The sequence below is a fragment of the Triticum urartu genome, chromosome 7 (genome assembly GCF_003073215.2).
Source record: "Triticum urartu cultivar G1812 chromosome 7, Tu2.1, whole genome shotgun sequence".
Classification (NCBI taxonomy): Eukaryota; Viridiplantae; Streptophyta; class Magnoliopsida; order Poales; family Poaceae; genus Triticum; species Triticum urartu.
This window is the reverse complement of record NC_053028.1, coordinates 439,918,583-439,990,671: the sequence shown is the minus strand read 5'-3', so window position 1 is coordinate 439,990,671 and position 72,089 is coordinate 439,918,583. Positions and strand designations below refer to the sequence as shown.

Here is a 72,089-nt window from a genome sequence, read left to right as displayed (position 1 = left end):
CGTGGTTAATGTGGTCAACAACCGACTTCCATCGAAAGAGTGTTGTACGTGGAGAGGCTGACAGCTGGGTCCACGACCGCAGCAAGGAAGTGCCTCCTTATTACGCGGAAAATAATGATTCCTCCACCTGACAGCAGGGACCCACCGGATGGGCCACCGCATTTCGCAAAAAAACATTTTCCCCTGACTACTGGGACCTACCAGCTACATCTTCGCATGCAAGGAAGTGCGTCCATATTACGGGCAAAAAAATGATTTGCCCCCTGACTGCTGGGACCCACCAGCTACATCTTCGCACGCAAGGAAGTGTCTGACAGTAGGGACCCACCTGGTCGAAGCGTACTTAGCGTTGTCATTCTGGTCATGAACGTGTACGTACATAGATCGAGATTAGGATTTGTCACTCCGTGTATCGGAGAGGTATCTTTGGGCCCTCTCGGTAATGCACGTCACTATGAGCTTTGCAAGCAATGTGACTAATGAGTTAGTTACGAGATGATGCATTACGGAACGAGTAAAGAGACTTGCCGGTGACGAGATTGAACTAGGTATGATGATACCGACGATCGAATCTCGGGCAAGTAACATACCGATGACAAAGGGAACAACGTATGTTGTTATGCGGTTTGACCGATAAAGATCTTCGTAGAATATGTCGAGCCAATATGAGGATCTAGGTTCCGCTATTGGTTATTGACTGGAGATGTGTCTCGGTCATGTCTGCATAGTTATCGAACCTGTAGGGTCCGCATGCTTAACGTTTGATGATGATTTGTATTATGAGTTATGTGATTTGATGACCAAAGATTGTTCGCAGTCCCGGATGAGATGACGAACATGATGAGGTGTCTTGAAATGTTCGAGAGGTGAAGATCGATATATTGTAAGGTTTTATCCAGACACCGGAATGGTTCCGAAGTGTTTCCGGTATTTTCCGGAGTACCGGGAGGTTACCGGAACTCCCGAGGGAAGTAATGGGCCTTAATGGGCTTTAGGGCAAAGGAGAGAAGGGCCTCAAGGGGTGGCCGTGCTCCCCCCTCATGGCTAGCCAAATTGGACTAGGAGGGGGCGGCACCCCTCTCCTTCCTTCTCCCGTCTTCCTCCTTCCATCCTTCTTCTAGTTGGAATTAGAAAGGGGGGCAAATCCTACTTGGACCAGGAGTCCAAGTAGGACTCCCCCCTATGGCGCGCCCCCCTTGGGCCGGCCTCCTCTTCCCCCCCTCCTTTATATACGTGGGAGGGGGCACCCTAAAGGCACACCAAGTCTTCTCTTAGCCGTGTGCGGTGCCCGCCTCCACAGTTACACACCTCGGTCATATCGTTGTAGTGCTTAGGTTTAGCCCTGCGCCGGTAACTTCATCATCATCGTCTACACGCCGTCATGCTGACAAAACACTCCCTCGTCCTCAATTGGATCAAGAGCTCAAGGGACATCGTCGAGCTGAACGTGTGCTGAACACGGAGGTGCCATACGTTCGGTGCTAGGATTGGTTGGATCGCGAAGACATTCGACTACATCAACCGCTTTACCAAACGCTTCCGCTTTCGGTCTACGAGGGTACATGGACACACTCTCCCCTCTCGTTGCTATGCATCTCCTAGATAGATCTTGCGTGATCGTAGGAAAAGTTTAGAAATACTGTGTTCCCCAACAAATATGTCGGTCATCTCTTCACTTCCTAAGCCGACAATCTCATTTGTGATGAGAGCAAGCCTAGAGTACATTTCAGCGACACCTTCACCATCCTTCATTTTGAACTTGTCAAGCTGACTTTGAAGCACATCCATTTGGATTCCTTGAGGGAGTTGGTACATCCGTGCATATCAATCAAAGTATCCCAAATTTCCTTTGCATTCTCAAGACAGCTGATTTTGTTGAATTCTTCGGGGCACAATCCGTTGAAGAGGATATCGCAAGCTTGAGCATTGTATTACAGCATTCTTAATTCTTCCACAGTAGCTTCACGATTTGGTTCTCTCCCATCAAAGAATTCACCTTGCAAGCCAATACACACAATAGCCCAAATGGCGGGGTTATGTCCAAGAATATGTATTTTCATCTTATGCTTCCAACTAGCAAAATTAGTACCATCAAAGCAAGGACCACTATGGTGGTAATTTCCCTCACTAGACACCATACTCTCCTAGGTTGTGAAACCAAGGCCATGATCAACAAGGCTATGGAAATCAAGGCAAATGGAGACCAAAGCTCTGATATCACTTGTAGGATAGAAAGTATCTCTAGAGGGGGTGATTAGACTACTTGACCAAATAAAAATCTAGCCTTTTCCCAATTTTAAGTCTTGGCAGATTTTAGCAACTTATCACAAGTCAAGCAATCAACCGACACATGCAAATCTAAAAGTATAGCAGCGGAATGTAAATCATTGCATATGAAGGTAAAGGGAGGAGTTTGGAGGGAGCAAACGCAATGTAGACACGGAGATTTTTGGCGTGGTTCCGATAGGTGGTGCTATCGTACATCCACATTGATGGAGACTTCAACCCACGAAGGGTAACGGTTGCACGAGTCCATGGAGGGCTCCACCCATGAAGGATCCACGAAGAAGCAACCCTGTCTATCCCACCATGGCTATCGCCCACGAAGGACTTGCCTCACTTGGGTAGATCTTCATGAAGTAGGCGATCTCCTTGCCCTTGCAAACTCCTTGGTTCAACTCCACAATCTTGACGGAGGCTACCAAGTGACACCTAACCAATATAGGAGACACCACTCTCTGAAAGGTAATAGATAGTGTGTTGATGATGAACTCCTTGCTCTTGTGCTTCAAATGATAGTCTCCCCAACACTCAACTCTCTCTCTCTCTCGCAGATTTAGATTTGGTGGAAAGATGATTTGAGTGGAAAGCAACTTGGGGAAGGCTAGAGATCAAGATTCTTGTGGTTAGATTGGAATATCTTGGTCTCAACACATGAGTAGGTGGTTCTCTCTCAGAAAATGAATAGTGGAAGTGTAGGCACGTTCTGATAGCTCTGTCCACGAATGGGGATGGGTGGAGGGCTATATATAGCCTCCACACAAAATCTAACCGTTACACACAATTTACCAAACTCGGTGGGACCGAATAGTTAAACTCGGTCAGACCAATTTAGTTCAAAATGTGAACGTTAGGACTTTCGGTGGGACCGACATGTCAACTCGGTGTGACCGATTTCATTAGGGTTAGTGCATAACGTAATCTTGGTGAGACCAATCACATGAACTCGGTGAGACCGATTTCTGTAATAGGCAAACAGAGAGTTGGTCAGGCAAACTCGGTGGGACCGATCGCTCATTTCGATGAGACCGAAACATTATGAAAAGGAAACAGAGAGTTTGCATTGCGAACTCGGTGGGACCGATCGCTCATCTCGGTTAGACTGAAACGTTACGAAGTGAAATAGAGAGTTTGCAATCCCATCTCGGTGAGACCGAGAACCCTATCGGTGAGATCGAACTAATTAGGGTTTCTGGCTATGGCTATGTCGAGTGAACTCGGTGGCGCCGGATAGATCAAATCGGTGGGGACAAGTTTGACTTTTGGTTTGGGACATATGTGGATATTAGAAAGTGGTTGAGGGCTTTTGGAGCATATCACTAAGCATTTTGAGCAAGCAAGCCATTAAGCAACACCTCATCCCCTTTTAATAGTATTGGCTTTTCCTATGGACTCAATGTGATCTTGGATCACTAAAATGAAACTGTAGAGTCTTGAGCTTGAGCCAATATGTGTCCTTAGCATTTTGAGGGGTCCATATCTCTAGTCCATGCCATGCCAATCATTGAACTTTCTGAAATGATCATCTTGAAAGAGTATTAGTTCAATGTGCTATATGTTGTTAAGAATTACCAAAACCACCCAGGGATTAGTTGCACTTTTACCTGACCATTAGCAGCAACATGAAAAAACCTAATGTTCTCATCCCCGGAAACGCACCAACGAAGCTTAGCCCACCGGCGCCACATAGCAGTTTTCCACAAGTTTAATTGCTCAGCTTTAGCAATGGCAAAGCTTCTAAAAATCATTTCCATGTGGGATAGCGGACAGTGCTCCTCAATAGAATTGAGATAATCCACTGCAAGCTTATTGTTGGAAATAAGCAGCTCCAGACTGGCCCTGTTTCGTTTCCACCTTCTAAGGGAAGCACGCACCCGTCTCATCTTGAAGTTGGTAAGAGAGGCAGCAGAGTGCATTGGCCTCATGCCATTACACTAGCAACTGGTAATGAGCGCCTTAGTTACCTCCAGCTCGAGCCAATGGTTTTCCATCCTGAAGAACCTGCTCATGGCCTTGTCATTGCAGAACTGTACTAAGATCGATATGTGATCCGAGGTGACAGAAGGAATAACTGAAGCAGTTGTTTGAGCAAATGCCAGGTTCCAGTGAGCATTGACCAGGACCCGGTCCAGTTGTACCAAAGTTGGTATTTCCCTTTTATTCGACCAGGTGAAACAACAATTGTAGATATCTATATCATCAAGCCCATTCTCTCTGATCCAGCTATTGAACATTTCCATCATAGCCCAGTTCACTTGGCCCCGCGATACTTCCTCTTCAGAGAGGTACATATTGAAATCACCAATAATCATCCAAGGTTCAGAGATTTGACTGACAGAATTATCAATAGCCTCAAAGAAGAGTGGCCTCGCACGAGCCACACAAGGGGCGTAGACAGTAGAGAGCAGAACAACAGAATTGGAGGTTGTTGATGAAAGCCGCACCATGGTGTGATACTGATGCATTGCAATGATCTGCCCAGAGACTGCAGATGAGTCCCATGCCACGAGCAGGCCACAGGAGGACCCAGACGAAGGCACGACTTCGAGTTCATCAAGATAAGACGGAAGAAAACTGCAATGCTTCTTAGCTATGATGGATTCCAGCTTAGTTTCCTGCACACAGACAATGCTAGGGTGACAGGAGGTTAAAACATCACGAACCAACGAACACTTATTCTCATCACCCAGGCCTCGAACATTCCAATCAAGTATTTTCATGGACAAAGGTGAAAGCGGCCTGTGGAAGTAAAGAGGAAGCATAGAAGTGCATGAAGGGATGCAAAATGCAGACTCTGCAATAACCCAGAAGGGTAACCGGATAGTGATGAACAATACATAGACTGACCTGATACTGAACCAGTTTAAAGCAACTACACTGAAAGCAATTAGAAGTACCAGACTATCCTGACCAACATAGATAGCGAAGAACAGAACACCAGATAACATGCATAGCAGCTATGAAAGCCAACATGCCTAACACGGGACCCATCCTAAGCAGAGCAGCTAACAGATTAAACATTTGGAGCGTCACCAACACCCATGGAGGAAGCAGCGGATCCGCCAACCGAAGCAGAGCGGCCGCCGCCACTAGAAGCAGAGGATGAAGCTTGAGCGAGAATGACATCTCTGTTGAGGTTGCAGCACTTAGCAAGCTGCTTGAGCTTGCCCCTAGTCAGGGGCCTGGGGGTGGAGGTGAAGTTGAGGTCCAGGAGCTCAGCGACAGACCCCACCTTGGCCTTCTTGCGATGGCCGCTGGAGGAGCTTGGACGCTGACCCGAGCCACCGGAGTTGGAGCCAAACCCCGCCGCCTTCCACTTTGAGGCCCGCTCGACAGAACCAATGTGCACACCATCGTACTTATGCATGATATGGGGGGACGCCAAGCCAGCCTCCGAGCCAACGCCGTCGTCCTGGATCCGGGCCAGCTGAGCCGGCCTGGCCTGATCCCCAGGATCCACATCCGAGCAGCCGGAGCCCAGCCCCAAGCCGAGATCCATTGCCGCAGAGGCAGCAGGCTGACACGGAGGAAGGAGGGCTGCCTCCACCGGGGCATCGAAAGCTGGAGCGTGGGAGGCAAGGAGCGGAGATCTCCAGCTCTGAGCTCCAGTGGCGGCGTGCGGCATGAGCAGAATACCGCTGCCACCTGGGCAGGAAGCACGGTGCAGGCACCATGCCACATATTGGTGTAGACCACCGGAGAGCGGTCACAGTTGGGCAGGCCCTCGCCGAGGGCATGCGCTTGCTTGAGCGACCGGCAAGGACCTGGTGGGCCTGAACACGCGTGTAGGCAGGGAAATAAGCATCAGCCGGAAGGATATCCCCTCTTTCAGCAGAAAGCATAGGGCCAACAGTGGGAAGTAGACCAAGGGGCACAATGGGCTTTGGTGGCTGCAGGTTTTCAACGGAAGGCAAGAGAGGCTGACTGCGGGAGAACAGGAGCCCAGACCCATCCTGTGGCAAAAACTTGAAGAGGAGGGAGCGACAGCTCTCCCGCGCGAAAAGTGAAGGAAATATGCCCTAGAGGCAATAATAAAGTTGTTATTTATATTTCCTTATAACATGATAAATGTTTATTATTCATGCTAGAATTGTATTAACTGGAAACTTAGTACATGTGTGAATACATAGACAAAACAGAGTGTCCCTAGTATGCCTCTACTTGACTAGCTCGTTAATCAAAGATGGTTAATTTTCCTAACCATAGACATGTGTTGTCATTTCCCTCCTTATCCCTCCTTTCCCCTTTCCCCTCTCCATAGGAAGGAAGGGGGCGAATCCTACTTGGACTGGGAGTCCAAGTAGGACTCCCCCTTGGCGGCGCCCCCTTGGGCCGGCCACCATACGGGGGTGGGGGCACCCCAAGGACACACCAAGATTTCTCTTAGCTGTGTGCGATGCCCCCCTCCATAGTTTACTCCTCCGGTCATAGCGTCATAGTGCTTAGGCGAAGCCCTGCACGGATCACATCACCATCACCGTCACCACGCCATCGTGCTGCCGGAACTCTCCCACGACCCTCTACAAGAACAAGAGCTCGAGGGACGTCATCGTGTTGAACGTGTGCTAAACATGAAGGTGCCGTACGTTCGGTACTTGGATCGGTTGGATCGTGAAGACGTTCAACTACATCAACCGCGTATGCATTAACCTAACACTTTCGCTGTCGGTCTATGAGGGTACGTGGACACACTCTCCCTGTGCCGTTGCTATGCATCTCCTAGATAGATCTTGCATGATCGTAGGAAATTTTTTGAAATTGCATGCTACATTCCCCAACAGTGGCATCTGACCCAGGTCTATGCGTTGATGATATGCACGAGTAGAACACAAAGAGTTGTGGGCGATAATAATCATACTACTTACCACCAACGTCTTACATTGATTCGGTGGTATTGCTGGACGAAGCAGCCCGGACCGACATTACATGACCGCGTTCATGAGACTGGTTCTACCGACGTGCTTTACACACAAGTGGCTGGCGGGTGTCTGTTTCTCCAACTTTAGTTGAATCGAGTTTGACTACGGCCGGTCCTTGTTGAAGGTTAAAACAGCACGCTTGACGAAAAATCATTGTAGTTTTGATGCGTAGGTAAGAACGGTTCTGGCTAGAAGCCCGTAGCAGCCATGTAAAACTTGCAACAATAAAGTGGAGGACGTCTAAATTGTTTTTGCAGGGCATGTTGTGATGTGATATGGCCAAGACGTGATGAGATATAAATTGTTGTATGAGATGATCATGTTTTGTAAAAGTTATCGGCAACTGGCAGGAGCCTTATAGTTGTCGCTTTATTGTATGAAATGCAATCGCCATGTAATTTCTTTACTTTATCACTAAGCAGTAGTGATAGTCGTAGAAGCAATAGTTCGCGAGACGACAATGATGCTACGATGGAGATCAACGTGTCAAGCCGGTGACGATGGAGATCATGATGGTGCTTTGGAGATGGAGATCAAAGGCACAAGATGATGATGGCCATATAATGTCACATATTTTGATTGCATGTGATGCTTATCTTTTATGCATCTTATTTTGCATAGTACGTCGGTAGCATTACAAAATGATCACTCACTAAATTTCAAGGTATAAGTGTTATCCCTGAGTATGCACCGTTGCTACAGTTTGTCGTGCCGAGACACCACGTGATGATCAGGTGTGATAAGCTCTACGTTCACATACAACGGGTGCAAGACAGTTTTGGACATGCAGAATACTCGGGTTAAACTTGACGAGCCAAGCATATGCAGATATGGCCTCGGAACACTGAGACTGAAAGGTCGAACGTGAATCATATAGTAGATATGATCAACATAGTGATGTTCACCATTGAAAACTACTCCATCTCATGTGATGATCGGACATGGTTTAGTTGATATGGATCATGTGATCATTTAGATGACTAGAGGGATTTCTATCTAAGTGGGAGTTCTTTAGAAATATGATTAATTGAACTTTAATTTTATCATGAACTTAGTACCTTATAGTTTTTGCATATCTATGTTGTTGTAGATCAATGGCCCGTGCTATCGTTCCCTTGAATTTTAATGTGTTCCTAGAGAAAGCTAAGTTGAAATATGATGGCAGCAACTACACGCACTGGGTTCGTAACTTGAGTATTATCATCATTGTTGCATAGAAAAATTACGTCCTGGAAGCACTGCTAGGTGTAAGACCCGTTGCAGGAGCAACTCCGGACGTTATGAACGTCTAGCGGAGCAAAGCTGATGACTACTCGATAGTTCAGTGTGCCATGCTTTACAGCTTAGAATTGGGACTTCAAAGACATTTTGAACGTCATGGAGCATATGAGATGTTCCAGGAGTTGAACTTAATATTTCAAGCAAACGCCCGAGTTGAGAGATATGAAGTCTCCAACAAGTTCTATAGTTTCAAGTTGGAGGAGAATAGTTATGTCAGTGAACACATACTCAGAATGTCTGGGTACCATAACCACTTGATTCAGCTGGGAGTTAATCTTCCTGATGATAGTGTCATTGACAGAGTTCTTCAATCACTGCCACCAAGCTATATATGCTTCATGATGAACTATAATATGCAAGGGGTGGAAAAGATAATTCCCGAGCTCTTCGCGATGCTAAAAGCTGCGGAGGTAGAAATCAAGAAGGAGCATCAAGTGTTGATGGTTAACAATACCACTAGTTTCAAGAAAAAGGGTAAAGGTAAGAAGGGGGACTTCAAGAAGAATAGGAAACAAGTTGCTGCTCCTGGGAAGAAGCCCAAGTCTGGACCTAAGCCTAAAACTGAGTGATTCTACCACAAAGGGATTGGTCACTAGAAGCGGAACTGCCCCAAGTATTTGGCGGATAAGAAGGATGGCAAAGTGAAAGGTATATTTGATATACATGTTATTGATGTGCACCTTACTAATGCTTGTAGTAGCGCTTGGGTATTTTATACTGGTTCTATTGCTCATGTTTGCAATTCGAAACAGGGGCTACGGATTAAACAAAGATTGGATAAGGACGAGGTGACGATGCGCGTGGGAAATGGTTCGAAAGTCGATGTGATCACCGTCGGCACGCTACCTCTACATCTACTGTCGGGATTAGTTTTAGGCCTAAATAATTGCTATTTGGTGCCAGCGTTGAGCATGAACATTATATATGGATCTTGTTTGATGCGAGATGGTTATTCATTTAAATCGGAGAATAATGGTTGTGTTATTTATATGAGTAATGTCTTTTATGGTCATGCACCCTTGAGGAGTGGTCTATTTTTGTTGAATCTCAATTGTAGTGGTACACATATTCATAATATTGAAGCCAAAAGATGCAAAGTTAATAATGATAGTGCAACTTATTTGTGGCACTGTCGTTTAGGTCATATTGATGTAAAGCGCATGAAGAAATTCCATGATGATGGGCTTTTGGAATCACTTGATGCTTAAGAACCATGCCTCATGGGTAAGATGACTAAGACTTCGTTCTTCGGAACAATGGAGTGAGCAACTGACTTGTTGGAAATAATACATACTGATGTATGCGGTCTGATGAGTATTGAGGCTCGCGGCGGGTATCGTTATTTTCTAACCTTCACAGATGATTTGAGCAGATATGGGTATATCTACTTAATGAAACATGAGTCTGAAACATTTGAAAAGTTCAAGGAATTTCAGAGTGAAGTGGAAAATCATCATAACAAGAAAATAAAGTTTCTACGATCTGATTGTGGAGGTGAATATTTAGGTTATGAGTTTGGTCTTCATTTGAAACAATGTGTAATAGTTTCACAATTCACGCCACCTGGAACACCATAGCGTAATGGTGTGTCCGAACGTTGTAACCGTACTTTATTAGATATGGTGTGATCTATGATGTCTCTTACCGATTTACTGCTATCGTTTTGGGGTTATGCTTTAGAGACGGTTGCATTCACGTTAAATAAGGCACCATATAAATCCATTGAGACGACACCATATGAACTGTGGTTTAGCAAGAAACCTAAGTTGTCGTTTCTTAAAATTTGGGGCTGTGATGCTTATGTGAAAAAGCTTCAACCTGATAAGCTCGAACCCAAATCGAAGAAATGTGTCTTCATAGGATACCCAAAGGAAACTGTTGGGTACACCTTCTATCACAGGTCCAAAGGCAAGATATTCGTTGCTAAGAATGGATCCTTTCTAGAGAAGGAGTTTCTCTCGAAAGAAGTGAGTGGGAGGAAAGTAGAACTTGATGAGGTAATTGTACCTTCTCCCGAATTGGAAAGTAGTTCATCACAAAAATTGGTTCGAGTGATCCCTACACCAATTAGTGAGGAAGCTAATGATGATCATGAAACTTCAGATCAAGTTACTACCGAACCTCGTAGGCCAACCAGAGTAGATCCGTACCAGAGTGGTACGATAATCCTGTTCTGGAGGTCATGTTACTTGACCATGGCAAAGCTACGAACTATTTGGAAGCGATGATTATCCCATATTTCACGGAATGGCTTGAGGCCATGAAATCTGAGATGGGATCCATGTATGAGAACAAAGTGCGGACTTTGGTTGGCTTGCCCGATGATCGGCAAGCCATAGAGAATAAATGGATCTTCAAGAAGAAGACTAAAGCTGACGGTAATGTTACTTTCTACAAAGCTTGACTTGTTGCGAAAGGTTTTCGACAAGTTCAAGGAGTTGACTACGATGAGACCTTCTCACCCATAGCTATGCTTAAGTCTATCCGAATCATGTTAGCAATTTCCGCATTTTATGATTATGAAATTTGGCAAATGGATGTCAAAACTGCATTCCTAAATGGATATCTTAAAGAAGAGTTGTATATGATGCAACCAGAAGGTTTTGTCGATCCTAAAGGTGTTAACAAAGTGTGCGAGCTCCAGTGATCCATTTATGGACTGGTGAAAGCCTCTCGGAGTTGGAATATACACTTTGATAGTGTGATCAAAGCATATGGTTTTATACAGACTTTTGGAGAAACCTGTATTTACAAGAAAGTGAATGGGAGCTCTGTAGCATTCTAATATTATATGTGGATGACATATTGTTGATTGTAAATAATACAGAATCTCTGGATAGCATAAAAGGATACTTGAATAAGAATTTTTCAATGAAAGACCTCGGTGAAGCTACTTATATATTGGGCATCAAGATCTATATAGATAGATCAAGATGCTTAATTGGACTTTCACAAAGCACATACCTTGATAAAGTTTTGAAGAAGTTCAAAATGGATCAATCAAAGAAAGGATTCTAGCCTGTGTTACAAGGTGTGAAGTTGAGTCAGACTCAATGCCCGACCACTGTAGAAGATACAGAGAAAATGAAATTTATTCCCTATGCCTCAGCCATAGGTTCTATCATGTATGCAATGATGTGTACCAGATCTGATGTGTGCCTTGCTATAAGTTTAGCAGGGAGGTACCAAAGTAATCCAGGAGTGGATCACTGGACAGCGGTCAAGAACATCCTGAAATACCTGAAAAGAACTAAGGATATATTTCTTGTTTATGGAGGTGACAAAGAGCTTGTCGTAAATGGTTACGTCGATGCAAGCTTTGACACTGATCCTAATGACTCTAAGTCATAAACCGTATATGTATTTATATTGAATGGTGGAGCTGTAAGTCGGTGCAATTCCAAGCAAAGCGTCGTGGCGAGATCTACGTGTGAAGTGGAGTACATAGCTGCTTCATAAGCAGCAAATAAAGGAGTCTGGATGAAGGAGTTCATATCCGATCTAGGTGTAATACCTAATGCATTGGGTCCAATGAAAACCTTCTGTGACAATACTGGAGGAATAGCCTTGGCGAAGGAATCCAGATTTCACAAGAGAACCAAGCACATCAAGAGACACTTCAATTCCATCCGCGATCAAGTGAAGGGGGGAGGCATAGAGATTTGCAAGATACATACGGATCTGAATGTTGCTGACCCATTGACTAAACCTCTCTCACAAGCAAAACATGATCAGCACCAAGACTCCATGGGTGTTAATATCATTACTATGTAATCTAGATTATTGACTCTAGTGCAAGTGGGAGATTGAAGGAAATATGACCTAGAGGCAATAATAAAGTTGTTATTTATATTTCCTTATATATCATGATAAATGTTTATTACTCATGCTAGAATTGTATTAACCGAAAACTTAGTACATGTGTGAATACATAGACAAAACAGAGTGTCCCTAGTATGCCTCTACTTGACTAGCTCGTTAATCAAAGATGGTTTAGTTTCCTAACCATAGACATGTGTTGTAATTTGATGAATGGGATCACATCATTAGAGAATGATGTGATGGACAATACCCATCCGTTATCTTAGCAAAATGATCGTTTAGTTTTATTGGTATTGCTTTCTTCATGCTTTATACATATTCCTCTAACTATGAGATTATGCAACTCCCGAATACCGAAGGAGCACCTTGTGTGTTATCAAATGTCACAACATAACTGGGTGATTATAAATATGCTCTACAGGTGTCTCCGAAGGTGTTTGTTGAGTTAGCATAGATCGGGATTAGGATTTGTCACTCCGAGTATCGGAGAGGTATCTCTAGGCCCTCTCGGTAATGCACATCACTATAAGCCTTGCAAGCAATGTGACTAATGAGTTAGTTGCGGGATGATGCATTACGAAACGAGTAAAGAGACTTGCTACTAACGAGATTGAACTAGATACCGACGATCGAATGTCAGGCAAGTAACATACCGATGACAAAGGGTATAATGTATGTTGTTATGCGGTTTGACCGATAAAGATCTTCATAGAATATGCGGGAGCCAATATGAGCATCCAGGTTCCGCTCTTGGTTATTGACTAGAGATATGTTTCGGTCAGGTCTACATAGTTCTTGAACCCGTAGGGTCCGCACGCTTAACGTTCGATGACGATTTGTATTATGAGTTATGTGTTTTGGTGACCGAAGTTTGTTCAGAGTCCGATAAGATCACGGACATGACAAGGAGTCTCAAAATGGTTGAGAGGTAATGATTGATATATTGGAAGGTTATATACGGACACTAGAATTATTCCGATAAGGTTCGGGGATTTTTCGAAGTACCGGGAGGCTACTGGAACCCCCCCCCCCGGAAAGTTAATGGGCCTAATGGGCCATAGTGGAGGAGAGGAGGCAGGCCACGGGAGGTGGCGCACAGCCCCCCTTGCCCAATCCAAATTGGAAAAGGGGAGGGGTGCGGCCCCCTCTTTCCTTCTCCTTCTCCCTCCTTTCCCCTTTCCCCTCTCCATTGGAAGGAAGGGGGCGAATCCTACTTGGACTGGGAGTCCAAGTAGGACTGCACCCTTGGCGCGCCCCCTTGGGCTGGCCACCGCTTCCTTCCCCCCTTTATATACAGGGGCGGGGGCACCCCAAGGACACACTAAGATTTCTCTTAGCCGTGTGCGGTGCCCCCCTCCACAGTTTACTCCTCCGGTCATAGTGTCGTAGTGCTTAGGCGAAGCCCTGCGCGGATCACATCTCCATCACCGTCACCACGTCGTCGTGCTGTCGGAACTCTCCCTCGACCCTCTACTGAATCAAGAGCTTGAGGGATGTCATCATACTGAATGTGTGCTAAACACGGAGGTGCCGTACGTTCGGTACTTGGATCGGTTGGATCATGAAGACCTTTGACTACATCAACCGCATTAACCTAACGCTTCCGCTTTCGGTCTACGAGGGTACGTGGACACACTCTCCCCGTCTCATTGCTACGGATCTCCTAGATAGATCTTGCGTGATCGTAGGAATTTTTTTTAAAATTGCATGCTACCTTCCCCAATAGTGGCATCCGAGCCAGGTCTATGCATAGATGATATGCATGAGTAGAACATGAAGAGTTGTGGGCGATAATAGTCATATTGCTTACCACCATTGTCTTACTTTGATTCGGCGGTTTTGTTGGATGAAGCAGCACGGACCGACATTACATGACCGCATTCATGAGACTGGTTCTACCGACGTGCTTTGCACACAGGTGGCTAGCGGGTGTCTGTTTCTCCAACTTTAGTTGAATTGAGTTTGACTACGACCTGTCCTTGTTGAAGGTTAAAACAACACACTTGACGAAAAATCGTTGTGGTTTTGATGCGTAGGTAAGAATGGTTCTTTCTATAAGCCCGTAGCATCCACGTAAAACTTGCAACAACAAAGTAGAGGACGTCTAACTTGTTTCTGCAGGGCATGATGTGATGTGATATATTCAAGATGTGATGAGATATAAATTGTTGTATGAGATGATCATGTTTTGTAAAAGTTATCGGCAACTAACAGGTGCCTTATAGTTGTCGCTTTATTGTATGAAATGCAATCGCCATGTATTTGTTTTACTTTATCACTAAGAGGTAGAGATAGTCGTAGAACTAATAGTTGGTGAGACGACAATGATGCTACGATGGAGATCAAGGTGTCAAGTCGGTGACGATGGAGATCATGACGGTGCTTTAGAGATGGAGATCAAAGGCACAAGATGATGGTGGCCATATCATATCAGATATTTTGATTGCATGTGATGTTTATCTTTTATGCATCTTATTTTTCTTAGTATGGTGGTAGCATTATAAGATGATCCCTCACTAAATTTCAAGGTATAAGTGTTCGCCTTGAGTATGCACCATTGCTACAGTTTGTCGTGCCGAGACACCACATGATGATCGGGTGTGATATGCTCTACCTTCACATACAACGGGTGCAAGCCAGTTTTGCACGTGAAGAATACTTGGGTTAAACTTGACGAGCCTAGCATATGCATATATGGCCCCGGAACACTAAGACCGAAAGGTCGAACGTGAATCATATAGTAGATATGATCAGCATAGTGATGTTCACCATTGAAAACTACTCCATCTCACGTGATGACTGGACATGGTTTAGTTGATATGGATCACCTGATCATTTAGATGACTAGAGGGATGTCTATCTAAGTGGGAGTTCTTTATTAATATGATTAATTGAACTTTAATTTTATCATGAACTTAGTACCTGATAGTTTTTCATATCTATGTTGTTATAGATCAATGGCATGTGCTACCGTTCCCTTGAATTTTAATGTGTTCCTAAAGAAAGCTAAGTTGAAAGATGATGGTATCAACTACACGGACTGGGTCCGTAACTTGAGGATTATCCTCATTGCTGCATAGAAAAATTACGTCCTGGAAGCGCCGCTAGGTGCTAGACCCGCTGCAGGAGCAACTCCGGACGTTATGAACGTTTGGCAGAGCAAAGCGGATGACTACTCGATAGTTCAGTGTGCCATGCTTTACGGCTAGAATTGGAACTTCAAAGACGTTTTGAACGTCATGGAGCATATGACATGTTCCAGGAGTTGAAGTTAATATTTCAAGCAAATGCCCGAGTTGAGAGATATTAAGTCTCCAACAAGTTCTATAGCTGCAAGATGGAGGAGAATAGTTCTGTCAGTGAACACATACTCAGAATGTCTGGGTACCATAACCACTTGACTCATCTGGGAGTTAATCTTCTGGATGATAGTGTTATTGACAGAGTTCTTCAATCATTGCCACCAAGCTATAAAGGCTTCGTGATGAACTATAATATGCAAGGGATGGAAAAGACAATTCATGAGCTCTTTGTGATACTAAAAGCTGTAGAGGTAGAAATCAAGAAGGAGCATCAAGTGTTGATGGTTAACAAGACCACTAGTTTCAATAAAAAGGGCAAAGGGAAGAAGGGGAACTTCAAGAAGAATAGCAAACAAGTTGCTGCTCCCGGGAAGAAGCCCAAGTTTGGACCTAAGCCTGAAACTGAGTGCTTCTACTGCAAAGGGACTGGTTTGGGGAGTGGATGTACAAACCCAAAGGAACTGGTTGGGGAGTGAGCCTAGCTCAACTAGTTGGGGGAGTGGATGTACAAACCCGACACCTAGGTTCAAATCCTCACGGAGGCGAATTTAGGTTCCTATTTATTCTTGAGGCCCAGGCTTTCCTGGTACTCACGCATTTATTGAGGACTAGGCTCGGTGCATAACTGAGATTAAAAATCCTAGTACTCATAGTTAAAAGGTTGTATGCATCCCTAGTTGGTGCAGAGGCCGGGGAAGTGTAATTATCCCCCAATTTTATAGACCTGGGATGGACGACCCGGGCGACCCTGGGGCGACTGGTGGGGCGACCGCCGCACAAGTGCGTGCGTCAGCCTTGTCTCCTAGCTTTCGACCGCGAGTAGGAGGCCGATTCTGGGCGCTCACCGACGATGGGGAGCAGGATGCGGATGGGGAGGCAGATGCCTCGCTAGAATCTCCCCCGATGCCGACGCCATCGGACATGGTCTATGAGTTTTTTAACTATGGCTATGATGAGGATGAAGTGGCAGCGACGATCGATGAAGTGCTGCCTCTAGATGACCCGACAAGGGCAGGGCTACACGCGGGGGAGAAGAAGGAGAGGGTCCGGTGGGTCGTTCATCGAAGGACGGCGGCGTCGGCGATCAGGCCCTGGAAAAGCCCTCTTCCCAAGGTATGTCTACCCAACCTCACTCTTTTCGATTTGATTCGTACGGATTCTTGGATAGTGGTAGTCAGGAAGAAGAATGGCCGCCGGCCGGCAGCTAGACTCGCACCGGTGGTGTTCACGGCGATGGCGCCGGAGATTCCGGGGATCGGGATCGGTGCTGCCCGTGAACGTCGTTTGAATTTTTTGCTGGGCCGCGACGGGTCGGATCTTTGCGACACCGAATCGGGCCTTGCGATGACTGGGTATGAGGCCCAGGTCACCCGCCAGGAGACTGATCGGAATGCCGGCGTGGACCTGGACGTGCATGGGATGGAATCGACGAGTGGATCGATTAGTCTCTCCATCTCGAGTCCTTCGCGTCATCCATCTCCAGCTGCTAGGGTTCGCCAGATCGGCATGCCCGGGTTCCCTAGGTTAGCACGAGGAAGAGCCGCTAGAGTTAAACCCTGGGCTGCCATGGCCGGACAGGGTAACGGTGAAGGAAATATGCCCTAGAGGCAATAATAAAGTTGCTATTTATATTTCCTTATATCATGATAAATGTTTATTATTCATGCTAGAATTGTATTAACCGGAAACTTAGTACATGTGTGAATACATAGACAAACAGAGTGTACCTAGTATGCCTCTACTTGACTAGCTCATTAATCAAAGATGGTTAAGTTTCCTGACCATAAACATGTGTTATCATTTGATGAATGGGATCACATCATTAGAGAATGGTGTGATGGACAAGACCCATCCGTTAGCTTAGCATTATGATCGTTTAGTTTTATTGCTATTGCTTTCTTCATGACTTATACATATTCCTCTGACTATGAGATTATGCAACTCCAAAGATGCTCTATAGGTGTCTCCGATGGTGTTTGTTGAGTTGGCATAGATCGAGATTAGGATTTGTCACTCCAAGTATCATAGAGGTATCTCTAGGCCCTCTCGGTAATGCACATCACTATAAGCCTTGCAAGCAATGTGACTAATGAGTTATCTATGGGATGATGCATGACGGAACGAGTAAAGAGACTTGCCGGCAACGAGATTGAACTAGGTATGATGATACCGACGATCGAATCTCGGGCCTGTAACATACCGATGACAAAGGGAATGATGTATGTTGTTATGCTTTTTGACCGATAAAGATCTTTGTAGAATATGTAGGAGACAATATGAGCATACAGGCTCCGTTATTGGTTATTGACCGGAGATGTTTCTCGATCATGTCTACATAGTTCTCAAACCCGTAGGGTCCGCACGCTTCACGTTTGATGACGATTTGTATTATGAGTTATGTGATTTGATGACCGAAGTTTGTTCTGAGTCCCGGATGAGATCACGGACATGAAGAGGAGTCTGAAATGGCCGAGAGGTAAAGATTGATATATTGGAAGGTTATATATGGACACCAGAATGGTTCCGATAAGGTTCGGGGATATTTCGGAGTACCGGGAGGTTACCGGAACCCCCCGGGAAAGTTATTGGGCCTATTGGGCCATAGTGGAAGAGAGGAGGCAGGTCACAGGAGGTGGGGTGCGCCCCCTTGCCCCAATCCGAATTGGACAAGGGGAGGGGGCGCGGCCCCCTCTTTCCTTCTCCATCTCCCTCCTTTCCCCTTTCCCCCTCTCTGTTGGAAGGAAAGGGGGTGAACCCTACTAGGTTTGGAGTCCTAGTAGGACTCCCCCCCTTGGTGCGCCTCCCCCTTGGCCGGCCTCCTCCTCCTCCCTCCTTTATATACGTGGGCAGGGGCACCCCAAAGCACAACAGATAATCTCTTAATCGTGTGCGGTGCCCCCCTCCACAGTTTAACACCTCGGTCATATCGTCGTAGTGCTTAGGCAAAGCCCTGCGGCGGTAACTTCATCATCACCGTCGCCATGCCGTCGTGCTGACGGAACTCTCCCTCAACCTTCTACTGGATCAAGAGCACGAGGGACGTCATCATACTGAACATGTGCTGAACATGGAGGTGCCATACATTCGGTACTTGGATCGGTTGGATCGTGAAGACGTACGACTAGATCAACCGCGTTACTAAACGCTTCTGCTTTCGATTTACAAGGGTACGTGGACACACTCTCCCCTCTCATCGCTATGCATCTCCTAGTTAGATCTTGCGTGATCGTAGGAATTTTTTGAATTACTACGTTCCCCAACAGTGGCATCCGAGCCAGGTCTATGAGTAGATGTTATATGCACGAGTAGAACACAAAGAGTTGTGGCGATAATACTCATACTACTTACCACCAACGTCTTACTTTGATTCGGCGGTATTGTTGGATGAAGCGGCCCGGACCGACATTACATGACCATGTTCATGAGACTGGTTCTACCGACGTGCTTCGCACACAGGTGGTTGGCGGGTGTCTGTTTCTCCAACTTTAGTTGAATCGAGTTTGACTACGGCCAGTCCTTGTTGAAGGTTAAAACATCACACTTGATGAAAATCGTTGTGGTTTTGATGCGTAGGTAAGAACATTCTTGCTAGAAGCCCGTAGTAGCCACGTAAAACTTGCAACAACAAAGTAGAGGACGTCTAACTTGTTTTTGCAGGGCATGTTGTGATGTGATATGGTCAATATGTGATGAGATATAACTTGTTGTATGAGATGATCATGTTTTTAAAAGTTATCGGCAACTGGCAAGAGCCTTATGGTTGTCGCTTTATTGTATGAAATGCAATCGCCATGTAATTGCTTTACTTTATCACTAAGCGCTAGCGATAGTCGTAGAAGCAATAGTTGGCGAGACGACAACGATGCTACGATGGAGATCAAGGTATCAAGCCGGTGATGGTGGAGATCATGACGATGCTTTGGAGAGGGAGATCAAAGGCACACGGTGATGATGGCCATATCATGTCACATATTTTGATTGCATGTGTTTATCCTTTATGCATCTTATTTTGCTTAGTACGGCGGTAGCACTATAAGATGATCCCTCACTAAATTTCAAGGTACAAGTGTTCTCCCTGAGTAGGCACCGTTGCTATAGTTCGTTGTGCCGAGACACCACGTGATGATCGGGTGTGATAAGCCCTACGCTCACATACAACGGGGGCAGCCAGTTTTGCACGTGCAGAATACTCGGGTTAAACTTGACGAGCCTAGCATATGCAGATATGGCCTCGGAACACTGGGACCGACAGGTCGAACGTGAATCATATAGTAGATATGATCAACATAGTGATGTTCACCATCAAAAACTACTCCATCTCATGTGATGATCGGACATGGTTTAGTTGATATGGATCACATGATCATTTAGATGACTAGAGGGATGTCTATCTAAGTGGGAGTTCTTAAGTAATATGATTAATTGAACTTTAATTTATCATGATCTTAGTACTTGATAGTTTTTGCATATCTATGTTGTTGTAGATCAATGGCCTGTGCTACCCTTCCCTTGAATTTTAACGCATTCCTAGAGAAAGCTAAGTTGAAAGATGATGGTAGCAACTAGACGGACTAGGTCCGTAACTTGAGGATTATCCTCATTGCTGCACAGAAGAATTACGTCCTAGAAGCACCGCTAGGTGCAAGACCCACTGCAGGAGCAACTCCGGACGTTATGAACGTGTGGCAGAGTAAAGCTGATGACTACTCGATAGTTCAGTGTGCCATGCTTTACGGCTTAGAATCGGGACTTCAAAGACGTTTTGAACATCATGGAGCATATAAGATGTTCCAGGAGTTTAAGTTAATATTTCAAGCAAATGCCTGAGTTGAGAGATATGAAGTCTCCAACAAGTTCTATAGCTGCAAAATGGAGGAGAATAGTTCTGCCAGTGAACACATACTCAGAATGTCTGGGTACCACAATCACTTGACTCAGCTGGGAGTTAATCTTCCTGATGATAGTGGCATTAACAGAGTTCTTCAATCACTGCCACCATGCTATAAAGGCTTCGTGATGAACTATAATATGCAAGGGATGGAAAAGACGATTCCCGAGCTCTTCGCGATGGTAAAGGCTGCGGGGGTAGAAATCAAGAAGGATCATCAAGTGTTGATGGTTAACAAGACCACTAGTTTCAAGAAAAGGGGCAAAGGGAAGAAGGGGAACTTCAAGAAGAACAGCAAGCCAGTTGCTTCTCAAGGGAAGAAACCCAAGTCTGGACCTACGCCTGAGACTGAGTGCTTCTACTGCAAAGGGACTGGTCACTAGAAGCGGAACAGCCCCAAGTATTTGGCGGATAAGAAGGATGACAAAGTTAAAGGTATATTTGATATACATGTTATTGATGTGTACCGTACTAATGCTCATTGTAGCGCCTGGGTATTTGATACTGGTCCTGTTGCTCATATTTGCAACTCGAAACAAGGGCTATGGATTAAATGAAGATTGGCTAAGGATGAGGTGACAATGCGCATGGGAAATGGTTCCAAAGTCGATGTGATCACCGTCGGCACGCTACCTCTACATCTACCGCCGGGATTAGTTTTATACCTAAATAATTGTTATTTGGTGCCAGCGTTGAGCATGAACATTATATTTGGATCTTCTTTAATGCGAGACAGTTATTCATTTAAATCAGAGAATAATGGTTGTTCTATTTATATGAGTAATATCTTTTATGGTCATGCACTCTTGATGAGTGGTCTATTTTTTTTGAATCTCGATTGTAATGATACACATATTCATAATATTGAAGCCAAAAGATGCAAAGTTAATAATAATAGTGCAACTTATTTGTGGCACTGTCGTTTAGGTCATATTGGTGTAAAGCGCATGAAGAAACTCCATGGTGATGGGCTTTTGGAATCACTTGATGCTTGCGAACCATGCCTCATGGGGAAGATGACTAAGACTCCGTTCTCCAGAACAATGGAGTCAGCAACTGGCTTATTGGAAATAATACATACTGATGTATGCGGTCCGATGAGTGTTGAGGCTCGCGGAGGGTATCGTTATTTTCTGACCTTCCCAGATAATTTGAGTAGATATGGGTATATCTACTTAATGAAAGATAAGTCTGAAACATTTTAAAAGTTCAAAGAATTTTAGAGTGAAGTGGAAAATCATCGTAACAAGAAAATAAAGTTTCTACGAACTGATCATGGAGGTGAATATTTGACCTATGAGTTTGGTCTTCATTTGAAACAATGTGGAATAGTTTCTCAACTCATGCCACCTGGAACACCACAGCATAATGGTGTGTCCGAATGTCGTAACCGTACTTTATTAGATATGGTGCGATCTATGATGTCTCTTACCGATTTACCGCTATCGTTTTGGGGTTATGCTTTAGAGACGGCTCCATTCACGTTAAATAGGGAACCATCTAAATCCGTTGAGACGAAACCATATGAACTGTGGTTTGGCAACAAACCTAAGTTGTCGTTTCTTAAAGTTTGGGGATGCGATGCTTATGTGAAAAAGCTTCAACCTGATAAGCTCAAACCCAAATCGGAGAAATGTGTCTTCATAGGATACCCAGAGGAGACTGTTGGGTACACCTTCTATCACAGATCCGAAGGCAAGATATTTTTTGCTAAGAATGGATCCTTTCTAGAGAAGGAGTTTCTCTCGAAAGAAGTGAGTGGGGGGAAAGTAGAACTTGATGAGGTAATTGTACCTTCTCCCGAATTGGAAAGTAGTTCATCACATAAATCAGTTCTAGTGATTCCTACACCAATCATTGAGGAAGCTAATGATGATGATCATGAAACTTCAGATCAAGTTACTACCGAACCTCGTAGGTCAACCAGAGTACGATACACACCAGAGTACTACGGTAATCCTGTTATGGAGGTCATGTTACTTGACCATGACGAACCTACGAACTATGAGGAAGCGATGATGAGCCCAGATTCCGCGAAATGGCTTGAGGCCATGAAATCTGAGATGGGATCCATGTATGAGAACAAAGTGTGGACTTTGGTTGCTTGCCCGATGATCGGTAAGCCATAGAGAATAAATGGATCTTCAAGAAGAAGACTGATACTGACGGTAATGTTACTGTCTACAAAGCTCAACTTGTTGCAAAAGGTTTTCGACAAGTTCAAGGAGTTGACTATGATGAGACCTTCTCACTCATAGCGATGCTTAAGACAGTCTGAATCATGTTAGCAATTGCCGCATTTTATGATTATGAAATTTGGCAAATGGATGTCAAAACTGCATTCCTTAATGGATATCTTAAAGAAGAGTTGTATATGATGCAACAAGAAGGTTTTGTTGATCAAAGCATATGGTTTTATATAGACTTTTGGAGAAGCATGTATTTACAAGAAAGTGAGTGGGAGCTCTGTAGCATTTCTAATATTATATGTGGATGGCATATTGTAGATTGGAAATAATACGGAATTTCTGGATAGCATAAAAGGTTACTTGAATAAGAATTTTTCAATGAAAGACCTCGGTGAAGCTACTTATATATTGGGCATCAAGATCTATAGAGATAGATCAAGATGCTTAATAGGACTTTCACAAAGCACATACCTTGATAAAGTTTTGAAGAAGTTCAAAATGGATCAATCAAAGAAAGGATTCTAGCCTGTGTTACAAGGTGTGAAGTTGAGTCAGACTCAATGCCCGACCACTGTAGAAGATACAGAGAAAATGAAATTTATTCCCTATGCCTCAGCCATAGGTTCTATCATGTATGCAATGATGTGTACCAGATCTAATGTGTGCCTTGCTATAAGTTTAGCAGGGAGGTACCAAAGTAATCCAGGAGTGGATCACTGGACAGCGGTCAAGAACATCCTGAAATACCTGAAAAGGACTAAGGATATGTTTCTCATTTATGGAGGTGACAAAGAGCTCATCGTAAATGGTTACGTAGATGCAAGCTTTGACACTGATCCAGATGACTCTAAGTCGCAAACCAGATATGTATTTATATTGAATGGTGCAGCTATCAGTTGGTGCAGTTCCAAGGAGAGCATCGTGGCGGGATCTACGTGCGAAGCGGAGTACATAGCTGCTTCGGAAGTAGCAAATGAAGGAGTCTGGATGAAGGAGTTCATATCCGATCTAGGTGTAATACCTAGTGCATCGGGTTCAATGAAAATCGTTTGTGACAATACTGGAGCAATTGCCTTGACGAAGGAATCCATATTTCACAAGATAACCAAACACATCAAGAGATGCTTCAATTCCATCCGCAATCAAGTCTAGGAGGGAGACATAGAGATTTGTAAGATACATACGGATCTAAATGTTGCAGACCCGTTGACTAAGCCTCTCTCACAAGCAAAACATGATCAGCACCAAGACTCTATGGGTGTTAGAATCAGTACTATGTAATCTATATTATTGACTCTAATGCAAGTGGGAGACTAGAGGAAATATGCCCTAGTGGCAATAATAAAGTTGTTATTTATATTTTCTTATATCATGATAAATGTTTATTATTCATGCTAGAATTGTATTAAGCGGAAACCGGAGGAACACTTTGTGTGCTATCAAACGTCACAATGTAACTGGGTGATTATAAAGATGCTCTACAGGTGTCTCCGATGGTGTTTGTTGAGTTGGCATAGATAGAGATTAGGATTTGTCACTCCAAGTATCAGAGAGGTATGTCTGGGCCCTCTCGGTAATGCACATCACTATAAGCCTTGCAAGCAATGTGTCTAATGAGTTAGTTACTGGATGATGCATTATGGAACGAGTAAAGAGACTTGCCGGAAACGAGATTGAACTAGGTATGATGATACCGACGATCGAATCTCGGACAAGTAACATACCGATGACAAAGGGAATGATGTATGTTGTTATGTGGTTTGATCGATAAAGATCTTCGTAGAATATGTAGGAGCCAATATGAGCATCCAGGTTGCGCTATTGTTTATTGACCGGAGATGTTTCTCGGTTATGTCTACATAGTTCTTGAACCCGTAGGGTCCGCACGCTTAAGGTTCGATGACGATTTGTACTATGAGGTTATGTGATTTGATGACCGAAGTTTGTTAGGAGTCCCAGATGAGATCACGGACATGACGAGGAGTCTCGAAATGGTTGAGAGGTAGAGATTAATATATTGTAAGGTTATATACGGACACCGGAATGGTTCTGATAAGGTTCGGGGATATTTCTAAGTACCGGGAGGTTACCGGAACCCCCCGGGAAAGTTATTGGGCCTAATGGACCATAGTGGAAGAGTGGAGGTAGGCCACGGGAGGTGGGGCACACCTCCCTTTCCCCAATCCGAATTGGACAAGGGGAGGGGGCGCGGCCCCCCTCTTTCCTTCTCCCTCTCCCTCCTTTCCCCTTTCCCCCTCTCCGTTGGAAGGAAAGGGGAGCCGAATCCTACTAGGTTTGGAGTCCTGGTAGGACTCCCCCCCTTGGCGCGCCTCCCCCTAGGCCGGACTCCTCCTCCTCCCTCCTTTATATACGTGGGTAGGGGGAACCCCAAAGCACAACATACAATCTCTTAGCCGTGTGCGGTGCCCCCCTCCACAGCTTAACACCTCGGTCATATCGTCGTAGTGCTTAGGCGAAGCCCTGCGTCGGTAACTTCATCATCACCGTCGTCACGCCATCGTGCTGACGGAACTCTCCCTCAACCCTCTAATGGATCAAGAGTTCGAGGGACGTCATCGTACTGAACGTGTGCTGAACACGGAGGTGCCGTACATTCGGTAATTGGTTCGGTTGGATCGTGAAGACGTTCAGCTACATCAACCGCGTTACTAAACGCTTCCGCTTTCGGTCTACAAGGATACGTGGACACACTTTGCCCTCTCGTTGCTATGCATCTCCTAGTTAGATCTTGCGTGATCGTAGGAAATTTTTTGAATTACTACGTTCCCCAACAAACGCCCCCCCCCCCAGGACCGCACCGACGATCTCCAAGGCTGTTGTGCTGAAGCCTAAGACTACGTCGTAGTTTCCTGGCACGGCTCCGCGTCCGGCCCCAGTTGTAGGATCGAAAGTATGTCTAGAGGGGGTGATTAGACTACTTGACCAAATAAAAATCTAGGCTTTTCCCAATTTTAAGTCTTGGCAGATTTTAACAACTTAGCATAAGTCAAGCAATCAATCTACACATACAAGTCTAAGAGTATATCAGCGGAATATAAAACATTTCCATATGAAGGTAAAGGGAGGAGTTTGGAGGGAGCAAACTCAATCTAGACACAGAGATTTTTGGCATGGTTCCGATAGGTGGTGCTATCGTACATCCACGTTGATGGAGACTTCAACCCACGAAGGGTAACGGTTGCGCGAGTCCACGGAGGGCTCCACTCACAAAGGGTCCACGAAGAAGCAACCTTGTCTATCCCACCATGGCCATCGCCCACGAAGGACTTGCCTCACTAGGGTAGATCTTCACGAAGTAGGCGATCTCCTTACCCGTACAAACTCCTTGGTTCAACTCCACAATCTTGTCGGAGGCTCCCAAGTGACACCTAACCAATCTAGGAGACACCACTCTCCAAAAGGTAATAGATTGTGTGTTGATGATGCACTCCTTGCTCTTGTGCTTCAAATGATAGTCTCCCATACACTCAACTCTCTCTCACAGATTTGGATTTGGTGGAAATATGATTTGAGTGGAAAGCAACTTGGGGAAGGCTAGAGATCAAGATTCATATGGTTGGAATGGAATATCTTGGTCTCAACACATGAGTAGGTGGTTCTCTCTCAGAAAATGAATGCTAGAAGTGTAGGCACGTTCTGATGGCTCTCCTTCCTAATGAAGGAAGGGTGGATGGGTATATATAGCCTCCACACAAAATCTAACCGTTACACACAATTTACCAAACTCGGTGGGACTGAATCAGAAAACTCGGTCGGACCGATTCAGTTCAAAATGTGAACGTTAGGCTTTTCGGTGGGACCGACATGTCAACTTGGTCGGACCGATTCCATTAGGGTTAGGGCATAACGTAATCTCGGTGAGACCGATTACACAAACTCGGTGGGACCAATTTTGGTAATAAGCTAACCAGAGAGTTGGTTAGGCAAACTCGGTGGGACCAAATCGCTCATTTCGGTGAGACCGAAATGTTACGAAAGGGAAACAGAGAGTTTGCATTGCGAACTCAGTGGGACCGATCGCTCATCTCGGTTGGACTGAAACATTACAAAGCGAAACAGAGAGTTTGCAATCCCATCTCGGTGAGACCGAGATCCCTATCGGTGAGACCGAAATGACTAGGGTTTCTGGCAGTGGCTATGTCAAGTGAACTCGGTGGCGCCGGATAAAACATTTTGGTGGGGCCGAGTTTGACTTTTGGTTTGGGACATATGTGGATATGATAAAGTGGTTGAGGGTTTTTGGATCATATCACTAAGCATTTTGAGCAAGTAAGCCATTAAGCAACACCTCATCCCCTTTTAATAGTATTGGCTTTTCCTATGAACTCAATGTGATCTTGGATCACTAAAATGAAAATGTAGAGTCTTGAGTTTGAGCCAATGTGTGTCATTAGCATTTTGAGTGGTCCACATTCCTAATCCATGCCATGCCAATCATTGAACTTTTTGAAATGGTCATCTTGAAATAGTATTAGTTCAATGAGATATATGTTGTTAGTAATTACCAAAACCACCCAGGGATAGTTGCACTTTCAATCTCCCCCTTTTTGGTAATTGATGAAAATATATAGATCAAAGCTTCGACAAATGATAATAAGATTTAAATACCTCATCACTTTGAGAAGTATGTGATAAGCAAGAGCTCCCCCTAAATGTGTGCATTATTTAAGATTTGCTTTTGAATGCAAATGCACAATCGATTAGGATCATGGGTCACTCTTCCATGTCATATACATCTTGGTGGAGCGCTCAAAATGATAGGAATTAAAACATGCACTCATCACCAAGCAAAGTGAATGATCATATAGGGATATAAAAGATAATGTCATCCAAGCAAGCATTAAAGTATAATATGATCAAACACATGATCATACAAGTACCTCACACAGACATAAAGTATCATACGAGCACACACATAAAAGTTCAACCAAATACCAAGAGAGACAAAGTAGAAAAACACTCTCTCTCTCTCTCAGCCTACGATCTATACATTTCTCCCCTTTTGGCAACAAGTTACCAAAAAGTTTGAAAATGCATAATGATATGCATCTCTCAGGCTTGGTCTTCGAGAGGTGGTGTAGAGAGAACTCCAAAGACGAAGGCATCAGTGGATGATGTTAGAGCTGGTGAAGTGGGTGCTGGAGGTGGCACAGAAGCTGTTGCCGGTGCAGATGAAGTAGCTCTTGTATCTGACACTAGCACTGGAGCTGACCTCTGAATTCTTGGCACTCGCTGAAAAGCATCCATAGTTGCCTTTCCTCTCTTCTCCTATGCTTCCTCCTGGAGCTGCTCGACTGCAGTCTGTATCTCAGTCACTTTGGGATCAAGATCATAAAACTTTGTCTCAACGATCCTCTCCAAGCTCTCCTGAATCTAAGTCAAGGTGGACAAGCCCTTCTCAATCCTCAATGTTGCCTGAATCAGATAACCTAGCTGATCTTGTTTGCCCTTTAAGAACACCTGAGATACTTCCTCGGCACTTGCCATCCTTGCAGCCTTTTCTGCCTTTGCCTTAGCTCTCTTCTCTTGTGCTTGTGTTGATGAAGGATCATCCTCATTCATCACGACTACGTTATCCTAAAATTCTGGGTGCAATGGTAAATGCTCCTTTTCTAACAAGTGCATGTGCCCATCTTGGAATTGATGAGCACCGGAATGTGTGGAGCACACCCACAAGATATTTTCTGATCTGGAGCAGTCCTCTTGATTGTCTCAACAATCAGACTCATGACCTTGAATTTTTGAGGAACATCAAATATCTGTAGCAAGTTGATTGAATGTCCTCTTATCATCTTATGATCTCTAGATTTGGGTAAGAGAGTATGCCTTAAGATTGTGTTGATTGTAGGCAGACCAAACAACAGATAATGCACAGATCCAAGCTTGTGTGTCTCCAAAGCTTTGTCGGAGATCTCCTTGTAGATGTTTTCCATTGAGTTGTGGTCCTTCTTCTTCTTGGAATACACATCCAAATCATCATCATGCTCTTCTGGGGCATTGATCAACTTCGCCCACTCATCAATAGTTGATTGGTACCTTGTACCCTCAGACATCCATATAATTCTACCATCTGGATAGAAATGAGCTGTAGAATAGAACTGTGTAATGAGCTCATCATTCCATTTGGTAAGCTTCTGTCCCACAAACTCATCAACTCCACAAGTTTTGAAGCTTTCATGCACTCCTGGGAAATAGTCTTCATTCTCATCAATGAATTCCCAATCAACCCACTTCATGTCACAGACTATAGGTTTCTTGTCCAGCAGAATGGTCTCATAGAAATCATGTTGTTCCTTGGTGTGGAACCTATAGTCCACTGCAGTCCTCCTCCTCAAAGCATAAGGATCAGACTATCTCCAAAGTCTCAATCTTGCATCCTTCCTGATGTTCATGTCCTCAGCCATTGGAATAGTGTCATTGTGTTCTGGAATCTCAGGTTTCGGTTTTGTCAGCACTTGGGCTTCAGCATCTCTTCAACTTCAGGCACTGGGGCCTTGTTCTTTTCTTCAGCTGGGATGTTCCTGGTGCTTCTCTTGGGCTTAGAAGGCTTCTGAGCTTGAACTGGAGCCTTGGGGGCAGTCTTGGGCTTTGAAGTGGCAGCCCCTGACTTAATGGCATCCCCCATAAGCTTCTGGGACTTGGGTGCTGGTGCAACATCCTCTTCCTCTTCATCTTCTTCTGGATCTCTCATTATGGAGGATCTACCGATGACTCTGGCAGTGGTCTTCTTGACCATCTCTTTCCTTTTCTTTCCCTCTCCAGCAGCCTCTTCAGTTGGCTTGGTGATTTCAGCAGTTGAGGCTCTGGCCTTTAGGGTTGGCACCCTCTTGGCATGAGTCTTCTTGTGCAATCCAGCATTAGTTGTTGTAGCAGTACCATACTCTTTCTTCAGCAAATTCTTTTTGGAGCTAACTTCCTCCTCAACAACCACATAGTCCTCATCTTCAGAATCTGAGGTTTGCTTCTTCCTTGTTCTGGTGGCTGCCTTGGACAAATTACTAGGAGTGCTCCTGCTACCCTCATCATAGCTTCTTGAGGGACTAGTGCCCTCACTCAATTGCACTTGCTCTTCTGACTTGTTCTGACTATCACTTTGTTCAGACATCCTGGCAATCAAACTGACAGCAAACCCTGTGAATGGATATAGATGAGGTAGAATAGATGAGCATCACAAGGTGCAGAGTTTTTGCAAAACAAATGAGTCCAAAATTTAGTTTTAGTTCTCCAGAGAAATCATTTCAGAGCTACCGGTTTGTCAAACTCGGTGATACCGAAGCAAATGTTGGAGTCTAAACTAGTGAACTCGGTCAGACCGAGTCATAGTTCGGTGGCTCCGAGATTGCTAGGGTTTCACAGAGAATCAAATTCGGTCACACTGATTTGCAATTTTCGGTCAGTCCGAAAAGCGCATGTGCAATGGCCTAAGCCAAATCGGTGGGACCGATTTCTACAACTCGGTCGGTCCAAGATGAGTTCGGCGGAGACCTAACCCTAAATTTTCGAATCAAACCTAACCTAAAGGGAGTTTTCTCTGGATAGATTGATTTCATACGTGGTAATGATCATGGAAAAGCAATGTGCTAAGAATCAGAGTAAGGAATTAGCACACAAAGTCGAACTCATACCCTAGTTCGGCGGGAGTTCGCTATGGTGGCAACAGCGGGGCAGAATCCCATTGACGATGACGTAAACCAGTGGCGGGAGGTCGCTAGCGACGAGGAAACGATCCGGAGACCCGAGCTGGCAGAGCAGGACACGCGCGGGCTGAGGAGGTTTGAAGAAATTTCCAAAATCTCACCCATGGGTATATATGTCCTGACCCTGTCGGTGTGACCGAGTGGAAAAACTCGGTGGCACCGAGATGCAGAATCGCAAGTGGTTACTGCAACTCGGTGTGACCGAAAAGTTCAAATCGGTTGCATCGAGATTGAAAACCTAGATCATCAGTGAACTCGGTATGACCGAAATGGATGGATCGGTCAGACCGAAATGCATAGAGAGGTTTTGGAAGTTTAAGTCTATGACGAATCGGGGACTCCGAGTGCTCCTCACACAGAGTGGTTCGAATCTGACTTGATCAAACTTTGTGATGTAGCATGAATAGAGTTTGAGACGAGAAAAACATAGATAGCTAGAGGAGGTTCTTAGGCATTCTTGTCCATCCACTTGGCAAAAATGAAAGAGCCAAACAATAAAAACAACAAGTGGATGTCCTCGAATGAGTAAAATATGCAATCAACATGCTCACACAATAAAATGACAAATAAAATATGTGGCAAAGCATGCACAAACACTCTAGCATCTATCAAGCAATTGGCGATGACTAGGTCATCTATATATGAGTATATTGACTTAGGAGTCAAATGAGAACATTTGATCGTAGGTCATACTCATCGTTTAAGCGCAAGTGGGGTTACCACTTTTACATAAAGCATTGTTGTGTTCACACCATTAGAGTTGCTTTAGCTCAATTGATTAGAGTAAAGCTCCCCCTAGATGTGATATCCCCCCTAAGAGGGATGAACTAAACTTGGGTTTTGTCGATGATGACTTCATGTAGGTGTTGAAGATGTGGATGCTCAATGTTGATGTAGATCATGTGGAGCAATCCATTGGAGTGAGTTGCACTTTCAATACCTACACGGGTTAATCCCACAAGGAAAAAACAAGGATATCCATAGACATAGAGTGATGTTCACACAAGATGATGTCCATGAAGGCAATATATTACCTTGTCCCTTGTCTTACCAACAAGAGGGTTTGTGACTCCTTGAACTAGTGCAAGATGTGGAAGTTGTTTGCACTTGTCCTCGCCAAAAATGATATGAGTGAAGTATGTTGGCGGAGTCACCCTCAAGAACTCTCTAGTTATTCTTCTTCGAGATCCACATCATCTTGATGGGAATCCTTGGAGTTGTAGTCGTACTTGATGAAGTAGAACTTGATGTAGTCTTGGGAACCCACTTTACCAAGGTCTTAGGATCTTCTTCAAACGCATCAATCTCCTCTTGAAGCTTGTCCTTGCCCTTTTGCTTGTGGTCTTGTGGTGGAAGATCATCTTGAGCTTGTGTTCCTTGGAAAGAAGTAGGATCATAATTCTCGTGTTGAGGAACAAACTTCGTCTTGGGGTCTTGATCTTCTTCCCACTCAACTCCATTGGCATTGAATTTTGGTTCAAAACCAACACCTTGATTCTTCCGGTGCCTTCCTTGCTTGCGTACAATTTCCTCAAATTTCTTACTCCCGGCAAGGCTCTTGTAAACACCTTTCTCTATAAGTCCCTTCAATAAGCTATTTTCTTGCTCAAGTGTAACTTGGCTAAGAGAATCATTATTGGAATCAAGAGAACTACTAGAAGCAACAACATTGGATTTAACATGATTATTGTTACTACTAGAAGAAGAATCTTTCTTACTCTTGTTGCTAGATTTAACTTGTGGCATGTAAGTAGACAAGAGTAAACGCTTGGCAATGTAAGAAGAACTTTTCTTGCGAAGATCATCATCGATTGCTTTAAAGAACCCATACTCTTGCTCAAGGTTGAGCTTTTCAAAGCGTAACTTATCATGAGTCTTTAAAAGCTCTCGATGATTTTCCAAGGTATTTTCATGAGCTAACTTAAGAGTGTTTAGTTCTTTAGTTAGATGCTCAATCTCCTTATTATCATTATCATTCGTTTTATCTTGATTAGCATGATTAATAGGAAGTTCATCATAGTTTTCATCACTGGAGTTGTCAACAAGTAAATCATCATCACCTAGCAAATCATCTTCATCACTATTGAAATCAACATACTTGGGGTGTGATACCTTTGGGCCTTTAGCCATGAAGTATCTTCCAATTCCTTCATTTGGTGAGTCAAATATGTCATAGGAGTTGGTTGACACAAGTGCTAGACCGGCAACACCTTCATCTTGAGTATATTCGGAGTCGGAGTGATAACTTCTCTCAGAGTGATTGTCGGAGTCGGAGCCGGATACCCATTCACCAACATGAGCTTGATGTCTTCGTTTTGTGTAGCTCCTTGATGACTTGTCCTTTCTTTCTGAATCCTTGCTTCTCCGTGATGTTCTCCGTTCATAATGATCATCTCTACAATCATTGGAGTAGTGTCCAGGTTTTCTAAAATTATAGCAATTTTGTTCACGACTCGAAGATCTTTTGTCATTGTAGGACCTTGACTTGGAACTTCTTTCCTTGCTTCTACTCTTGTATAACTTGTAGAAGTTCTTCACCATTAGGCTCAATTCTTCATTGAAGGCTTGTTTCTCACTTGATGATGTGGGGGCATCACATGAGGCTTTGTAAGCACCACTTGACTTGTTGTGAAGCTCTTCCTTATCATTGAGTGACATCTCATGAGCAACAATTCTTCCAATGACTTATGTTGGCTTGAGATCTTTGTAGTTGGGCATCAATTGGATCAATGTGCACACGGTATCGTATTTTCCATCCAAGGCTCTTAGGATCTTCTTGATGATGAATCTATTGGTCATCTCTTCACTTCCTAAGCCGGCGATCTCATTTGTGATGAGAGCAAGCCTAGAGTACATTTCGGCGACACCTTCACCATCCTTCATTTTGAACTTGTCAAGTTGACTTTGAAGCACATCCAATTTGGATTCCTTGACGGAGTCGGTACCTTCATGCATATCGATCAAAGTATCCCAAATTTCCTTTGCATTCTCAAGACGGCTGATTTTGTTGAATTCTTCAGGGCACAATCCATTGAAGAGGATATCGCAAGCTTGAGCGGTGTATTGCAGCATCTTCAACTCTTTCACGCTAGCTTCACGGTTTGGTTCTTTCCCATCAAAGAATTCACCTTGCAAGACAATACACACAATATCCCAAACGGCAGGGTTATGTCCAAGAATATGCATTTTCATCTTATGCTTCCAACTAGCAAAATTAGTACCATCAAAGTAAGGACCTCTACGGTGGTAATTTCCCTTGCTAGACGCCATACTCTCCTAGGTTGTGAAACCAAGGCTATGATCACCAAAAGCTATGGAAATCAAGGCAAACGGAGACCAAAGCTCTGATACCACTTGTAGGATCGAAAGTATGTCTAGAAGGGGTGATTAGACTACTTGACCAAATAAAAATATAGCCTTTTCCCAATTTCAAGTCTTGGCAGATTTTAACAACTTAGCACAAGTCAAGCAATCAACCTACACATGCAAGTCTAAGAGTATATCAGCGGAATATAAAACATTTGCATATGAAGGTAAAGGGAGGAGTTTGGAGGGAGCAAACTCAATGTAGACATGGAGATTTTTGGCGTGGTTCCAATAGGTGGTGCTATCGTACATCCACGTTGATGGAGACTTCAACCCACGGAGGGTAACGGTTGCGCGAGTCCACGGAGGGCTCCACCCACGAAGGGTCCATGAAGAAGCAACCTTGTCTATCCCACCATGGCCATCGCCCATGAAGGACTTGCCTCACTAGGGTAGATCTTCACGAAGTAGGCGATCTCCTTGCCCATACAAACTCCTTGGTTCAACTCCACAATCTTGTCGAAGGCTCCCAAGTGACATCTAACCAATCTAGGAGACACCGCTCTCCAAAAAGTAATAGATGGTGTGTTGATGATGAACTCCTTGCGCTTGTGATTCAAATGATAGTATCCCCAACACTCAACTCTCTCTCACAAATTTGGATTTGGTGGAAAGATGATTTGAGTGGAAAGCAACTTGGGGAAGGCTAGAGATCAAGATTCATATGGTTGGAATGGAATATCTTGGTCTCAACACATGAGTAGGTGGTTCTCTCTCAGAAAATGAATGCTGGAAGTGTAGGCACGTTCTGATGGCTCTCCTTCCTAATGAAGGAGGGTGGAGGGGTATATATAGCCTCCACACAAAATCTAACCATTACACACAATTTACCAAACTCGGTGGGACCGAATCAGAAAACTCGGTCGGGCCGATTCAGTTCAAAATGTGAACATTAGGCTTTTCGGTGGGACCGACATGTCAACTCGGTGGGACTGATTCCATTAGGGTTAGGGCATAACGTAATCTCGGTGAGACCGATTACACAAACTCGGTGGGACCGATTTTGGTAATAAGCTAACCAGAGAGTTGGTCCGGCAAACTCGGTGGGACCGAATCGCTCATTTCGGTGAGACCGAAACGTTACGAAAGGGAAACATAGAGTTTGCGTTGTGAACTCGGTGGGACCGAACGCTCATATCGGTTGGAGCGAAACGTTACAAAGGGAAATAGAGAGTTTGCAATCCCATCTCAGTGAGACCGAGATCCCTATCGGTGAGACTGAAATAACTAGGGTTTCTGGCAGTGGCTATGTCAAGTGAACTCGGTGGCGCCGGATAGAACATTTCGGTGGGGTCGAGTTTGACTTTTGGTTTGGGACATATGTGGATATGAGAAAGTGGTTGAGGTTTTTTGGAGCATATCACTAAGCATTTTGAGCAAGTAAGCCATTAAGCAACACATCATCCCCTTTTAATAGTATTGGCTTTTCCTATGGACTCAATGTGATCTTGGATCACTAAAATGAAAATGTAGAGTTTTGAGCTTGAGCCAATGTGTGTCCTTAGCATTTTGAGGGGTCCACATTCCTAATCCATGCCATGCCAATCATTGAACTTTCTAAAATGGTCATCTTGAAATAGTATTAGTTCAATGAGCTATATGTTGTTAGTAATTACCAAAACCACCGAGGGATAGTTGCACTTTCACCAGCGCCGCAGTTGCCCGGTCCAGCTCCGCGGCCGACCCGGCCGTCGCATCATGTCTCGCTCCCGCCGCATGCCCGGGTGGGGCAGACTCAGCAGGTTGCCGCTCCACGGCTTCAAAACGCGGGGCAGCCATCCGCGGCCAGGGCGGCGCCGACGGCGCCTAGGGGTGGCGGCAGCTCGGGCCAGCAACGCTTCTCGGCGAACCGAGGAAGGGAGGCAGCGCATGGTGGACGTGCCCCCCCCCGGGCCATTGGGGTGACGACGGGTATGACGCGTATGGTGAAGGCCAACATCGCAGTTCGTCGTCGACGGGCGGCCGACGTGGATACGCGTGGTAGAGTGATGGGACGACGGAGCGCCCATTTTATGGGCCTCCGGGAGGCTTCGTCGAGGGATCTTCTGGCCCGGACTACGGGCAGCAAGGTGGCTTCCGTGGTCATCGTGGTGGCCGCGATGGCAGGAACTACTTTCGTCAGCCTCCACCGCCTACCGCTACTGTTACCGATGTCGCGGAGCCAATGAGTTATGTGGACGTGGTGGCAACTGTTCACACGCCAGCGTTATCCGGTCAGGTCATGGCCGCGGTGACGGCGCTGGCAACTGCGGTAGTGCCATAGGCTGCGCCTAGTGCGGCGGGTACTGTCAGAGGGGCCGAGATACCTGACGATGATAGAGCTACCAAGTGGGCCCGGAAGAAAGAGAAGATGGTGTGCTATCCCTCTGGTGAGCAGGGGCACTTTATTGCAGAGTGCATTACTGAGCTTTGTGACACGTGCCTCAAACCGGTGCATGAGACGGGGGAATGCCCGTTACTGCGTGAACCGATGCCGGGAGTTACCATATATGGAGTGTGTTGCACTGAGTTGATGTTCTTCGGGTCCCCTAGTGCAAGGGAGATCCCAGAGGCGCCTCAGAGCGCGACCACGGGGGTGGTCAAAGTAACAAAAGGTGTCTTGTCTGAGGCACAGATCCTACAGAGACTGAATGAGCTGGCTCCAGGTAACTTTCAGTGGGAGCTTATTAGACTCAAGGCCAACATGTACAAGGTTGAGTTTCCAACTACAAAGGACCTACAGAGGCTTCTGAGTTTTGGGTTGTGAAGAGTCCCTGGCACCAAGTGTATCCTTGAGTTTCATGAGTGGAAGAAGGTTGAGCCAAAGGGCAAGCCCTTTACTCAGGTTTGGTTACGGTTCTCGGGGGCACCGTCCAAACCTCTGAATGATGTTCGGGCCACAGCTAGCTTGGAGAATCTTGTTGGGAAGACCGAGCGGGTGGACATAGCCTTTACCCGAGCTAATGGGATGGCGAGGTTGCTAGTTAGTGTTCTAGACATTGAGTTTGTACCGGATGTGGTTAAGAGGACGCATGCCGGCATGATCTTTAACCTCAAGATTGAGTTTGAGGACACTAATTTATTCACTGAGGCTTTGGCTGGGAATGATGTTGATATGCTTGATAAGGATGACGGCTCTGGCAACAAGGAGTTGAGCGAGGATGATCGTGGACAAGATATGTCCACCAACCCAGGCTCTAGTCTCGCTTCAGTGACGCCCGGGAAGGGGACCCCCACACCTACTTCGGCGCCTATGAATTCACTGAGTTTTGGCTCATTTGAGCCCGCTTCGGCCCCTCCTAGACTGTGAAGTGAGTGGGTTGAGTGTGATGATTTTCTTGAACACTCGCTTCCCTCGCTTGATTTTGAGGCTCTTGGCACTTCTGTTGGTGGATGATCGGATGTTTCTGGTGCAGTGGTGACCTCTGCGGAGTGTGCTTCTATTTATGTGGCTCCCGAGACTGTGCTCGGGCAAGTTGAGGGGGGGGGATGTTGGGCAGGCGGCCCCTGGCTCTCCCGTCACTCGCCTTCACTATGGTGCTTCACAGGAGATGCGGAGCCCGGCGACGTCCTGTGCGGCTGAGGCCATGACATGTTGTGCAGCGGACACCGTGACGGGCGTCCTGGTTGGTGCCGGGCCGGGAGGGAGGCGTGGGCAGGTGGCCTCCGCCCCTACCTCCCCCATGGCGCCCCTGGAGGGGACGGCCCCTACTACGACACATGGAACCAGTAATCCTTTTTTCTACCACATGCATTTGGTTTTGCTGGAACCAATACTATTTTTTCTACCAGTGACTTTCTGGTTTGCTGGAACGAGCTTGATTTTTTGCTACATCCGCGTTTTTTACTTTTGCTAGGGGTCATCTTTCATTTTTGCTACCACCATTTTTGCTACACAGTTGTCTCATGGCATCACATAGCCAAGCAACTCCTACAGGATAGTCTAGCGTAGACGTGTGCATGGACAACCTACCTAGAGGCCCTAGCCTGAAAGCTCGGAATCCGGGCCAGCCTTAGAGCAACTCTAGCAGACCCCGCATTTTGCCGAACTGTAAACTGTGTTTACAATTCGCACGGGGGCGCTTATGCAGGCTGAAAAACGCGGGGGCAGAACAGAAACCGCAAACAAACCCGTAATATTTAAAAAAAAATTGTTTCGTGTGAGAAATTTAAGCAACAGCTCGCCGGAGCTCGCTCGCATAGATAGTTCTTCTTTGCATAAGTTTGTACACAGCACATACATACATATTAAAGGTTGCCGCAGCTAGACAGGGCCTACGCTACCGTACCACTACAATAAAGTTGAGCTCACCGGAGCTCCTGCGGTAGCTGCCCACCGGCGGCGCTCAGTCGGAGTCGGAGGAGTCGAGGTCAACATAGAGCTTCGCCTGCTCTGCCTTCATCACGCGCAGGTCAGCCTCCTTCGATGCGTGCACCTGCGATGCCGTGACGCCCGTCTGGAAGAAGAGCCGCTCGTGCTTGAGCTCGCGCCGGATGCACTCTTCAATCTCCTCCTGCTTCCTCGCCGACCGCTCGAGGACGACACGCTCGAGGAGATCCTCCTGCTCGGGGGGAGGTAGTTCTCGGGCCCGATGACGCCTCGGGCACGGCCTCCTCCGACTCCCTCTTCATCGCCTCCTCTGGCTCCCTCTTCACCGGAACGAGCCGCGAGCTCGATGCGCCCGCGGATGAGCTCCCCACGGACCAGTTGCCGGAGGAGGCATGGCGGCGACGGGCGAGCTCGCGATCGAAGTCCTTGAGCTCGCGGCGGTCGAAGGCCGGCGGCGACCGGGTACCGCGGTTGAGCCACCGACGCGCCCCCCGCTTGCGCGCAGCGCCGCATCCCCCGAGTCGTCCATGGCTTTCGCAAGCTCGCTGGCGGCAACAAATCGAGCAGCATGATGGGGAATTGGTGGCAAACGCGGCTGCGGGAGGATAGGATTTCAACCCGCATCTGCCCCGCAAGCCCGCAGTTATACTGATTCGGGGGTAGCGTTTGTGGGCTGCGACAAAAATGTTTACGGACCGGACACCGATGCAGGCTCTGGTCCGGCTAGAATAACGAGCCAAGCCCGTATAATCGCAGAAATTATACGGGTTCGCGCCGAATGCAGGGTCTTCTAGAGTTGCTCTTAGTTCCACTTTTCCATCCCAAACCCGACCTCAAAGCCCCAAAAAAGACCGAAATGACCAAAATATATATATTATTGAAAAATAGGTATAATATATTATCTTAACATCACAAAAATAACTCTTTTAATTGAAAAACTGCATTGTTCGTGTGTTTCAAGCTGTGCCAGGCTCGGGCTAAGGATTTTGAGTTCGGGCTTAGCCAAGCCTGGCTCAAAACCTGGTCCGACCTGCAGGATTATCAGATCTAGTCTGGCGTTCCGGCTCAACCATGAGGAAAATGTCTTTTTTTGAGAAATTTTCATTCAAATTACGAATCAGTACAAAATAGTTGATATTTACAAGCACACTGAAACGCAAACACAAAGGACCATGAACACCTAGAGTACCCTAAGACAACCATAACACAAGAAGATCTCCGGAGCCCCGTGTCATCATCCATGAATCTTGAGAGAAGACCCCTGCAGCAGAAGGATCTGCAACCAGTCCCAAACAGGTCATCATCTTCGACCACGGTAAAATTGCCACCATGCTGCTTCCTCCTTTTTTGACACCAGCGCTGAGAGGGCATGGACATCAATCCAACACACCTGCAACAGCCATCGCCATCTTTGGCTTTGAGTACCGCGAAAAGTGTCCCTTCTGGAAGGAAGAGAACTCGAGTCATCCGACCGGTCCAGCACCGCGGCCGGGCCATCCGCCCGGGCAAAGCAGGATCTCCCACCAGCATCAGCGCAGAGGAAGGAGAGAACAGCAGCAGCAAATCATACCAACAAGGTAGAAGAAATGTCCTCGTCTCCCTGCCTCCATCGCCCATCTGAGGATCCAAACGGCCAGTGCCGATGGACCTCCAACCACCATAGCCCGCGACCTCGACGAGATCCGGGGATCCCCAACACCGCTGGCTCCTAGACGAAGGCAAAAGCCTCGCCTGACCGCGAACGAAGCCCGGAGAAATTTATTCCGACGCGACACCACCGCAACGGCCTCGGCGGCGTCTTCCTCAACCCCAACCCTACCACATACCCACCTAGCGAACAGACCCGAGGTTCCCCCTCCCTCTTGCCGCCGGAGCGGCCGACGAAGAAAGAGGGAACCGGCGGCGCGCAAGGGATTCCTCTTCGCCTCCTTGATCACCTAGATCCTACTTTTCCGGTTCGCCGGGCCTTTCTTTTGGGAGAAAAAACGAATCTGGGCGAAGCCCTCTGAGGAAAATGTCTTAGTTTGTGCAATACTACTATCTTTTGCAATGCTGGAGCTCCAGCCCAAAATTGCAGCTGGCGGCTTCTCACCATTTTCCTCGGACAGCTCCATGGAAGCGCTGCGTGGAGCCAGCCCAAATATTGGCTTTCTCTAGGAGTTGTTGGAGCAGTTGGAGCTGTTGTTTGGGCTTCCACTTCCCCGGCCGAAGCTGTTGGAGCTGCTCCTAGGAGCCCAAACAAATACTCCCTCTGTTCAGAAATGTAAGATGTTTTGGCAGTTCATATTAAACTACCAAAACATCTTACATTTATGAACAAAGGGTGTACATAAAAAATACACTGAAAATAATGAAACTGAATAATGCACAATACTTCCATACTCCAATATATACAAAAAAAACAGTGTGCACAAAATGAAAACAGACTATCTGCACAAAGCAATTGCGCCGAAATGCGACTCCTGTGGTCCTAAATCCTATTCACCACTATGCCCCCCGCTGTCATCTTCTGCGGATTGATATGTTCCATCGTCAGTAGAATCCGATGTATGCTGCAAAGCATAACATACAGTGTTTCGTCGTCAAATAAGTTTCACTAAGCATTGCTTTCATTATTCATCTCAGGATAGACTTAGTGTGCAGTGACCCCCAGGGGAAAATAGAGAAATGAAAGCCACACAACTGGTGCAACATGTATAGCAAGATTGCTTTGAGGCAAAGCATGTTGTAGTATTAATGACTATCTAATGAAAAAATGCACATTCGGAAGGAAGAGCAAATATGAACATCTACCTCGTGTGATGCCTCGCCATCCTCAGCCCCAGGTCCAGCTGCTGAAGCATGCTGCAGACAAGCACACCAGTATGAAAAATATGAACCTTCATTTGGGCAATAAATCAACTAAAATTTACCTGTGAAATATCTGATGACGCCATGCCCCGCATACTCTTTTCCAAAGACCGAAACCTGTTCTCCCAAGTTTCATTCATCTGCCGTGTGGCGTGATTGATCATCTCCTGCACCTGATCCTGTGTGAACATCTGCTTTCTCTTTTGACCTAAAGAACTTGGGATGGACTTTGACAAGTGGCCTATCCGGGCTTTGTCAATGATACCAGGAAGTCCATAGTACCTCCCTCGGTGACGGCCCCCTACCTCCTCCGACCATACAACATGGGGGTCTAGTTCAGTATCACCTGCCTCCTCTAAACGCCGCTGGAAGGCCTCCTATGAAATATAGTACGCAGATTCATTGAACTGAGTTCTGTGATATCAGTATAATTATTAATCAACTTATGATGCAAATGACTGAATACATACCACGGTTCGCCTTGCTTTCTCGGTAACAAATTCCCCCTTACCGCCGCCATGTTTATGGGTCTTATTAAATAGTTCAACTTCCGATACTGGCTTCCCACCATTCTCTATCATCTATTTCAATTCAATAAGAGTCATATGTAGCTGCCTAAGTGTGTATCAGGAAAAAATGTCAGTCTTACCATAAGTTTGCGATGCATGGTTATGCTCCGGGAGCCTGCTGTGTGCCGGGCGGAGCCTCCTGTGAACCGATTCTTCCTCATCAGGGCAGAGAACTGCAAATTTTCTTCTGAAGCCCAGTGCTCACATAGCATCTCCCACCACTTCGGCAGCATCCATTCAGGGGGGAACTGCTTCCACTGAAGAGGGTCGTCATCCTCGTGCCCTACACCTGCTGGGTCTCTGCGCGGCAGCTTCGACTTTTCTCTAGCACCCTTGTTATCAAAATTTGACTGTCCATTGGACTTGGTAGCATCCGAAGCTCCTTTCACTTTCCTTGACGCAAACAACTTCACTCTAGCCTTTCGCTTCTCATCACACAGGAGCCCAGTAAACTGTCTGGCTGTTCTGCGGTTGAATAGCTTCAGGCACTCTGCTTCCCGCCCAGGGGCCCACTTGTAACGGCGCTGTGGTCATCAAATAGAAGGGTGTTCAGGACATACTTGATGAATCTACAAACACATTCTTGGATAAACTTTCTTACAAGGAACTCATCCAAGATGATAGCCCTTCTATCCGAATGATACTGGTGAAAGTGGAGAACCAATTGTTCTGGGTGCACTTCATTTGTTTGCTGACAAGCCATCATGTAAGTAGACCCTGGGTGCCACTGCTTGAGAAGTAAAGTGATGGTAGAGGCCACCTTGGGACAAGGAGGATCGATATCCCATGTGCTGCCAGTACAAGTCAATATGCTAAGTACATGGAGATTATATAGTGCAAGTTGACCCTAGGCATCTGATGAAAATGCAATAATCTGAGAAGACTTACTCCACATTAGTCGGAGTCAGCACAGGCCTGTCAGCTACCCTACGTGGTTCAGTGAGTTTTGCAGGGCCCCTCCCCTTGCGCACTTTAGATTTCATATACCCTGTGCCAGCAGCATGAGTATCCTGCATGAAATCAATTATGCAATCACTTAAAAAGAAGAATGTTTGTGAACACATAATATCGGTTACTCAAATAAATTTCATTGATAATCATGAAGAATCGCAGTTACTCAAAAAATAACGATGAATTCACAATGAGGATTTACCAACCAAATTGAGGAAATTATATTGCTACTTGCTGACAGTGCATCACAGAAACAACACATGACCCTATGGTAAAACTAAATCTGGGCATGGGAAGCCCGGGCCAGGCTGGGCTTGTCAGTCAGCGTGCACTGGGCTTCAGTGTGAAGCCCGGTATTTTTTAGGCCAGGCTCGAGCTTCAATTTTCAGCCTGAAATTAGCCCAGCCTGGACCGAAAGTGGATAAAACATCTGCAGTGTTGGGAGCCTGCGCCTATGGGCTGTGGCCCAGCCCAACAAACTAGCAGACCAGCACCATATCCCTCCGTTTCCACCGTATACTAAGGGCGTCTCCAACACAGACCCTCAAACCAGCCCCATCCGTCCGGACCGCGCGGTCCGGACGTGTTTTGCCATCCAACGCTGTCCTGTATCCGGTCCGGACGTCCTTTTTCCCACAAGCGCGCGCGGGGGCTTTGCGGGCGTCTGGACAGCAGCCACGCATGCATCCGACAACCCTGGTGGCCCACCCAAACCCCTCTCCCTTTCCCGCCCGAAGCGGTCAACACTGCTCCAGAGCATCAACGCCGCATTCATGCCGGCCCATAGAAGACGTGACCTCTCACTGGAACCGGCATTGAAGCGGCGCGGCGGCCGAGAGCGCCACCCCCGCAGCTTCGCGGTGCACGTGCCTTCTCTCCGCATTCAAACGACAACTGGCTGTCCGCCTCCCTACATTAAACATGTGTGGTTGCCGAGGAACCTACTCTGGCGCCCGCATGCGAAGGCCACCCGTCGGTTCATCTGGCGGCCACCGTTAACCACCTCGCCGCTTGGCCTGGCATCCACCCGCTATTTAAACGCCAGACCCGGCAACAGTTGCATCCAACCTCCTCCGCTCCCTATCTCCTCTCAGCACCAAACCCGCCATGGCCTTGAGCTCCAAAGCCCTGTGCGAGAGCCTCTCAGACGAACACAAGAAGGAGATTGCCAGCATTGCAGCCGGCTGCGGCATGCGGACAAGCTCTCCGGAAGCCAGCGTTGCGGACGAGCCACTGGAAGAGGCGGATGACGACGAGCCGGCGCCACCGTCCTCGCCGTCCCATGCCGGCATCACCATGGGCGAGGCGCGGGCACACTTCACCGACATGGTGTTGGAAGAGCGGGAGGCCGCGTTCCGGCAGGCGCGGGCCGGCCAAAAGTACAGCCTCCGCCTCATCGACGAGCACCGGCACGCGAAGGAGCAACTTCTCGGCACGGCATCGTGGCGGACGTCGAAGTGGACGTGGACGAGCAGAAGGCACTACTCTGTCCTACCGTGTCGCCCGCGACATCCACCGTGATCGATGGCGGCACCGCATCGTGCAGGCAGAGAAAGAAGCCATGTACATAGCAGTCAACGAAGTGGCGGCGGAATATTACGACGACACAGACGACGTCGCCAGCTCCGCGTCGGCTGCGCCCCAACACCACCACGACGAAGTCGACACATCCGTGGGCGTCGCTAGCAGAGAGGAAGAGTAGAGCATGGGAGGCCGCCAGCTCTTGGGTCCCGGGAAGGCCACTACTACTCCCCTCCCGTTGAAGCCAAGCTTGGCGGACTCATCATCGTCGGCCGATTAGCCGCTTGCCCGCTTCACGGAGGCGGAGCTTCAGTTTCCGGGGCTCATGGCTGGCCGGCGAGCTTGTTGCGGACATGGGGAAGGCATGTCACGGGAAACGGGCGACAGCGATCATTTAGACTAGGTTAGAATAGGGTTTAGTTCAACTATGTCAAAAATGTAATGCATGTGCTCCGGTTTAGATGAAAATCATCCGGTTTTATTTAAAAATTATCGAAGTTTGAATGAAATTTGTTTGGTTTGTTTAAATTTGCCTCTATTTTTTTAATTTTCATTAAATTCCGTTCGAAATGTCTCCGGACATTTGCGGCTACGGTTGGATGGCCAACTCCTACATCAGTGTCCGTGGACTTGTCGCCATCGGTCCGCGGATGGATACGGTGTCCGGTTTGGGGGTTAGCGTTGGAGATGCTCTAATCCTAGTTGTCACCTGCATCTCCCCCAATCACTTCTTCTGCCCTCCTGTCTGTGTGTTGGCGCTCCCATACGCTGCATGCGCGCCTCTGTGCCGTCACCAACGCTGAATGTATGTCTCCATGGCTCCACCTCAGGCCAGCATCGACTACGCAGTCGCGCGCCTGTGCCTCCTCCCCACTGGCAACGACACACCATTGCCAGTCACATCCGCCTCATCCCCATCACAGGCTGTTTGACTCGTCGGCAACCTCACCTGGTTTCTGGTAGCTATCTGCATCATTGAGCAGCACATCAGTGCTAGATCTGCTCATTATTTAGTAGGGCATGGATGTGTGCATTTCTTGTATAGCTTCTCCTATATAATCCATGTGAATTTTGTGGATGCTTTGTCGGCAATTCTTGTCAGGTTACATGCGTTGCATTCGTGAAATATTGTTGGTGCATAATGATGATAGCACTTGCTTTCATAGCATAGACAGTATGCATTTCATGTGTGGACTGAATGTTTATTGTGACTTGGGCTTCGGGCAGGGCTTCCAGGCATTGGGCTTTTGATCAGGCTAGGCTTGGTCTTGACAAGAGAGAAATTTTCAGGCTTTGGGCTCGGCTCAAGCTTGTTCTGAAGGACAACATTTTGTAAGCCCGGCCCAGCACGACGAATGCCCAGGTTTAGCTAAGATCATGCGAGAGGGACATACCTGGGAATGGATAGTTTCTGGTGGTTCGCAATGCGGTGGTGATCGATGAACTGATGATCCTGCAAGTGACCAAAATGTACAACAGTGTTAGATATCCTTTAAAAACAGTGTTGGAAAGATATCTATATAGTTGGATAGAAACATACTTGTGACAGAAGGAATAGTGGTACCGGGCAAGCAGGTAGTAGTCAACTGCGGTGATGGGGTAGGATGACAGCAGGCAGTAGCTACAGCCACCTGCTGGAGAATACCAGTGCGAGACCGGTTTTCAATATAGTCCCTCTCATTTGGCGAATGCATGCAGCCATTTGCTACACTCTTGTGTTGTCCCGCAGCTTTGTTGTGCTGACACTCAACTTCCACCTGCACAGGATGACTGTCATCTTGTATCTGTTGCCCTTGTGCGCCATTTTTACCATGAGGGCAAATCCCATTGGAACTTCCCTGAGGAATCTCATGCTCTTGTTCTGAATTGAAACTCCGGTTAGCAAGAGCACCCATAGCATCTTCTGAGCATTGACAGTGGCACCGTGAAACATTGTTCACTAGAGATATACCATGATCTCTAGAGACAGGAAGCAAGGTTGCATCAATGTTGTCCAAGTCGTGTGATCCCGCTCGAGGTGCCTGCTTCTGAGATAATGAAGTAGGGTAAAGATTGGCAATTATTCTGTCAACATCTGCAGGATTAAACTGATTTTCATCCGGGGAAGAAACTGGCTCCTGAACAGTATTGCTATTTGGAGTATATTCTGGCTGGGCAGCTGAATACTTACTACATTTAGGATGAAGCTCTTTGCCTGAGCCCATATGTTTTTTCTTGCGCTTCCCACCAGTAGTCCAGCTGCTCCTTTTCCTCTTCTGATTCCGTCCAGTTGTGTTACCATGCAACTCAGTATGCACCTGTTTTCCAGAAGCAGTGTAACTCGGAGCCTTTACTATTTCCTGCTCCACAATACTAGCCACTGAAGCATGTCTAGCTTTCTGGTTTTCATGATTTCCAATGATGTTACTTTGATGCCGCCCATGTACCTCCTCTGTATGAAATGAATGAATGGAAGGCCCACCTTGTGATCGCAGTGCGTTGCTGACCTTACTAGGATGGTCCAGCACTATCCTCTCTGCACAAATGGATCCAGGACTAGCAGATAGATCACCTTTCTTCTTAAAACCATGCCTGGGAACAGTTCCATTGGGTAATTTAATGTGTGACTCATCTCTATGAAATAACTGATCAACAGGTGCATCTTCTGCACATCGCACATGAACTGCTATCTTTGGGTTTGATCTGGGTGAAATGGTTGACTCTTCATGAACTGAACGAGCAAAAGAGGGTTCACGTTCCTGCTCAAAATGGATTGGCTTATTGTACCTTCCTACTTGCACCTGTCCCACGTGAATCGCTTGGCTTCTGGGTTCTTCCTGCGCCCGATCCATGACAACACATGAAAAAAGTATGAAGAAAATGTCACTAGACATCACATAATTGCACATATACATATATATTGTAAAAGGGAAGTATCCCACTCTCAGTTATGACGTTTCCAGAAAGAACGATCCTACGGAATGTAATACTCAGAGTACTGTCATATAATGGAATGTTTGGATACCAAAGAGTCAGAAACTGCTCGAAGGGCAAGAAGCAAAGCAATTTAATAATGCTTGGAAGGACCGGGTACCAACGGAATTATGTGATGTTGTACTTATTCAATAATGTGTACTTAATATAGAAATATATATGTTTGCTAAGTGCAGACGAACCTATAATCTTCTGAATTTTATTAAGGTATCACATATATACGACAGGATTCCTCATGCAGTAACGCCAAGCTAGTAAGTAAAAAAAATAAAGATTGAACAATATGTACCTAAGCAGGAGTTACGAAAATAAATACTACTCTACTAGGATGCATCAGATAAAAGGATGGAACCTCTTAGTCCCATCCAAGATCTCTATTGCCAATAGTTCAAGCAATCTGTACCTGCACACATCGAGACTCAATAAAATATGCAGTCACTCCTATAGTCCATTTTAAATCTACGACTTTCGCTCTCAAGACAAGCACCCCATTATTTTAGAAAATTTAGATGCTCTGACACTAGGATTATACAGTCTTTCGTTTCCACTATCCATTAACCCCATCAATCAGTGAAATGCACAATGTAAGAACTACAGGACAAGCACCTCCGACCGACGCAGGGACGTGGGCGCGATAGGAGCGGCGGCCGCAGGCGAAATGACCTGTACGCCGGCTTGATGCAGCCGGAGGCGGTCGCCGTCGGCTACGAGGTCGGAGGCGCACAGCGGGCAGGTGATGCGCCGGAGGCCCCGCGGCACGGCAAGCACAGCGCCGCATCCGCCGCACTGCATCTGGTCCCTAACTCCCCCGCCGTGGTGGAGCGGCAGGGCGCGGCGCGGCCGCGGCGGCGGCCGCGGCATTAGCTCCGGCGGGAGGGCCTGCGGCATGGCGCAGCCGGGGCAGGCGAACTCCGTCATCCCCTGCTCCACCTCCAGCGTCTCGCCGCAGCCGGCGCACCGCACCTCCAGGATCTCCGGTGCCGTCATCGGGAGTGAGGGGGGCTTAGGTTTTGGGGTTTTCGTACTCTTTTTGGTTTTCTTACTTTTGAGGGTGTCGTTGGGGAAAGTGTGAGAGTGGGGAGTTTGTGTGGGGTTTGTGTGGTGGATGCGCGAGGGATGAGAGGCGGTCTGACTCGCTAGCTCCGACGGGGTAATCTGTCAGTGAAACGAAATCAGAATTTCGTTGCCGGCTTCAAATTGTTGGCGCCAAAGTTTTTTTTCTCTCATCTTATTTTTGAAACACGGTACAATCGTGAATTTTTTTCAAGAATAACTTCTTATCTATTCATCAACTGTTAAGGTAGCACAAAAAACATCCCTCGAAAAAGAAGTAGCACAAAAAACATTAGAAGTAAAAAATACATCTAGACCCATCTGACAATGCTAGAAATACCAACGAGATGGGGATAGGGTGGGAAGAACTTTATTCCATTTGCAGAGAGCTCTCACCGTCTCGTCTCTCTTAGCAGGGCACAAACCCTAACAAAACTCCAATGAATGCACACACGCACATCCTAGTCCTGATTACTTTCAGATAATGAACCGATATCACATCTTGAGATTGATGAAGTCACATGTCTTGTAGTCAACGAGAACGCCTCCTCCCACCGAACAAACATCGTCGAAAAGCTTGAAATAAGGGGATGTTTGGTTCTAGGCCTAACCATGCCACACTTTGCCATACAATGTTGACACACTTACCTAAGGTTAGTTCTTCAAAGTGAGAGCCACAAGTTGGCAAGCCTAAGAGAATCTTGCCACACTTTTTGAGTGTATGTGATGTGGGCCCCTAATGTGGCTTGCCTAAGGTGTGGCTTGAACCAAACACCCACCCAAATTGGTCAAATTTGCCCAACCTTAAGTGTGGCAACCTTAGACAAACTTAGTCTCAAACCAAACATCCCCTAAATCTAAGAAAATGTAGACACCAGTACCAAGTCTACGACTTGACCCCTGATGGGTTGGTTTCATCACAAAGAATCTAACCATCTAAGTTACCCGTTCACTCCACCATCTTATACTCAATAAAGGTGTTAACTTAAAAGAGGTGTTGAAAAGCGCGCCCTAACATTTCCATGTTTATATTCCAGTAGTGCATAATATTCCACATTTTGGCTCTAGGTTTCTGTTGAAACTATGTTGAGGGCTGCTTTGATTCGTATGATTTAGTTCACACACACACACAAGAGAAAAAAACATCAACTGGAAATCATAAGAGGTTGAACTCGTCAAAATGAATGTTGAATGTCCAACGGGCTGGTGACGGGCCGAACTCGCACAGATCCTTATGGGCCATAGGACCGGGGTGTAAATTGGTTATATGCGAGCAAGCCTTTGGTGGGTCGGCCCGCTAACTTTTGCCTAGATCTTGTGGGCCTCTGACTGGGCCAGCCTTTTCAACTAAACGGGTCACTGTTGGGTCGTGTCACGTGTCGACATTTCATAGGCGCATATCGTATGTTGGATGGGCCGCACCTGTCATAAGGTAGAGCTGACATGTGGCTCCATTGATGAATGGGAATTCGACACATGGAAAATCATCACTAGTCAGGGTTGTTATCAGGTATCGGATCCGGAATCCACACCCGATAGCTCAACGGCAGCCCGTTACGGTGACTGCCACATGTCGGTTACCCTTGACGAAAGCACTTTTATGACGCGTCATTTATCATCATGGAAGTGAACATTTCCATGATGAGAAAGTGATTATTGTCATGGAACACACCCCCGAAGCACAGGGTTAACTATCTTGAGTCTGTCATAAAACTATCATAGATGTACTTGGATGATATGAAACATGATGTGGCGCTAAGCTACTGGCTACCAGGGGTGCGCTTTTAAGTTGCGGGCGGTCGACCGATACTTAAAAGAAAATGTTTTGACATTTTATTAAAACCAGACGAATCTACGATAGTCGTTGGATCTAGATCTGATGGTCATGGGGGTGTCCGAGGTGTTGAAAAGAGGAGGATGGTCGGTGCTTATCGTGCGGTGGCCGAAGGAGGCACGGTGGTCGTCGGAGGCGGCGTTCCGGTGGTCTCCGGCGACGGTGGCGAGGTCCGGGCGATGCAGCTCTTCACGTCGCATCCATGGGTGGTCGAGGTGGAGCTCGAGGACGACGAAAGCGGATGGCGGCGAGCTCATGGCGGAGATGGCGCTCGGTGGTCGTCGACGATGGTGCTCCAGTGGTTTCCGGTGATGGCGAGCAGCTCCAGGTTGTGGCGGAGCACGGCGAGGCGTTTGGTGTAGGCGGTGTGGCTCGGGGAGATGCGGGTGGAGCTCAGCAGCGGCAATGGCGCCATGGTAGAGGCGGAGCTCCAGCGAGGTATTGCGGTGAGAGCAGAGGATCACGGGTGGGGTTTAGGGGAGGAATCAAACGTGGGAGGCACGGTTTATATAGCCAGGGATTCATAGGAAAGTGGTTGGCTCCAGAAAGGAAAGGAATCGCGGCGGGATCCGACTCCGGCGGTGGTCTCGCGAGAAAAGGAAGGAGGAAGAAGAGAAGAAAAAGAAAGATCGGGCGGTCGGTGGGGCCTACTTGTCAGCGGCAGAAGGAAAGAAGGAAAGAGGCGGGTGGCCGGAGGGAAAGGAATTGAGCACGCGTGAGAGGGAGCTGGGCCGGCCTGCTATGGTAGGGCAGTGGGCTTCAGCCATTTTTGCTTTAAAAAACAAAGCAAATATAAACTAAAAAAGAAATAAATAAAAATTGTACATGGGGAAATAATATACCAAAAAATTCAAAAAAAAGAGAGAAAGGATAAGATGAACTATTTTTCAAGTTCAAATAAAATCCACAAAAATTCAAAAAATTCAAATAGTGCTACTATTGCATTAAACACCAAAAAAATTATTTTTAAAATACCAAAATGATTTCAAATTTATTTTATCCCATTTTTTCATTGAAGGGAATCATTTTACCCTTATTTCTATATTTAGTTTTAGGAGAAAAATAATTTGAATAAAAACTTTAAATGAGTTTGAATTTAAACTTCAAATGAGTTTGAATTTGAATTTCAAACCATTTTCAAATCTTTTTTATTTTCCCTTGTCCAAATATATTTCAAATGCCCTCTGAATTTTGAAGTGTCGTATTACTTCTCTCATTTTGAATAAGTTATAGAGAATTTGAAATTTGGAAATTCAAATAACTTCAAATGGGAAGTGAGTTTCAAAAATGTTTCACTGAACCTTCCAACTATCTTTCTTAAAATTTGAAGAATATGTATCTTCTCTCATGAAACTCATTGAGTTGCATAAAGTTTCTGAATTTGAAATATTTCCAAATGGAATTCAAATCTTTTCAAATCCCTTTTCATTATTTTAAATCGAAGAAGTCATATTATCTTCACTCTAGGGTTTTGTGATGACATGAATTTGAATTCATGGAGATCAAAATGCAATATGAAAGTTTGAGAAAGTCCTTTTATTCCCTCTCATTCAACTTTCAAAAAAAATTCAAATTTCACTCAATTTCACACAATAATTCAAACAAACAACTATAATTATTTATTTAATATAACATTCTAAAATTTAGAATTTTAGGGTGTTACACTCAACGATCAATCAACCAATAGCCCAGAATATACATTTGAAAAGTTCAACTCGCTCCTACACTTGTAGACTCAACAATCGATCAGCCAATAGGCCACAATATACATTCTAAATGTTCAGATGCAAGTCCAGTATTCCAAGTTCAACATTCACATCAAAGTCAAGGGGTGGTTCATAGATACATTCACATTCGTATCCAACATTCAGAACCAACTCATATGTAACATATTTATACAGCTCAATGATTCAAACATCATAGCCAACATTTAAGTCATGGCTTGAGAGAAAGTTTTTTGGGGGGATGGGGGCTAAAGAAAAATTTGTGAGAAGGTGTACAAATCAAGATTTTTTTTCTTACTACTAACATTGATGCTTCTCTAAGGCAACATGCAGTTCATAGCGCAAGACAAATTTGTACCAAGGTGTAAAAATTGAGGATGGTGCATGTTCCAATATCCAGTAGCTTCAACGGCTATGAGACTCAGTTATGAGCATCTATAGGTTTTCATGATGATCTAACATGGATGCACTACTGCAGGATGCTGCTAACGCGACACTACGATCAGAGACCCTTTGACGAAACTGTGTTCGATGCAATAATCACAAACGGTGGTGTAAAAACCCGTCAAAAAAGGTGTAAAACATTTGCGATGATGGATGCATCAAACACGTTCAGATTTTAGTTGCGTGTGCGATGCAAGGCATATGGTTCAGTTCAATGAACTATTTGTGATGAGGAGGAACAAAAGAAACGGGAGCCAGATGAAGGTGTGTGCGATATACATCATACAGTTCACTCGGATGAACTGTTTGTGATTAGGCAACACAAGAAACGGTCAGGCAGATCAAGGTGTGTGCGATATACGGCATGCGGTTCACTCAGATGAACTGTTTGTGTTGAGATAAGAGAACAGAAATGGTTCAATATAACAAGATGTGTGTGATATGCGACAAACAGGTCTGTAATCAGAAATGTGTGTGAAGACTGATAATAACACATACGATTGCTACTAATAAGACGTGTGTTGTACGATGGGATTGCATACAGAACAAGAACATATATACACACACTTATAAGGACATGGTTGCATAACCAAATTAAACACCCACTTACATAGGTGGCTACTACAACCATGGCATTTGCACACACCAAAGTAAACTATTACCTACATGATTACATAGGTGGCTACTACACACATGACATTTCCACACACCAAAGTAAACTATATATTAGATGCATGATTAACTAGGATAAACGATCATCTGATCATCATCTACTTCTTGTGACGCTTGCTCTGCTTGTGGCTCGATACGGCCTCGTCGATTTGGGTAACGAGGCACTTCCTCATGTCAACGATCTGCCTGTGCATCTCGTAGCATGTGTACACACTCTTGGCTATGAACCTGAGGTGAGGTTCATCCAGTTGCTGCATCCAGGCCCCGTGCCAGGATACGGGACGTGTTCTGTTGGCATACTGCCTCATCTTTTCGTAGTATGGGTCAACGATGGCCGAGGCGAGTTCAACTAGGGAGTCCTTCATGCTACCCCAGACCCTGTAGTGCTCACAGGTTTCGACAAGGTTCTCGCAGGCCAAGCCCGTAACCTTGAGCGCTTTTACATCGTCAGTGGTTTCCACCGTGGCAAACTTGTAGTCGGTGCTGTTGACAAACCTGGTGAAACGGTCGCCATAATCTGTGGCCATGCAGTAGTGGTAGATGAGGACACGATGGTGCATGCACAACTGGGCGACGACAACCTTCTAATCTATGTTGGGACGACCGGCGGTGTACTAGAGTCGATGCCGACCACCTTGTACTTGTCTCGAGCAAGCAACTGCTCAACGGTGATGTAGTCATCTACCATGGCTGGGTCGATGGTGTACACCACTGAGAGATCCGTCTCCCTCGCGTGGTGTTGGGTAACGTAGCATGCAATTTCAAAAATTTCCTACGCTCACGCAAGATCTATCTAGGAGATGCATAGCAACGAGAGGGGGAGAGTGTGTCCACGTACCCTCATAGACCAAAAGTGAAAGCGTTATATTAACGCGATGTAACGCCCCATATGTAACTTGCCATATTTGTATTCCAACTCTTGCCATTTTTGGCTCTAAGTTATGATATTCCCTCGTGGTTGGGTTTTGTCTTTGTTTTGCTTTTGTCCTTGTCATGCATCTCATAGCATGTCATCATGTGCATCGCATTTGCATACGTGTCTGTCTCATGCATCCGAGCATTTTCCCCGTGTCCGTTTTGCATTCCGGCACTCCTATGTCCTCCGGCGTCCCCTTTTGTCTCTTTTCGTGTGCGGGTGTTAAACGTTATCGGATTGGACCGAGACTTGTCAAGCGGCCTTGGTATACTACCGGTAGACCGCTTGTCAAGTTTTGTGCCATTTGGACTTCGTTTGATACTCCAACGATTAGCCGAGGAACCGTAAAGGCCTCGTGTGTGTTGCAGCCCAACACCTATCCAAAGTGGCCCAAAACCCATCCAAACCCCCTCCATCCTCTCGGTCGTTCGATCACGATCGCGTGGCCTAAAACCGCACTCCATTTGGAGTCTCCTAGCCCCCTCAACCTATAAATATGTGCAACCCTCTCCAAATCCTGATGAACCCTAGCTTTTTTCCCTCGTGCCGCCGGACAACTCCTCATCCACCGACGGACACGTCCACCCCGCTTCCCCCGTCCAACCACGCGCCGCCATGTGGCGAGCCGCTCCCCACTTCGTTGCCCCCGCGCACTGGCCAGCCGGGGCCCAGGCGGGGCCCTCCCGGCCCGGGTCGCCACCGCCGCCCCGCGGGCGCCCGAGCCCCGCGCGACTGCCCTGCCGCGGTCCCGCTCGACGTCGCCGGGACGCCAGCGCCCCCCGGCCGCCGCCACCTTCATCGGGCATCGCCGGCTGCCGCCCATCGCCCTCCTCCTCGCCGCTCGCCGCCGCGGAGGCCGGAGCTCTGCCGCGTCGCCCCGTACCGGCCACCGCAGCTCCTTCCGCGCCGACGAGCGCTCTGGCCACCGTCCCCTCCAGCGTCGGCCACCTCCTCCCCGAGCTCCGACGAAGGCCCTGTGATGCCCCCGATTTGACCGTACACTAATCATACACGCAAACGTGTACGACCAAGATCAGGGACTCACGGGAAGATATCACAACACAACTCTACAAATAAAATAAGCCATACAAGCATCATATTACAAGCCAGGGGCCTCGAGGGCTCGAATACAAGAGCTCGATCATAGACGAGTCAGCGGAAGCAACAATATCTGAGTACAGACATAAGTTAAACAAGTTTGCCTTAAGAAGGCTAGCACAAACTGGGATACAGATCGAAAGAGGCGCAGGCCTCCTGCCTGGGATCCTCCTAAACTACTCATGGTCGTCGTCAGCGGGCTGCACGTAGTAGTAGGCACCTCCCGAGTAGTAGTAGTCGTCATCGACAGTGGCGTCTGGCTCCTGGGCTCCATCGTCTGGTCGCAGCAATCGGGTATAGAAAGGGGGAAAAGAGGGAGCAAAGCAACCGTGAGTACTCATCCAAAGTACTCGCAAGCAAGGAGCTACACTATATATTATGCATTGGTATCAAATGGATTAAGGGTATCATATGTGGACTGAACTGCAGAATGCCAGAATAAGAGGGGGATAGCTAGTCCTTTCGAAGACTATGCTTCTGGTAACCTCCATCTTGTAGCAGGAGAAGAGAGTAGAAGGTAAGTTCACCAAGTAACATCGCATAACATAATTCTAACCGGCGATCCTCTCCTCGTCACCCTGTTAGAGAGCGACCACCGGGTTGTATCTGGCACTTGGAAGGGTGTGTTTTATTAAGTATCTGGTTCTAGTTGTCATAAGGTCAAGGTACAACTCCAAGTCGTCATGTTACCGAAGTTCACGGCTATTCGAATAGATTAACTTCCCTACAGGGGTGCACCACACAACCCAACACGCTCGATCCCATGTGGCCGGACACACTTTCCTGGGTCATGCCCGGCCTCGGAAGATCAACATGTCGCAGCCCTACCTAGGCACAACAGAGAGGTCAGCACGCCAGTCTAAATCCTATGGCGCAGGGGTCTGGGCCCATCGCCCATTGCACACCTGCACGTTGCGAGGGCGGCCGGAGAGCAGACCTAGCAACCTCCATTACAAAGGAAGTTGCGTTACGCGGTCCAACCCGGCGCGCGCCGCTCAGTCGCTGACGTCACGAAGGCTTCGGCTGATACCATGACGTCGAGTGCCCATAACTGTCCCCACGTAGATGGTTAGTGCGTATAGGCCAGTAGCCAGACTCAGATCAAATACCAAGATCTCGTTAAGCGTGTTAAGTATCCGCGAACACCGACCAGGTCCAGGCCCACCTCTCTCCTAGGTGGTCTCAACCTGCCCTGTCGCTCCGCCACAAAGTAACAGTCGGGGGCCGTCGTGTGACGCCCGGATAATCAAGCTACAGTAACCTCTGCTAATGATGCCTCGTCACCACTCTTACTGTTGTAAACCTCGCGATGATTCAATCCCATTCGAATTCAAATTTCAAAATCGAAGCAAACAATAAAAGTTTTTCAAAATTTAAAAAACAAAAGTGTTAGGGAGATGCCATATTTTACATAGGTCAATATGGTGTAATAAACACAATTTTATAAACTGCCTAAGTATTTTAAAATAAATAAAGACAGAAAAGGACAATAAATAAAAGAAAGAAACTAACAAAAAAAAGAGGGAACCCCCTCCCACGGCCTACTGGCCCAGTTGGCCGGCCCATTCGGGCGCAGGCCCAACCGGCCTCCCCCCTCCCCTTATCCATTCCCCCCCAAACCCTAACCCACCGTCCACCACTCCCGTCCCCGATCCTCCCTCACTCCCCAACTCGCCCCCTCCCCCAGTCGCTCTCCCCCCTCCTCCCCGATCCAGATCGGATCGAGGGGAACGGCCCCCCCGACGCCGTGCCCTTCGCCGTCGCCGCCTGGACCGCGCCTCCGCCTCGACCTCCCCGTCGCCGGACCCCCCCCCTCGCCGGCCTGCATCCTCCTCGCCGGACCGTCCCCATCTCTCCACCCCGAGCCCCATTGCCCCGATCCCTACACCCCTCGGTGAGCCCCGCCGCCGCCTCTCCTCTGCTCTCCCTCGATGCGCCGTCGCCCGTGTCATTCGCCCGCTCCGGCCGCGCGTCCTACTGCCGCTGCTCACCCCACTCCGACCTTCCCCGGGTGCGCCCGTAGGCGCCGTCCCCCTCCTCTCTTCCTCGCGCTCACGCCATGGCCTCCTCCCCGCGGCTCTGCTGACGCCGCCGTGGCCTCGCCGCGCCCGGCGTGCCCCGCGCCTATTGGTGCCCGCCCTGCTCGCCCCACTGCGCTGTGCTGTTGCTGCCGCCTCTCCTCGCTCGGCTTACGAGCCGCCGTCGATGCTCGTCGCCGCTTCACTGCTGCTGCCTAATGCTACTGCTGCTCAGCGTCGCGGCCCCTGCTCGCCTGCTGCCGCCGCAAGGTGCTGATGGAGCACCGTGGCCACCGGCCTCCCCCTGCTCCGGCGCTGCGCCGGATCTGCCCGCCCATGGGCGTGTGCCCATTCGGGTGGCGCCCGTCGCCTGCACGCCCGACCCGATAGGCCATGGCCCTATGACAGTGGGCCCCCAGCCCCAGAACGTTTTGTTAAAAAAAAGGAATTAAAAATAATATGTAAAATAAATAAAATAAATAAATAGATAATAATAATTTAATTAATTAATTAAGGAATTAATTAAGTTAATTAATTATAATTAGATTAACCTAATCACTAATTAACCTAATTAACTGTTAGTTAATTAAAACAGAGTATGACGAACGGGACCCACCTGTCAGGTTGACCAAGTCAACTACTGACGTCATGCTGACGTCATGATGACGTCAGCAGACACTATTCTGGATAATGTTGATTAAATTAAATAAATAAATCCTAAAAATGATTTAAATCTTTTAAAATTAATATAAAATAAACCGTAGCTCGGATGGAAAAACTTTGTACATGAAAGTTGCTCAGAACGACGAGACGAATTTGAACACGCAGCCCGTTTATCCGCCACGCATCCCTAGCATAGCGAACACGCAACTTTCCCCCTCTGTTTCATCTGTGCGAAAACGCGAAACACCGGGGATACTTTCCCGGATGTTTCCCCTCTTCACCGGTAACACCTCATACCGCGATAGGGCACCCCTAGCACCGCTACTTGTCATGTCATGCATCGCTATGCATCTGTTTGCTTAAATATTTATTGTTTCTTCCCCCTCTTCTCTCGCTAGACACCGAGACCGACGCCGCTGCTACCCAGTACGACTACGGAGTTGACGATCCCTCTCTCTTGCCAGAGCAACCAGGCAAGCCCCCCCTTTGATCACCAGATATCGCCTGCTCTTCTCTATACTGCTTGCATTAGAGTAGTGTAGCATGTTACTGCTTTCCGTTATTCCTATCCTGATGCATAGCCTGTCCTTGCTACTACTGTTGTTACCTTTACCTGCAATCCTAATGCTTAGTATAGGATGCTAGTTTATCATCAGTGGCCCTACATCCTTGTCCGTCTGCCATGCTATACTATCGGGTCGTGATCACTCGGGAGTTAATCACGGGTATATACTATATACTTTATACATGATACATGTGGTGACTAAAGACGGGTCGGCTTGAGGAGCACCCGCGAGTGGATCTTTGAGGCGGAGCGACAGGGCAGGTTCCGACCACCTAGGAGAGAGGTGGGCCTGGCCCTGGTCGACGTTCGCGGATACTTAACACGCTTAACGAGATCTGGGTATTTGATCTGAGTCTGGCCATTTGGTCTATACGCACTAACCATCTACGTGGGAGTAGTTATGGGTATCCCGGCGTCGTGGTATCAGCCGAAGCCTTCGTGACGTCAGCGACTGAGTGGCGCGCGCCGGATTGGACTGGAATGCCATTAGGCTAGGTCTGCTTCCGGCCGCGTACGCAACGTGCAGGTGTGCAAAGGGCGATGGGCCCAGACCCCTGCGCCATAGGATTTAGACCGGCGTGCTGACCTCTCTGTTGTGCCTAGGTAGGGCTGCGACGTGTTGATCTTCCGAGGCCGGGCATGACCCAGGAAAGTGTGTCCGGCCAAATGGGATCAAGCGTGTTGGGGTATGTGGTGCACCCCTGCAGGGAAGTTAATCTATTCGAATAGCTGTGATCTTCGGTAACAGGACGACTTGGAGTTGTACCTTGACCTTATGACAACTAGAACCGGATACTTAATAAAACACACCCTTCCAAGTGCCAGATACAACCGGTGATCGCTCTCTCACAGGGCGACGAGGGGAGGATCATCGGTTAGGATTATGCTATACGATGCTACTTGGAGGACTTCAGTCTACTCTCTTCTACATGTTGCAAGACGGAGTCTGCCAGAAGCGTAGTCTTTGAAAGGATTAGTTATCCCCCTCTTATTCTGGCATTCTGAAGTTCAGTCCACATATGATACCCTTATTCCATTTGATACCCATGCATATGTAGTGTAGCTCCTTGCTTGTGAGTACTTTGGATGAGTACTCACGGTTGCTTTCTCCCTCTTTTCCCCCTATCCCTTCTACCCGGTTGTCGCAACCAGATGTTGGAGCCCAGGAGCCAGACGCCACCTTCGACGACGACTCCTACTACACCGGAGGTGCCTACTACTACGTGCTGCCCGCTGACGACGACCAGGAGTAGTTAGGAGGATCCCAGGCAGGAGGCCTGCGCCTCTTTCGATCTGTATCCCAGTTTGTGCTAGCCTTCTTAAGGCAAACTTGTTTAACTTATGTCTGTACTCAGATATTGTTGCTTCCGCTGACTCGTCTATGATCGAGCTCTTGTATTCGAGCCCTCGAGGCCCCTGGCTTGTAATATGATGCTTGTATGACTTATTTTATTTGTAGAGTTGTGTTGTGATATCTTCCCGTGAGTCCCTGATCTTGATCGTACACGTTTGCGTGTATGATTAGTGTACGATTAAATCGGGGGCGTCACAAGTTGGTATCAGAGCCGACTGCCTGTAGGAATCCCCCTTCCACACTCCTTGGCCGAAGTCGAGTCTAGTCGATGAAAACTGCTTTACTAACATGACTGTGCGGCCCATGGGCCCACGTCGCCATTGGGTGGTATTAGGATCTTTTATTCCTCGCCTTTACTCTGGGACCCTGATCTCTCTTCTATTCGGGTTAAATGGTTCTGCTAACTCTAACTCTAGGTTCTCGTAAATGCTTTCTCCCGGAGAGCCCCTTCATTCCAGGTGATGGCCTGCTTAACCAGAAGATTTCGAAGATACTATTTGCTATTCCTCTCGAGACTTTGTGCCCATCACTTTTGCTAATCCCGACCACCGATAAATCCTTATGGATAACTACTTACACTTGCCATTTATACGATCATCCCCCATTGATCTTGTTATTACAAGATACCCCGAAGTCTTCTCTATTGTTTCGATAATCCTTTGAGCTTACTGCCTTGCTGTTCTTTGTCACCCGAATACCCCTACGGATAATTCTCGCACTTATCGAGTATCCGCTCATCCCCCAGTTGTTCATGTGTTTCTCAATGGTCTTCGAAATACTATTTGATCCTCCAAAAATCCTTAGTAGCTTATTGCTCTGCAATACTTGCCTGCTTGCATTATGGATGCTTTCCATATGTCTGGCAATATTCGTTAGTATCCTTAGGCATCGTCTTTTTAATCCCATTGATTCAACATGAGTGCGAATGCACGCAATCATCAATTGATCCTTTTAAATTATCTTTTCGGCTCAAACGTTATTTTAAAAACATGAGCTGGATCTCGACCAATCAAATTGCTGTCGATTGTACCCCTAAGGCTATTCAACTTATCCATCCCTAATCAGAGCATTGCTTCTGATCCCTTGTCTTGGAAGTGATAATTCCTTTGCATTTGAACTTTGAGTTAGTTAGTTGTTTCCATAAACTGATCTCCTTGTATTCCTTCTTCCTCGGGTTGAGTACCGATGCTCACATCGGACCCCTTGTGGACCACCAGATCCTTTGTTGGATTTTACCCGACAGATTCCTTCATATTCTATAAGCTTGTGAGCCTTTCCTCGGATACATAATGCCTTTGGTAAATTGTATCATCTGCTTTCTCCAGCATGCGCTACTTTCGAGCTTGTGATATTTACTCATGAAACTTGTGGTATATGTTTCTAAGAAGCCCCTATGGGTTGAACATATGCCTTCTCTAAAACTGTGTGAACTCGAAAGTTTTCACGGGTCATACTCCTCTGATAATTCACCAGGTAGGTTTTGACACTGAAATCAGTTTTATCTAGAGCAGTGAATGAAAGGTTATGCATTGAAGAAGTGGGAGTCGACCTTGAACTTTGTGTTCATGCCCATGGACACGATGTATATCCTATCATGGAAGCTTCTTGCAATAATAACTATCCTCCTTGATATAATATCATTTGGTATCTGTGAATTGATCCTTGCAATCGTGATTCCGACCATGTTCTCCTTTAAATACCATTTCTCGTGCAAGTTTAAGCACTTGTCTTCTGCAGAGCAATACCCCAGTCCAACCTCTACTTTGGTCCGTCATCGAGTATTACCCCCCTCTGGTATCTAGAGATTATCGCGGAACTGCATAACTTCTTATGAGTTATTCTTCAAGTATTATTTCTCACTGATTCCAAAATTTTCCCCGGATTCTGAGTTGTTAGACACTCAAGGACACCGACAGTGAATCGAGTCTGTACTCCGAATCAATAACTATAAGTAATTTTTATTGCTTATGAGTTTAATAATCCTTCAAGACATTCCTAGCCCGGTTGGCTATATCATTAACGTGCTAAATTTTAACTGTGCTACCTGGTCCTTCTTCCCGGAACACAACTTTCAACGATGAGCTAAGCTTACGTCGATCTTTCTCGTCATATCTTTCACCTTGGACAACAAGCTTGATTTTGAGTTTGTGTTGTACCCATGGTTCCGATAACCTTTTGCTTCATAATTCCTTTGACTTGATGTCATCGCCGATAGATTACATCTTCATGAAATCTCTCGACAAATGTGTCGAGATCAGCACCAACATCTTGGGCTCTTCCAGGATACCCATCGAATTCATGATGAGAAATACCATCCTTGCCCTTGATGATTTGTGTTATCATCGACCACTTTATTGCCTTCCTTTCAACACAAACTTGTTCGTGTTTTGTGTTATACCTTGAGTTCCCTGCTATCCAGCATTTGTTCTTCTTTACCTTGGAGTATTACCATCTTTTAATATCAAGGATGTTGTGAGGATTGCTCCTCCTCTTAAGAATTCTTGGTATAGTGATACTTCTCATCATCACCATTCTTTCTTGGTCCTCGCGTTGATTCCAACCGGGGTACCAACAAGTGAACGGTGCTATTTGGATTCTGCCTTTCTAGCAACCCTATTGCTTTGAATAATGGTCGGCCATTCATTCTTAGACTATTGATTATTGAATCACCATTCTGACATTGGTCGTGCAGCCCAACCCATATTTCGGGCGCACCTTTCTACCAATGTTTAATTGTGTATGTTTTCCTCAAACATGCTTCATTACATCATTTGATCTGACAAATGTTATCTCATTGATTCACATAAGTGTGGAAATCCATCCTTTGAAAATTTCAATGAATAATCGTTGAGTTCATCAGCCACCTCCTCGTCCTCTCCTTGGTTAAATGATGAACTCATGATTTGGGACTTGCTTCCATAGTACATTTCCCGAGAATTTTGCAACTCCATCTCATCTAATTGTGTTGCCCCTTTCCTTCTCGGGCATCATGAGTCCGAGTTATCCTGACACCAATCTGATCTGAATCTCGGCCAGATATGATGGTTGGAACGTTTTCCAAGAGTCATAACATTGGTCCTTATATAACCCAGTAAGGTGATATCATGCCTAGCCCACCTGTTCGGAGGACCTATTGCTATAGTATCCTTTTACAAGGTTAGCCATTCGTCCATGGGGAAATGGTAAGACTTATTCTATAAGTTGTTCCTGATGGATCCTTTTTGTTTCCAAAGTCTGATTTTCACCTGTTGACCATGTCAATGCTATCTCGAAGCATGTCTATGGTACTCCGTTCTTCAACAAGAACATTTGAAGCCCAATGCTAATTGTTTCTTGCTCAACTATCCAAACACCGTTGTATGGATAAGGTCATGAAAATTCCTCTCCCCTCACCTTGAGGCTTTTCTACTGAATATCATGTCATGGTTATCATGCTCTGCTTGTCCTTGGGAGGGATATACCCCTGAAATATCTGATAATCATATTTTCCTTTCCATTACTTGGTTTACCCTTTCTAGTGATCATTATGATCTAAGCAGTATTAATTCCCTGCTTATGTAGACCCCTCGTGTACAATTCTGTCAGTAAGACCCTGTGACTTTTGTTGATGACATTCCGGTAACCACCGATGGACGAGAACTTTGCCTATAGGCCCGCCTCGTTTCAACGAGCAGGAAAATGGTTCTCTTCGCCCCTCGCCCTTGGTACTGATATTGTTGCCGACATTACTGATAGGCTATCCTCTAACATACCTTCCTTACATGATCATGCAAGACGTCATCGCCCTTCCTACTTTTAACCACATGGTGGGCCCATAACCCACAGTTCCACATGATCGAAACCTGACTCTCCTGTACACCCCCTATTCCCAAGGTTATTCCTCGCGCGTGGTCTCGTATGTAATTCACGGGCCACCGTCCTAGTGATCTATTCTGGAAACAGATGCAATATTCAATCTCGTTGCTTTGGACCCCTTTCGTGTGTTGTTTCAGGCATCGAACGATTGCCTACCCGTTTGAAACTTCTCGTGGTACCTTCTTACTTTACTCTCGATAATTTCTTAAGTATCTATTCGAGAGTTACTTCTACCACATTCTCTCAGTTATCTGCTAGGTAGTTGACCTTGAAGGTCCGTTCTTCAGTAGTTACCCCTTATCATTATCGTAAGTACGATGGAGTTCCTGAAGAAAGGACGACAACCTCATCATGATGCATTGATGCATAGGAATGAAGACATCAGCGCTATGATCGATCACTTCGAGAAGAGCAACCAAGACCAAGAAGAATCGTTAGAATTTTGTAACCTATTCTTCCCCCTTACTCCCCTCCTAAATCTCGGGACGAGATTTCTTGTAGTGGAGGAGAATTGTGACGCCCGGATAATCAAGCTACAGTAACCTCTGCTAATGATGCCTCGTCACCACTCTTACTGTTGTAAACCTCGCGATGATTCAATCCCATTCGAATTAAAATTTCAAAATCAAAGCAAACAATAAAAGTTTTTCAAAATTTAAAAAACAAAAGTGTTAGGGAGATGCCATATTTTACATAGGTCAATATGGTGTAATAAACACAATTTTATAAACTGCCTAAGTATTTTAAAATAAATAAAGACAGAAAAGGACAATAAATAAAAGAAAGAAACTAACAAAAAAAAGAGGGAACCCCCTCCCACGGCCTACTGGCCCAGTTGGCCGGCCCATTCGGGCGCAGGCCCAACCGGCCTCCCCCCTCCCCTTATCCATTCCCCCCCAAACCCTAACCCACCGTCCACCACTCCCGTCCCCGATCCTCCCTCACTCCCCAACTCGCCCCCTCCCCCAGTCGCTCTCCCCCCCTCCTCCCCGATCCAGATCGGATCGAGGGGAACGGCCCCCCCGACGCCGTGCCCTTCGCCGTCGCCGCCTGGACCGCGCCTCCGCCTCGACCTCCCCGTCGCCGGACCCCCCCCCTCGCCGGCCTGCATCCTCCTCGCCGGACCGTCCCCATCTCTCCACCCCGAGCCCCATTGCCCCGATCCCTACACCCCTCGGTGAGCCCCGCCGCCGCCTCTCCTCTGCTCTCCCTCGATGCGCCGTCGCCCGTGTCATTCGCCCGCTCCGGCCGCGCGTCCTACTGCCGCTGCTCACCCCACTCCGACCTTCCCCGGGTGCGCCCGTAGGCGCCGTCCCCCTCCTCTCTTCCTCGCGCTCACGCCATGGCCTCCTCCCCGCGGCTCTGCTGACGCCGCCGTGGCCTCGCCGCGCCCGGCGTGCCCCGCGCCTATTGGTGCCCGCCCTGCTCGCCCCACTGCGCTGTGCTGTTGCTGCCGCCTCTCCCCGCTCGGCTTACGAGCCGCCGTCGATGCTCGTCGCCGCTTCACTGCTGCTGCCTAATGCTACTGCTGCTCAGCGTCGCGGCCCCTGCTCGCCTGCTGCCGCCGCAGGGTGCTGATGGAGCGCCGTGGCCACCGGCCTCCCCCTGCTCCGGCGCTGCGCCGGATCTGCCCGCCCATGGGCGTGTGCCCATTCGGGTGGCGCCCGTCGCCTGCACGCCCGACCCGATAGGCCATGGCCCTATGACAGTGGGCCCCCAGCCCCAGAACGTTTTGTTAAAAAAAAGGAATTAAAAATAATATGTAAAATAAATAAAATAAATAAATAGATAATAATAATTTAATTAATTAATTAAGGAATTAATTAAGTTAATTAATTATAATTAGATTAACCTAATCACTAATTAACCTAATTAATTGTTAGTTAATTAAAATAGAGTATGACGAACGGGACCCACCTGTCAGGTTGACCAAGTCAACTACTTGACGTCATGCTGACGTCATGATGACGTCAGCAGACACTATTCTGGATAATGTTGATTAAATTAAATAAATAAATCCTAAAAATGATTTAAATCTTTTAAAATTAATATAAAATAAACCGTAGCTCGGATGGAAAACTTGTACATGAAAGTTGCTCAGAAGACGAGAGACGAATTTGAATACGCAGCCCGTTATCCGCCACGCATCCCTAGCATAGCGAACACGCCAACTTTCCCCCTCTGTTTCATCTGTGCGAAAACGCGAAACACCGGGGATACTTTCCCGGATGTTTCCCCCTTCACCGGTAACACCTCATACCGCGATAGGGCACCCTAGCACCGCTTACTTGTCATGTCATGCATCGCTATGCATCTGTTTGCTTAATATTTATTGTTTCTTCCCCCTCTTCTCTCGCTAGACACCGAGACCGACGCCGCTGCTACCCAGTACGACTACGAGTTGACGATCCCTCTCTCTTGCCAGAGCAACCAGCAAGCCCCCCCTTTGATCACCAGATATCGCCTGCTCTTCTCTATACTGCTTGCATTAGAGTAGTGTAGCATGTTACTGCTTCCCGTTAATCCTATACTGATGCATAGCCTGTCCTTGCTACTACTGTTGTTACCTTTACCTGCAATCCTAATGCTTAGTATAGGATGCTAGTTTATCATCAGTGGCCCTACATCCTTGTCCGTCTGCCATGCTATACTATCGGGTCGTGATCACTCGGGAGTTAATCACGGGTATATACTATATACTTTATACATGATACATGTGGTGACTAAAGACGGGTCAGCTTGTAGGAGCACCCGTGAGTGGATCTTTGAGGCGGAGCGACAGGGCAGGTTTCGACCACCTAGGAGAGAGGTGGGCCTAGCCCTGGTCGACGTTCGCGGATACTTAACACGCTTAACGAGATCTGGTATTTGATCTGAGTCTGGCCATTTCGTTATACGCACTAACATCTACGTGGGAGTAGTTATGGGTATCGGCGTCTGCGGTATCAGCCGAAGCCTTCGTGAACGTCAGCGACTGGAGTGCGCGCGCGCCGGATTGGACTGGAACGCATTAGGCTAGGTCTGCTTCGGCGCGTACGCAACGTGCAGGTGTGCAAAGGGCGATGGGCCCAGACCCCTGCGCCATAGGATTTAGACCGGCGTGCTGACCTCTCTGTTGTGCCTAGGTAGGGCTGCGACGTGTTGATCTTCCGAGGCCGGGCATGACCCAGGAAAGTGTGTCCGGCCAAATGGGATCAAGCGTGTTGGGGTATGTGGTGCACCCCTGCAGGGAAGTTTAATCTATTCGAATAGCCGTGATTCGGTAACAGGACGACTTTGGAGTTGTACCTTGACCTTATGACAACTAGAACCGGATACTTAATAAAAACACACCCTTCCAAGTGCCAGATACAACCGGTGATCGCTCTCTCACAGGGCGACGAGGGGAGATCATCGGTTAGGATTATGCTATACGATGCTACTTGGAGGACTTCAGTCTACTCTCTTCTACATGTTGCAAGACGGAGGCTGCCAGAAGCGTAGTCTTTGAAAGGATAGTATCCCCCTCTTATTCTGGCATTCTGAAGTTCAGTCCACATATGATACCCTTATTCCATTTGATACCCATGCATATGTAGTGTAGCTCCTTGCTTGCGAGTACTTTGGATGAGTACTCACGGTTGCTTTCTCCCTCTTTTCCCCCTATCCCTTCTACCCGGTTGTCGCAACCAGATGTTGGAGCCCAGGAGCCAGACGCCACCTTCGACGACGACTCCTACTACACCGGAGGTGCCTACTACTACGTGCTGCCCGCTGACGACGACCAGGAGTAGTTAGGAGGATCCCAGGCAGGAGGCCTGCGCCTCTTTCGATCTGTATCCCAGTTTGTGCTAGCCTTCTTAAGGCAAACTTGTTTAACTTATGTCTGTACTTAGATATTGTTGCTTCCGCTGACTCGTCTATGATCGAGCTCTTGTATTCGAGCCCTCGAGGCCCCTGGCTTGTAATATGATGCTTGTATGACTTATTTTATTTGTAGAGTTGTGTTGTGATATCTTCCCGTGAGTCCCTGATCTTGATCGTACACGTTTGCGTGTATGATTAGTGTACGATTAAATCGGGGGCGTCACACCGTCGGGAACCCAGGCCCACCTCTACCGGGATGGAGCCACCTGCCCCTTCAGCCCCCATCTCCGAACAGTATCATAAGTAATGTAACAGTATAAAGTATATAACATATGCCCGTGATCACCTCCCGAGTGATCACGACCCAGTAGTATAGCATGGTAGACGGACAAGAGTGTAGGGCCACTGACGGAACACTAGCATCCTATACTAAGCAGTAGGATAGCAGGTAAAGGTAACAACAGTAGTAGCAAGGACAGGCTATGCAGCAGTATAGGATTAACTGAAAGCAGTACCATGCTACACTACTCTAATGCAAGCAGTATAGAGAAGAATAGGCGATATCTGGTGATCAAGGGGGGCTTGCCTGGTTGCTCTGGCAAGAAGGGGTCGTCAACACCGTAGTCGATCACAGGGGTACCGGCTGCGGTCTCCGGGTCTACCGGAAAAAGTAATGGAGGGGGAACACAATAAATAACAGAGCAATCAAAACATAACATGACAAACATGGTGCTAGAGGTGATCTAACGCAGGGATAGGTGATTCCGGCGAAGGGGGGAAACATCTGGGAAAGTATTTCCGGTGTTTCACGTTTTCGGACAGATGAACCGGAGGTGAAATGTTGCAGGTTTGCTACGCTAGGGATGTGTGGCGGGCGAACGGACTACGTATCCGGATTCGTCTCGTCGTTCTGAGCAACTTTCATGTAGTAAGTATTTTCATCTGACTTACGGTTTATTTTCTATTAATATTTCAAGTTTTAAATCCTTTTCTGAAATTCTGAAATTTATTTAATTTCGAATAAAATAAAAGAAAAAGGCTAGGTGCACCCGGTCCAGTGCACCCAACGCTGTACCAGAGGTTGACAGTGGGCCAGGGTCAAAGTCAACAACCCAGTTAGCGTTGACTGGTCAAAGGTGAACAATGTGAATGGGTCCTGTACATGTCATGGAGTCATCTAAATAACAGATTGATTTAATCTTCTATTTAGCAATGGGGCCCGCATGTAATTGACACATGTTATGCCGAAGAGTGTGTTTTTAAGAGTGGGCGGTTTTGGGCTAAGTTAATTAGGCCTACTCTAATTAACCGGGGACAGAGCCCAAGTAGCAGTGGCCATTAGGCCTAAACTTGCCGTCCGGCCAGAGGCACGGCGGCAAGGCCCGGATGTGCTCGCGCGCATGCAGGTGCATGGGCACGCAGCGACCGAGTGCGGGGCTCGCCAGGGGCGGGCGGGCATAGCACGACGCATGCGGGGGTGGCCCAGCCAGCCAGTGCATGTGACAGGAGGAGGAGGAGGAGCGACGCAGTAGGCAGCGGCGGCAGCAGGCGACCCGCGGCGGAGCAGCAACATCGGCCAAGTAGCAGCAGAGCCAGAGCAGCAGTGGCAGGCACCGAGAGGCGACAGTAAAGCACGAGCAGCGCGACAGCAGCAAGGAGCAGTAGCGTGGCACACATGTACGCGTACGCGTACATGGGAGCTCGGGTGTGCTCGGGGACGGCAAATAGCGAACGGATCGAGGCGGGGGAAGGGGGGATCTGGAGGAGTTTCTCACCGAAAGTTCGACGGCGAGGTCGGGGAGACAGGGGACAACTCGGAGTAGCGGCAATGGTGACGCGAGATGCGACGGCCGAGACGGAGGAAGACGATGCAAGCGTTGAGGAGGGGCATCCCGGCTTGAGTTGGTCCCCTGAACGGACGAAGACGGCTGCAACAGACCTCCTGGATGTGCTCCTGAGGGACGGCAAGGAAAGTAGCCATGGTAACAAGGGCGAGACAATGGTGACCGCAGAGCTTTCGAGCTCGAAAACAAGCAGATGAGGAGTGGGGCGAAGGGGGATCCAGGAGGGGGATCCAGGAGGGGCTGACCGAGGTGGGGGCTAGGGTTTCGATAGACGTAGTTATAAGCCCAGGGAGGAGACGTGGAGGGCATCCACGGCCATGGCCGTCGTGGATGTGCGCCACGCACATCCTCTGTTCCTGTAGCGGGAGCTAGGGGAAGGTTTTGGTGGGCTAGGCCGTGTGGCCACTTATGGCCCAGTGGCACCTTAGTTTAGGCCCGCTTTGCTCACTTTTCTTTGCATTTTCAGATCCTACTTTGTATTAGGTTAGGCCATCAAATGATTTTTTTATATATGAAACTTGCCATACAATTACTACGTAATATTTGTGAAAGCCACAAAAAGTTTGGAGCTTAACTAAACTCATTAGAATTTTGCTTAAATAGAAATGGATTAAAAAGGCTGTTTTAGGCACTGTTTTAAGTAGGTTAGGGGCAACTTAATATTCCAGATAATATTGGATTATTTATGAAAATTAGTTAGTGAATTATTGCAACCCAGCGAACATTTTTGTTTTACCGTTTGCAGAAATAATAATTTGACTTTCTTTTCAATTTGAATTTGAATTCGGCTTGGATCAAAGTGAGGTTTAGACATTTAATGTGATGACATGCCACCATTAGTATGTGGTTACTGTAGCTTAACTACCGGGGCGTTACAGATCTCCTCCACTACAAGAAATCTCGTCCCGAGATTGAAGGGGTGGTGTAAGGGGGGAGGATAGGTTATGCAATCTCTAACAATTCTTCACGGTCTTGGTTGATCTTCTCGAAGAGGTCGATCCATTACGTTGATGTCTTCATTTCTCTGCTTTAGGTCATCATGATGAAATCATCATTCTTCCTTCGGGAATTCCATCGTACTTACGAAAGAATAAAGGGTGGGTCTTCCGGGAGAACGGACCTCTACAAGGTTGACTATGTAGTCAGTAACATCGGGGAAGGTGGCGAAAAGTAACTCTCGAATTGAAACTTTAAGAAAATATCGAGAGCAATGTAAGGAGGTATCATGGCAAGTTTTGAGCGGGCAGGCAATCGTTCGATGCCTGTTACAGGGCATGAAAGGGGTTCAAAGCAACGGGAATAAGTATTGCCTCTAATACCAGAATTGATGATCTCTCGGAAGGTGGCTCATGAATTACTTACGAGGCCATGCGCGAGGAACAACCTTGGGAGCAGGGGGTACAGGAGAGTCAGGTTTCGATCCTGTGGAACTGTGGGTTATGGGCCCACCATGTGGGTTAAAAGTAGGAAGGGTGGTGACATCTTGCGTGATCATGTAAGCCAGGCATGTCAGAGGATTGTCTGTCATTTATGTCGGCAACAACATCGGTACCAAGGGCGAGGGACGAAGAGAACCATTTTCCTGCTCGTTGAACGAGGCGGACCATTAGGCAAAGTTCTCGTCCATCAGTGGCTACCAGAATGTCATCAACAATAGTAACACGGTCTTACTGACAGAGTTGTACACCGAGGTGTTTACATAAGCAGTGAATTATTATTGCTTAGATCATATAGATCACAAGAAAGGTTAAACCAAACAACAGAAAGGAAAATATGGTTATCGGATTAAACAGAACAATGGAAAGGAAAATGTGTTTAAACACATATTCTAGGGGTTTATCCTTCCCAAGAGCAAGCAGAGCATTATATCCATGACGGGATATAATGTAGAGAACCCTTTAGGAAAGGGGAGAGAAATTTCATGCCATTACCCATACAACGGTGTTTGGATAATTGATAAAGAAAATTTATCATTGTGCTTCAAATGTTCTTATTGCAATTCGGAGTACCACAGACATGTTTCGAGATAGCATTGACATGGTCACTGGGTAAAGATCCGACTTTGGATACTCTAAGGATCCATCAGGAACAACTTATAGAATAAGTCTTACAATTTCCTCATGGAAAAATGGATAACCTTGCTGAAAAGGAATCTATAACCATAGGGCCTCCGGCCGGGTGTGCTAAGCATGACATCCTGGATATAAAAGATGGTAATACTCCAAGGTAAAGAAGAACAAATGTTGGATAGCAAGGAACTCAAGGTATAACACATAACACGAACAAGTTTGTGTTGGAGGGAAGGCAATAAAGTTGTCGATGATAACACAATTCATCGAGGGGCACGGATGGTATTTCTCATCATGATTTCGATTGATATCCTAGAAGAGCTCATAAGATTGATGATGATCACGACACATTTGTTGAGAGGTTTCATGAACATGTAATCGGTCGGCGATGACATCAAGTCAAAGGAATGATGAAGCGAAAGGTTATTGGAACCATGGGTACGACACAAACTTGAAATCAAGTTTGTTGTTCGAGGAGAATTGATATGACGAGGAAGATCGACGCATGATTTTCTCATCATCGAAATTTGTGCTCCGGGAAAAGGACCAGGTAGCATAGTTAAAATTTAGCATGATAAGGGTATAGCCAATCAGGCTAGGTGTGACGTGATGGAGTATTAAACGTATCAACAACAAAGTACTAGGAGTATTAAATCACAATGTTGATTCGATTCACTAATCGGTGTTCTCGGTTGACGACAACCCAGAACCCGTGGAGTGACTATGATGGGGAAAGATACTACTTCATCCGAAATTCATAACATGTAGTGCAATGGGGGTGATATCCTCGAGATACCAGGGGGGAATACTCGAAGGTGGATCAAAATAGAGGTTGGGCTGGCGTACTGATCTGAGAAGGCAAGTATTTTACTCGTTCGAGAAATGGGACCAAAGAAAGACAATATGGTCGAAACCACAATTGCAAAAGACCAAATCTCAGATATGAACCTATACCAAGCGAATAATTAATTTAAGAGAAGTTTCCATGATAAGATATACACCGTGTCCATGGGCATGAACACAAAGTTCAAGGTCGACTCCCACTTCTTCAATGTATAACCTTCCATTCACTTCTCGTGTTTCAGAAATGAAATTAGTTGTTGAAAGTTTTACCTGGTGAAATACCAGATGAGTATGGCCCGTGAAGTCTTCCGGGCTCACATAGATTAGGGAAGGCGTTGGTTCAATCCATAGGG

The 72,089-nt window shown here is 46.7% G+C and overlaps 1 protein-coding gene across 2 annotated transcripts; it reads right to left on the bottom strand.

The window, feature by feature from the left end:
- Positions 1 to 40,422: 40,422 nt before the first annotated feature.
- Positions 40,423 to 48,009, bottom strand: LOC125519428. Of its 2 annotated transcripts, none has more exons than XM_048684239.1 (10): positions 47,545 to 48,008; positions 45,506 to 46,781; positions 45,360 to 45,418; positions 42,382 to 42,503; positions 42,095 to 42,284; positions 41,574 to 42,017; positions 41,395 to 41,505; positions 40,987 to 41,301; positions 40,868 to 40,918; positions 40,423 to 40,626 (listed from the first exon to the last, which is right to left on the bottom strand). In XM_048684239.1, exons 1-10 carry the CDS (start codon positions 47,923 to 47,925, stop codon positions 40,552 to 40,554), a joined length of 3,024 nt encoding a protein of 1,007 aa, XP_048540196.1. In that variant the 5' UTR covers positions 47,926 to 48,008; the 3' UTR covers positions 40,423 to 40,551. The 2 variants fall into 2 exon arrangements, 1 of the variants encoding a protein (XP_048540196.1); XR_007288244.1 differs by lacking the exon at positions 40,423 to 40,626 and having other exon boundaries at positions 40,987 to 41,097; positions 41,207 to 41,301; positions 47,545 to 48,009.
- Positions 48,010 to 72,089: the final 24,080 nt, after the last annotated feature.

What these genes read in the sequence shown, in the direction of transcription:
- LOC125519428 (XM_048684239.1), bottom strand. Translation starts at nt 47,925, where the DNA reads ATGACGGCACCGGAGATCCTGGAGGTGCGGTGCGCCGGCTGCGGCGAG. An exon ending in CAGAAACTATCCATTCCCAG is followed by an intron (nt 42,504 to 45,359) that starts GTATGTCCCTCT and finishes GATTTCATGCAG; the next exon opens with GATACTCATGCTGCTGGCAC. An exon ending in CCATGCATCGCAAACTTATG is followed by an intron (nt 41,506 to 41,573) that starts GTAAGACTGACA and finishes GAATTGAAATAG; the next exon opens with ATGATAGAGAATGGTGGGAA.